We start from the raw sequence: 72,089 nt of genomic DNA on the forward strand, positions 1-72,089 counted from the left end.
CCATTTGTTTGAAGAGATCTCTAGGAATGAAGGAGCTTTGACTTAATGTGAAACTAGATAAGGGGAAAAATAAATTTATGCTAATGGATAGAGAATGAAAATTTGATGCCTACTCACTCGGGTCATGTCTAGAAAATTTTGTTGCAGCCAATTTGTAGAGAAGCATATCCATTAACAAACCAATAGTAGACTTACCTTTTTTTAGAGGGATAGTAGACTTACCTTTTAGTAAACTAATTTCAACTTTTTATTTGTATATTGATAGTAAACCGATAGTTAATAATTAGTAAACCGATTATAAACTAATAATTAGCTTTTTTGGTATATCGATAGTAAACCAGTAATTGACTATTAGTAAACCGATTGTAAACTAATAATGAATTTTTTTTATATATCGATAGTAAATTGATAGTTGACGGTTAGTATACAGATAGTTAACTATTAGTATGTATATATTTAATAAATCATTACTAAACCGCTACTTATCTTTTTAATAACCAATAGTAAACTGTTAATAAATTTATTTATTTATTAAATAAACCGATAGTAAATTAGTAGTAAAATTGTTTTTTTAGCAATTTAAAATTAAACAAACAAACTAATTTCGTACATATTTATAATACTCGTAGTAAACCGATAGTCAACTAAATAATAATTTATTTTAACATTTTAAAATGTAAAAAGTAAATAGTGAATTTTTTTATATGTCGATAGTAAATCGATAATTAATTATTAGTAAACCGATTATAAACTAATAATGAATTTATTTTTATATATCGATAGTAAACCGATAGTTGACTAATTAGTAAACCGATTGTAAATTAATAGTGAACTTTTATAAATGTAGGAAACAGAACCATCAATGGCCATAGACTTTTAAACTAGTTTACTTTGATCAAGTGATTAAATTGCATCCTTAAGTTAATTTTAATGACTTATTTTAACATAGCTTAAATTTGTGTAATTGAAAAGGCATTTTTGTTCAGTTTGAACATTCTTCAATGTGAACTTTGGACATGCTTTGTAGGTGACAGACTATCAACTGTAATTAGAGAACATGTTCAAAAAATTGTTGCTGCTTTGTTTAAAATCATACACTTGTAAAGGTCATAATTTTTTTATAGTCCATCAAAGATTGTCGCTCATAATGATTCAGATCATGGAGCAGTCATTCTTATGTGTGTTTAGGTGCTAACTAATAAGAGTTTTTAAAATATATGGTATTTGAATGTTAACCTGCCATGTAAGACAATTTTTACATGTAGTAGTTACACTTTTTTAAAAAAAATTGTCAATTAAGACTTTCTAGAGTCTTCTTTCATCTGATTTATGTAACCAACACTGCAATTCTATGGTGGGCATACATTCAAAATTAAAATTAAGGCCAAACCCATCATCAGGTCCCTCTACTCTTCACCTTTTCTTCAATAAGTCCCTCTACTTCAATTTAACGTTTACGGATCCCTTAAATTTTAATTTCATTGTTATTATACCCTTTTATGGATTGAATTAGGAGAGTGTACCTCACTCTCTGTTAATGAGAGTGTGAAAAAACAAATATGACATTTTAACTTTTAAATAAAATAAAAAATACCTTAAAGTCCTTATATTTAGTTTATACTACATTAAAATTCTTCTACTTACTGTACAAATCAAAATCAAGCCCAATTTTTTTCAAATTAATTAATTATATTATTATAAATTTATATATTAATAGTTTAATGTATTTTGAAACTTAATTTTTATTTTGAAATAAAATTCAATTCGTAATTATAATCCCGCCATCGTCTTTTTCCCCACTCCGATCGGCACCCGTATAAATTTTGTTTAATTAATTACAAAAACTTAATTTTAATTTATTTAAATATTAATTTAAATCGGATTTTTTTTAATGCCGGAAAAAAAATATTCGGTCGGCCACCACCGCAAAGTGGTGGCCTTTCTTTCCTCCATTAATGGAGGAGAGACCTCCATTAATGGAGGAAATTGTTGTTTCCTCCATTAAGGAGGAAACCTCGCTCGTTTCCTCCATAATGAAGGAAACGAGCTGGTTTCCTCCACAACGGAGGAAACCTCGCTGGTTTCCTCCATAACGGAGGAAACGAGCTGGTTTCCTTCATGGAGGAGACGAGCAGCTCGTCTCCTCCATGGAGGAAACCGGCAGATCTTGTTTCCTCCACTAATGGAGGAAAGAAGGCCACCACTTTTCAGTGGTGGCCGGCCATAAATGTTTTGTCCATTTTTTTTTTTTTGAAAAAAGTGTTATTTGGTCCTTCAATTTTAGCCACATTACATTTTTTTATTTTGACTTAACGGAATTTATTATTTAACGGAGAGTGTAGCACACTCTCCGCATTTCATGCGTCTAGGGGTATAAAAACAACAAATTGAAGTATAGGGACCTGATAAAGTGAAGAGTAAAGGGACCTGAGGATGGGTTTGGCCTAAATTTGTAAGTAAACCCACAACACATGGTAAACTCATAGTAAACCTACGGTAAACTAATAGTAAACTTATTTTTTACTTAAACTGCTAATAAACCGATAGTAAATTAATAGTAAACTTATTTTTATAGTAAAATAAAAGTAATAAATTGACACTAATTTGAAAACTATTTTTTAATAATTTAAAAGTAAAAAATAATAATTTAGTACATGTTTTATAATGTTGCTAGTAAACTGATAATAAACTAAGTAATAATTTATTTTAAGATTTTATAATATAAAAATAAATAATAGTATGGTTTTTTTAAGTAAACAAATAGTAGAGTGTTAGTAAATTTATATTTAAACTTATGTTTAGTAAACGGATAGTAAACTTATTTATTTTAGTGATAATGCAAATATGTTATGAGTAAGACAACAATACTATTGTGATTGGATTATAACAAAATATGAATTCACCCCTTCTTCTAAATTGGAGGGAAAATAAGACTAATTAAGGCAGTTATTCCAGCTCTCGATCAACTTCTTGCAAGATTCATGATTTTTATCAGCATTAAATATCACTTTATCTTGCAAAATTCCTCCTAATCTGATCTTCAATGGTGAAAAAGCTGATGAACAACCCAAAATAGAAAAAAAATTAGCTTCATTTGCTAATAAAAAATATAAAAACTACTGCAAAAGAAGATTCACATCTCATGCCCTTCACATCATTTAAGAAAAACCAATTATCAAGATCATGCATTTTAAGAAAAATAAAACACATTTCATATCAAGGATGCATTAAACATTTGAAAACTTAAATACTAAAATTACAATAAAAATATCAGATTAATGAGAGAAGGATGGTCTCAACTACATCTTTTCATCTTATCTCCTTCATTCTTCCTGCTCTGTTGTACACAAAGTACTTCAGTATACCCATCTATGAATTATGTGAAATTAGAATCAAACAAAACAAAAAGAATAGCTTTAGCCACCGTTCTGCTACTGCATTGTGTGAAATTAGAATCAAACAAAACAAAAATTAAAAAATACAATTGCATAATAATGAGTTCGTTAAATTTAAGTTAATTTTACCTCTGGTTTAGCACCGATCTTCGATGGAAATTATGATTGGAGAAGTGCAAATTGCTCACCAACAGTTTAAGAGCCCCAAGGAATGATAAAATAGAAAGATTGGAAAAAAGTTATGAGAATTGTTGGGCTGCGATTTCAGGTTGAAGAACGAAACTCTGTTCAGACTACGACATCGCCATATTTATCGCAACCCAAATTCAGAATTTTGTTTCCAGACCTTAGCAGATTGCCATATTCTTTCGTGATTACAAAACCTAAGCTCTAATAAATTGAATTTGAAAAAAATTGTTGTTAAAATTGGTTGAATGAATATGTAATTTTGACTTTGTGATTTGAGGAACGACGAAAAAGATGGTGAAAAAACAGTAATTTTCCAAATTGAAAGTTTATTTTTGCAAAGTGATATTAGTCAAACCATAAAATTCAATTAATTTTAGTCAATGGGTGCTCTTAAGAATATTTAGGTGTTTTGTAGGTATTTGTCTAAAAATCCCTAAAGGAAAGTTGAGTTTTATATTACAGAACGGTTGTTGTATTTAGGGCAAAAAAATATTTTAATTATAATTAACCAATAAATAATTAAAATCTCTAATTAACTAATAAATTAGAAAGAGCTATTCCGTACAACACAATACTATACTAATTAGGACTTTATTATAAAATATATCTAATTATCTAGCTAGATCGACTACCCCACCAAAACAAGTATGCATGCCGTTTTTAGACAGCAATGATGATGATGAGGCTCTAGCCGTGGCAGGTTGGATGGCTGAACGGTGGCTAAAGCAAAGACGAATCTAAGGTTAGTGTACTCGGATAGCAAACTGAAACTGAAACGGAATGCATTTTTAAAATGAAGTTAAATTTTCATTTTGCAGGAGATTGATGAATTAATAGTGCGAGCATTCAAACAGTCGAGCAAATAGAGGCAAAGAATATAAAAGAGGAAATGGGAGTTATACACTTATACTACAGAGCATGAACTTCAATCGGTTGATTGTAGTGAAAGTAGCCCACATGTAAAATTGCTCAACTAATAAAAGGTTTGGAATCGGAACAGAACCAAATATTTTTGTTTTTATTGACCGAGCCGAACTTAACCAATGTAAGTTAATTAAACTTAAACTGGTTAATCCGGTTTAGCTGACTGACTGATCACCCTAACTACTGAACATCCAGTGCACATTTATAAAAGCTTTGCATAATAAAACGCAAAACCACATCTAGCGATGCATGGTTAAGTAGTTTAAATGAATGCAAAACAAAAATCAGAATAAACAGGCAGACGAAAGTGTTGGACAAAAAATGATTCAGCAAGTCATTAAAAAAAGTAAAATTACAAATAATATTTGATCAAATTCAGTTCTCTATGATGGGGCAATTATCCCCCCTATTTGAAGTTGTACATACATGACCTACTTTCAGCAAACCATGATTTCCCATAAATCAAAAACGTACATAAATTTTTGAAATTAAAAAAAGAGAAACAAAAACAAATTGCAGAAAATATACCAACATCCACAACCGCTTCTCCCTTCAAGACACATTTCATATGCATGCAACCATATACTTCTCTTATCAGCTGCAGTCGGCACAAATCCAAATCGGCCAATCGAGCATCATTATAACCAGTAGCTATTCGGTTTGGAACTACACACTGTATAAGCATCAATCAGTAAACAGATATTGTTATATGTGTAGAATCTCAAGACATAACTTTAAGCCCAAAAAAGAAACTATAACTGGAAAGGACTTAAGACCGTCCAACGAAGCACTTCCAAATAAGTAGATATGGGAACAGGAATAAATTAGTAAGCCAATACTACCTTAAAGAAAGCCTCCGCCGGTCCATGTGCCATCTGATTTCCCATTGTGACCAACAGATTTGTTATCAGGTGCACTCTGGTAGAAATGATCGTCATATCCATCATCCTTGGCATCATCCCATCCTGCCCAGCTATCATTATTATGTGATCCGGAGCTTTTAATGTTATCTTGTTTCCTAGTGTCTTTCTGATCCCAATCATCCCAAGAGTTTGAGCTGTTAGAATTAATATGCCCAGTTGATGAGGATTGTCCTCCAGAATTTGATGAATTCCATCCTTTATTTTCTGGTTTGTTAAAGTCCTGATAATATCCATTACTTTCATTCTCATTTCGTTGCCAGTTTTCAGCTTTCCAGCCACCTTCTTTAGCGTACTCCTCCACTTTCTGTGAAGCAATAGCCATGACTCCCTTCATAATCCCCCATGTTCTCTGTCCAATCTCTGTTGTTTTTGCAGCTACAACATTGACAGTTTCATTGACCTTGTAATCATAGCCACCTTCCTTTACCTGCAAAATAGGTTTATTCATTATTCACGAAACTGACTTGTCTAATTCCAACATCCACAACAAGTTGTAGTCAGTTGCACAAAATCACATTTACAGAATAAACACATCAAATGACCATTTATAAACTGCATCAAACTAACCACACAAGCATAAAGTGACTCACGCGAATATTCCTTCAAAATATTGCATTATAGATGAAATAGAAAAGACTAACTGTGCATCGCTACAACCTTTTTTAGGCTAATGATTGTGGGGCATATTTGTTTTGGTTATTGGTTTACATAAGGTCGAAAGTGCGAAGATCTCTTTTATAATTGTTGTGGCTTTCTATCCTCTAGGCCATTAATATATTAAGGTCTCCAGAGAGATCACAGGCTTGAAAATAATTTTATTGAAGTATCTAATGAAGTAAACCACTATTACTATCTCCAAATATATTGACATGAAAACTTCATAACTAATCAAATCAAAATTATCAAAATACATCCTACATCACAATCAAAAATATCCAAAGGTTGTGCACGGAGTACTGCTATTGAGAAATGACTGGTATTATGTCAATTTGAACTTGCACCTTGTAATGCAATCGCATTTTCTGGTCAAATTGTTGTTTGTTTTTATGTTCCTAATTTATCCGCTAGGTCAATCTGGCTGGTTTTTTACACCTAGTTATGGTATCACAGCTATTTTCCGATACATCTTTTATTTAAGGGTTCCATAATTGGCTGTTTAACCCATTTGATATGATGGGATTGGGATTAAGTTTTATCGTACTAAGAATTGTTCTGCTATGTGCTATATACTACTGCATGAGCCTTGGCCTTCTTCCCTTGTACTACACTGCAGCTTTTCCATAGTCCTAAAGCCAAGGAACCCAGCCATTCATGGGTTGCTACTTTCCCTTGGAGGAAAGCTTGATAATATCTATGCAGATATATTTGGCAGACATCTTCAAATAGAACGAATAGAGACAGGATCAGACTCAATCCCTACATGCACTTTAGAACAGGAAACAGTCAACTCATAGTAGATTAACTAGGCAAACAATTTAAGCTTCCAAACTAAAACAAAGTTGCACTTCTACAACACCAGAAGATATATTAACTTGGTCATTTTTATTATCCTGGACAAATCCAATTTTATTCATTCCATATTGATTGCCACCAGTCATAAACCTCAATTTATTCCCAAATTAATTTCAGTGAGATACCACCAGCAATCTGACAGCGTGCAATTTATGGCTATTTTTTCCATAATAAAACAAGATTAATCTTTTTCTCCAATTAGTTTTGGTCTACAACTTACTTTTGTTGTTACTTGTGAGAAAACAAATAAAGGAAAATTCATTGTAATGGTCGTCACATAACATTTGAGAATACCCTATTTGCAAATATTAAACCTACTTTAACAAATAGAATTCGGTAACTATAATGAAATTCGGAAGAAACAGTGATGTTCGGTAAGTTAGCCAATGAAATAAATTACAATGCTTTCACTTTGTACACAGGCAGATTGAATAAGCAAACACATCCTGTCAAACATTTAAAAGACTATAAAGACCGTACTGTTGATAAACAAACTCAAAACCTAATAGCAAACCGATTGACGAACCAAAGAGTATCAACAATAAGTGAAGTCTCTTCAAATTGAAGAAATCACAAAGTTCATAATTCCCTCAAACAGATAAAATTGCTATTGAAAAATTCAAATATAAAAGAAGCAAAAGCAAGTGCCAAAAGGACGAGAATTCAAAATGCCAAATACCTTGGAAGTAATATCTTTAGTGCTAGCCTGGACAACACTAGCCGCCGACTGAGCAGCAAGAGATAACCTACCAAATCCCTAAACACAAACAAAAACACATCACAGCAACAGTAAGTCAAACAACACTAACAACTAAATTACCAATCTACATAACTTGCAAATAATAATAACCATAAAGCAACACATAATAAATCCAATCAGTACAACCTGAGAGACAACAGCAAGCACATCCCCTTGCGAATTACCATAATTATTATTATTCCCCTGCGAAGACGGAGCAGGGCTCGATCCAAACCCAACATACTTCCCACCCTGAGAAGGCGGAACCCCGTCAGGCCGCGACTCATTCTCCGCCATTTTTGACGCGAAAAACGTCTCCTTATTCGCAGCAGAAGCCTCCAATTGTGATCTCGTATACATATCGGCCGACGACCTCGACCGCACCGGCACACCCCCATTCCCACCATCACCATTGCCTCTAAAATCACTAACAGATTGATTCCTTCTAATATCATTATTACTATTCGATCTAACAGAATCGTCATTATCCCAACTATCCCACCCGCCATTTCTCCGATAATTCCCCCCGCCGCCGCCGCCGCTAGCCAGCGGCGGCTTCTTATTACTGCCGCCAATTGTTTCCTTAACAACGGGTGGGTCCCTCCAGGGTTTACCCTCGGCAAGGGCTTGAATACGGTCACGGTAAACGCTAGCGGCGTTAGTATTATATTTAGGGACGATATCGGTTTCTTTCGGAACACCGTACTGTGATAAAAACGAGTTGAGCTTCTCGTTACCGCCGGCTTCCATTTTCTTGATCTGGATCTCGGACCAGGAATCCATGGTCACGGATCGGACGAACGAGATGTGGACACCGAGGCCGCGGTGCTTGCCGGAGCATTCGAGACACATGAATACGCCGTATGAGACGGAGGCCCATTGGGGATTCTTTTGAGAGCAGTCGACGCAGATCTTGTTTCCTGGCTGCGATTGGAGCTCCCGGAGACGCCTCGCTGCGGCCATTTTTTTTGGATCCGATCCGGTTGGTTTGAATCGGAATTTTGTTTTATTTGGGGAGAACAAAAGGGAAATTGAGAGAGAAAAAAATGTGAGGTTAATGGGGAAGAGAGAGAGAGAAACGGGGAGATGTCACCGACACCGCGCAAACGATGGTGTTGGTGGTGCGAAAACGCTTACCTTTGTTTTGTTTTATCAAATTAAAAGTAAAGTAAACACTCTCTATATCTTTATTTTTATTTTTTATTTTTGATTTGTTTTTGAAAACTTTGATCGATTATTAAATCTGCAAAAAAGAGTAGATGGCTAATCGGACAGTGGTTGTCTGCTTTAACGCCCTGATGCTTAAATCAGTCTAAACTCGAGCAGCGTGTATTTACTTATTGAATTAGTTGTATTTGTAGGCATACTTCATATCTTTATATAGTGCATGATGAATACTTCGTATGAGTTTGATTAGGAATGTGATTCCTGTTTAGTAAGACTTTAAATAGGAAAGTGATTCCTTATTCAACTAGAATTCGGGTGTTTTTCTAAATTGGTTGATCTTCGCAAACATGAGTTTACTTCCGTTTAAGAAGGTAATCCCAAATATCTAGTCGTCTCGATATTATTCCATTCTGCGTGATCATATCTCTGGCGACACGCTTTGAGCTTGCTTTCAGATCTTACCGAATCCTAAGGGTTTCAGCTTTAGCTGGGGATTCGAGTGAATCGTCTCTTTAGTGTTCGACCATGGCGAAGTCTGTCCGACTCAAATGCCTTTATCGTTGGGCTTTCGCCTTTGGCGAATCCTTGGAGTTATTCAAGTGAGTGGATCCTATGCGACTCGGTTTTATTATTGTTATGGTGGATTCACTCAAGTGAGCTGAAACCTTAATATCTATGCCTTGTTCGTTTTAACTCTTTAGGCGAGTCGTTTTCCTGCCTTTTGAATAATTTTAAATTTCTTTATTTTCTACTTTTGTGACACATGTTTGCCATTTTCTTCAGATTTTGCCAAATGTAATCATTATGTGGTTTATATTGATTTTAGGTTTTCTTTTTCTTCTTTAAATTTGAACCTTTTTCATTTCTGATCTTTTGTTCCTCTTTTCCAACAACTCTTAAATCTTTCATTATTGATTTATGTTCTTCAATTTTTTATTGATTTAATCTATACATTTATAGTTTCCCTTAGATGTTGTTGTCTGTTGTCTGTTTGTTTCCCATAATTTTTTTTCGGGTTCTTCGTGTTCTTTATTTTCTCACTTTTTCCTCGTTTTTTATCTTCTTTTCTTTTTAAATTTCCTTTTTTATTATTTGTTGATTTTTCCTCCTTTAGATGGCAGCTAGGAGGGCGAAAGCAGAGTTCCAATGGCCGAGCAGCCTATAGTCTGCTCTTCGAGTAGACTTGTCTTGCTCGCCGAGCAAGCTTGCCCTGCTCGTCTGCTCTTAGAGCAGTGACGATCAGACCACTCCATGGTCTAATCATTCTGTCCTTATTCCTCCAAAATTCGAACAATTTTATCTCCACTTTCCGTTCAAATCATAAGCACAACCAAATCTATCACAAAACACTAAAAACAACATGGTTTCGGCTAGTTCGATTCGAACGTAACATATTAAACTCAAAACAGACCCAAGAGCTTCAAAACCTAACTCAAATTTCTGATTCTTACCTTGATTTGATGCTTAAGAAAGGTAGAGAATTGAATACTTGATCCAACGCAACAAAAATCATTCGATTCAGACATCGAACAAAGAAACTGTGTCGATCACAATTTTTAATCGTTCAAACCCTTCGTTGCTACGTTTTCTTCTTATCTGAGAATATGAACTTCATTCATATGCTTATAATATATATACTTTGGCTAGTTTGCTTGCTTAATCCTTCATTTCTTTATTCTTTACAATCTTACTTTTTAACTTATTTTTTAACTAAACGATCGATTATTATTTTTTTTAACTTAAATACTTACGTATTATTTATATCCAAATAAATAATACTATTTCGATATCTAATTAATTTATATTCCGATAAATTATTTTAATATATTCTCGGCTAACATACTTAAATTTCAATCCGTGACATAAATTTCACTTTTTTCATTTTCTCGTTCATGTCTTTTAATATTATTAATTCTTACTGTATCCAATGCCAATATCGAAATTTTCTTATTAACATCCTTAAACATCGACGTCCTATTCGATATTATCCTTTTATTTAATATCCAAAATCTTATATTTTTGCAACTCTGGTCCCTCTCTACATGACACGTAGCATTAATCGGCATGTGAACTTACGAGGTATTACAAATTTCCATGTTGCCGAGGAGAGGAAAAAGCTAAAATCCAAAGTGGAGAAACTCCACATTCGCCTTCTTGACACGAAATCATTCTTTTCAGCTCTTATGAGCGAGAATCGTTTGGCTCTTAAGATTCGGCTGCGGGAGTAGAACACTTACATTGATCTTTCTGAATTAATAGCTTGTATCCCAGGAATTGTTCCAAGGCGTTGATGGAGAAGATGGCCAAAGAGAAAGCTGACTTGGAGAAAGATCAATTGTAATTTAATTTTTTTTTTCACTTTTTAGGCGGAAAGCCTCATGTACTTCCTCAATTTATGTATATTTTCTATTTAATGATTATTATTTTTCCTCACGGTACTTTGTGACTTGTGTCATTTTTTATGGCAATCTGCCTTCCCCTTTTTTCGTTTATTTTTGAAGAGTTTATTTCAACTTGATTTGAGAGTTTCGCCTTTTATCTTGAATAGTTGGTCTAAACTCTTTTTGGGCGGTTCATCTTTTTTTTTGGAGAGTTAATCTAAACTCTTTTATGGGCGTTTCACCTTTTATTTATTTTTGGAAGAGTTAATCTAAACTCTTTTTTGGGTGTTTCGCCTTTTATTTATTTTAAAGTGTTAATATAAACTTTTTTTAGGCGGTCCGCTTTAATTTTGGAAAGTTAATCTAAACTATTTTTTGGGCGGTTCGCCTTTTAATTATTTTTTGAAAGAGAATCTAAACTCTTTTTTGGGCATTTCGCCTTTCGCTTGTTTGTCAAGTTTAATACCCTTATTTATTCCATGCAAAGTTTGCGAGGAAAAATATTTTATTGATGTGAAAAACTATCATACAAAAATAAAGAAAATTATAATTTTCATCGAGTAGATGCTAAATTTCTCGTAGCGATGTGTTATCGCCTTGTTCCTCTTTCATTCTTCTTCTTTTTTATCTTTCTTCGGCTAGGTCTACTATAAATTCACCATATCACTTCTTGGTGATCTTCTGATCTCCCCTTAGAGTCACAATTCGTTTTTTTGTTGGCACTTTCACTACAGTGCCTTATCTCATGGCTTCTGTGGCCACATCAACATTCATGTTGTCGATTTTATTGCTTGCTTGTGGAATCGCTCGATGTAGCTTCTCAGCGTTTCTTCTTCCTCCTGGATGCAGGATACTGGTGGCGGTTTTGGCCGGTATATTTGTGAGGTACCTGATGGAAAAAGCCCCTAAAACGGATGGTCCACACACCCACATCGAATAGGAAAAGCAAAGAATACACGCTTGCCTATAAATAGATTGATCCTAAATTCTCACAAGGATCGGATTATCCTGACCTGTATACTCATATATGATAAAATCAAATGTATCCCTTTAAATCCAAATATATTGAACTCTAGTCTTATATCCTTAGTCTATCATTTGGCGGCGCCTGTGGGAACTGTTTTAAAAAACTCTAGTTATAGAAGCGGGGAGCGGTAAGAGCTACACCGACCCACAATATCGCTCATAGTCAAGCTAAGATGGACGCGACTGAAAGAAACCCAGCTTCCAAGAGAAAGAGATCTACGAACAACACGGACCTGCTAAGAGGCTACAAATGGAACATGACTAGTTCGCCGGTAGTTGAATATGATGCGGCTCTGAATCATCAACAGAGCAACCCAGAGGAACCATTGGTGGTGGTTGCAAAGGTGGGCGACCGCACTCTCCGGAGGATATCGATAGATCCCGGAGCGCATGTAAATGGCATCACGAAGAGGGCCTATCGAGCGACGGGAGGAAGTCAGATCCGGATAAAGAGAAAATCTGGAAATATAAGAGGAACGGGAGGAAGACGACTTCAGACTATCAATAGCGGAGATACGGGTGAGTCTCGAAGATTCGGAAGGATGAAGGAGGATGACCGGTTCTCCTTTCCAAGTCACGACAAGGAACCTCCCGTACCACCTTATATTAGGAAGGTCGTTCCTCTATGAATCAGGAGCAGCTATTGACACGAAGAGATGGAGGATGATGATTCCCACCGAAGAAGGAACAATGACGATCGAAGGGAGTCGAGAAGAAGGGGAAGCCTGCCACCTCCTAACCATGGCCGAGAAACTCCATATAGACGAGATAATAGAACTGCCTTGTGAAGAATCGAGAGTCGAACCAGTAGGGGAGACAAAGCCTTGGGAAATCCACGCCGGGAAAAGCGTGAAAATGGGCACCGGTATAAAAGAATCGACATAAATGGAGACTCGGAAAGTACTCAACGAGTTCGAAGGAACATTCTCCATGAAAGCTTCGGAAATCAAAAGAGTATAACCGGAGGTAGCATGCCACGAGTTAAACGTCGACACAACCATAAAGCTAGTCTGACAGAAAATGCGATGACACTCGGAAGAGCGAAAAAATAATAGCAGAAGAGGTAGAGAAGTTGCTGGGGGAAAGGTTTATTAAGGAGGTCAAATATCTTATAGGAGTAAAATACTCCTATGTTTCTAGGTGTTTTCCGTATTGCTTCTACTTGTTTTGCCACGCTTTTCGGCTATTTCGTATGCCTTATTGCGTGTGTTTGTGTTGTAGGTAAAATGGAGCAAAACGGAGTCTTTTAGTCCTGAATGAAGTTAGAATCAACAAATCCAAGGAAGGACTAAGTAGTGAACCAAAAAGATGGCAAGAACGCATGTGAAAATCCGACCCCACTGCACTAATTGGTGCATTTGACTCAGATAGAAGCTTCAAATGAATTCGTGTTCTTCATGAAAGTTAAAGTAGACATCCTAATATTTCCAACGGTTTAATAATCAGCTCATTTGGAGGTGTCTACAAGGAGTTATGAAGATTTAAAGTCAGCGGTTCTGCAGAAATTTCCTCCTTCGAGTTCTGAGGGCGCGATCGAGCTTGCCTTGCTCGATTGAGCCCTAACCCTTCGCACAAGGGGCTCGATCAAGCTCTGAGCTGATTAATGAAGGAGCTCGATCGAGCCCTCCCTGAAGACACATGGGATTTAGATCTTTTTCATGCTAAAAAACAAGGTGGACCCATTCCGGATTTGGCCCAACACACATAGGTACTAGGAACTTTATTTACTCTTTTGTGAGACATATATAAGGCCTTTTATATCTATTTTAGGTTATCAATCATTCTCTACAACAATTTAGTTTTAGCTTAGTTTTATTCTCTTAGGAGTAGAATAGTTTTAGGGTTTTGTGCCTCCATCTTTTCTACCATTATTGTGTGGCTTGGAGCTTTACTTATTGTAAGAACAAGATTTATCTTTGAATGCAAGTGCTTAATTTGAATCTTCTTCTCCTAAGTAAGTATTGCTTATATTTTATTTCTCTTTAATTAGTAGTTATTAGTGATGTTTAGCATGTTTGGCTAAACCCCCATGTTTGGGGGTTGATATGAACTCTTAAAATGTTGCTTTGAATGGATTTGTATGTATGGCTTGAATAACATGTTTTAATCATTATTCTTAATGCTTGTTTTAGATTGATCTCCTAAAGCATGATTAGTGTTTGTTTAATGCATTGAGAGATGGTTAAATAGATAGACATATGTGATTAGAAGCCTAAGTCATAACACCGTGAGAGCGGGTTAGGGATTAGGTAGCCATTGAGTTGGATTAATCATTGCTTGTTGTTTGATTGATTAGATTTAGTATCACGAGAGTGAGTTAAGCTTTAATTGGTTGATAGATAGGCAGTTTTGTTGTTCTTTGAGGCTCGAGAGAGCGGGAACGATGCTTTAAAAACAACTCGGTTCTTGTTGAATGCCATGATGTTCATTTTCATTTATTACAATGTTAATTAGCTAGTATCAACCCCTAGGCGCTTTTAATTATTGTTTTTAATCCTTTAATCAATTAGTTGTTCAATTATTGTTTATTTTATAGTTTAATCATTATTTGCTTGAGTTTTATTCCGTAGTGTTAATTGAACAACCCAATTACTCGTTGCTTTCCGAATTGGAGTTCAAAATCATATTTCATTCTCATTAAACCTCGCATCCCTGTGGGTTCGACAACCCCGACTTATAGTCCACTCTAGTACAAGTTGGTGAGTAAAATCGCCAACAATATCCAACTGGTTAAGCAACGTGATCCTAGTAAAGAAGGCAAACGGAAAGAACCGCATATGTGCGTCGACTTCACGGACCTGAATAAAGCATGTCCGAAGGATTATTTCCCCTACCCAATACTGATCAACTAGTCGACTTTACCGCAGGATATGTGATGTACAGCCTGGCGGATATGGTGCAAGGATACAACCAAATCCCGATGAAAGAAAAAGACCAAACAAAGACAAGCTTTATAACGGATGAAGGAACCTATTGCTACACAATGATGTCATTCGGACTGAAAAATGCAGGGTCAACATACCAGCGACTGATGAAACACATGTTCAAGGAAAAAATCAGCAAGACAATGGAAGTGTACGTTGACGATGTGATCGTGAAAAGCAAAAGCGAAGAAGATCATCCCAAGGACGTACGAACAATGATGGAAATACTCGACAAATTCAACATGAAGATGAATCCGGAAAAATGCACATTTGGAGTGGAAGGAGGGAAGTTCCTCGGTTACATGGTGTCACAAAGAGGAGTGGAAGTAAATCCAGATAAAATCAAGGCCATCTTGGAAATGACCCCACCGAAAAACCAACGGGAAGTACAGATCCTCAACGGAAGAGTAACGGCTCTGGGACGATTTATCTCGTCATCAGCAAAAAGATGCCTCTCGTTCTATAACACGCTGAAAACAAAGACATTCAAATGGGGAGAAGGGTGCGACCAAGCCTTCGACGACCTAAAAAGTTCATAATGGAACTGTCGTTGCTAAGCCAGCCCAAAGACGCAGAAACCCTTTATCTGTACATTTCGATATATAAAGACGCAACCGCAACGGTTCTGGTGAGAGAGGAGGCAGGGCAACAACTACTGGTGTACTACGTAAGTCAGACCCTAAAGGATGCGGAGCACAGGTACCCGGAAATCAAAAATATGGCGCTAGCATTGACAACAATGGCAAAGAAGTTGCGATTTAATTTCCAGGCACATATGATAGTGGTACGAAATGATCGTAAAGTTATTAATTGACCTTGGGTTTAGTTTGTTGTACCACTTGTGGGCAGTCCCAATCAGAGTAGTGAGGAATACTCTCCATAGTATGGCGTTTGTGTTGGGTTTTCTAGGTTCATAACGCAGCGGAATTTCAAAAATTTATCTAAAAACCCAAACCAAGATCCATGTAATTCGAATTAACAGAATAAGTACTTACTTGTATGTCGAATTCAACAGCAATGTAGGAAGGAAGGAGGTGGTTCACTTTGATGATACCTGGCCTCGGATCAGAAACGCCTCCAAAAGAACGCGTCCTCTACGAGTATCCACACGAACAGACTTTAGCCAAAATTAGTGCTTGTGTGCTAGCACTATTCCTTCACAAGCAATTTCGAATTTTAGTGATTTAGTGAATAATGAATTTCGTGATTCTCAAACCAGTTGCTTTATGTGTATTTATTGTGATACAATAACACTAGGGTTTGAGACAAATTCGAATTTCAATCTCATTGCAATTCTTACAAGTTTATGTTTATCAAAAACTCCTTTTTGATAATCATCCATATATATTATTATTTATTATCTTTAAAACATAATGAATTAAGAAAAACACTTATTTTTAATTTCAAATTAATATATATTTATTAATATATATATATATATTACGAATTATATATATATATATAATAATTAATCACTTAATCACATTGGGCTTGTATAACCCATAACTGTTTTGGGCCTGTCCTTAGTGTGCGACCCTGTAGGTTCATATAACGTTGGCAGTAGGCTCGAAATCCCTATTTCAGCCCACAAGTCATAAGTGGCCTCTAGCAAGACATTATGACTACCCAAGTTATACGAATATCGATAATCCGATTTAACCATTTACAATAATATTTTAATCCCTTTGTCACTCGATATCCAGATTGAATATAAGGCATAGTCCTGTCATCCTTATAATATTCAATCATTAGTTTCTTGACTCTAAGTAGACTGAAAATGATAACTCCTTAATCAATTAGCATGGCCATGCATTTCCTTCAGTCTATCTTCTTCAAGGGGCCCATAGATATCTTACTCAAATAAATGAGGGACAAATTTCTTCTCACTCACTCACATTTCTCACATAGTTACTTTCATATCCAATGACAATCTATTCCATTATCCTGTTAAAGATAATGTAAGACTGTATCAAAACATGAAATAGCTATGTAGAAATCCATGATGATTTCAAGGTCAAAGGATTATACTAATAGAACTGTAATGAGAATTACTTATGACAGTGATCTATGTAGTATTCTCACAGTGGGTCATCCAGTGCCTTATTTCTCAAATAGCACCTATGATTTGACTTAATATCTCATATACATGATTAGTAAAACATAATCATCAGTCAACATCATACTAGTCTCAATGTTCTATTAAGACTAGGGATAGATGGTATATAATTCTTTTATTAAACCTAAGGGTTCTACTATCAAGTCACATACTTGATGACCTTATAAAGAATTAACCATTCAAGTATTTTAATCATTAATATAAAATGATAAAAACTGCCAATCAATAAATAACAAAATGATAAAGTCAAAACATGGTCAAACATGATTGACCTAGTGCATATCACTAACAGTTTGAAACGCTTAGGAGTCCCATCGTCGTGGTGAACCTCGACGTGTGATCTCTTGGATCTACTTCGTCGTTAAAAGTCGGCGGGATTCTCTATTATTTCAGTTGACAAGGGTAATGCCTTAAGTCTTAGGTCTTCTATGTTTAGTTATTTTTCTTTCATCTTTTTAATATCCTTGGCTATTTTTTCTTCTAGATCTTCCTCAGCTACGTACGTCGTTTTGATTTTTTATAGGGATTTAGAGGACTCGTCTTCGTCCTCCTGATTTTTATTCTTTGATTGAGCCTTTTGGGGGCCTTTGTCTGTTTCATTTTCTTGTCTTTTTCTTCGTGCAAGAACATCATCTCTTTTCCATCTCGAGTTTATCCCACTTCAGGCCTCGACATGGTTTTCGCCATCTCGTGCAGTGTTTCATCTGTTCTGATTATGCCCGCTTCGGGTTGTGTTTATTCAATTCTCTTCGTCTCTGGGATTCTCCTCCTCTCTATCGTTTCCTTCGGGGACATTTTGCCCACTTGTGTTGTTTCTCCTTGTCCCGTTCATTCCTTCAGCGTTCTCTTGATATTGGGGATTTCTCCTTTGAGCATCTCCTCATCTTATGGTATGGCTTCGTGGTAAGTTTACGAATTGTTCCCTTTGTAAATTCATGGTTTCCACATGACCGTTTGTAGATATTTTTGCTTCTTCAGACATTTTGACCAGATTTTCCTGGAAAGCTTCCAGCATCTTCTTCAGCATGTCATGATAAATCTCCGAGAATAACAGGTTTGGCATTCCAGTTTCGTCTAAGTTAGGGAAAACAGTTGGGTTTGTCACCATAATGTGCTGAGTTTGATATTGTGGGGTGTTGTTTTGACGAGAACCCCTTGCCATCGTAGAATCTACGCCAGTGATGTTGATAGTATCACATTCTGTGATACCAAAGGTGTTGGGGGTGTTAAAACCCTGTCCCAACTTCTGGTATGGATTTTTAGAAACCATGGGTTGTTTGTTTTTTAGGTTCAATCTATCAGAATTCATCCTTTAATAGAATTTGTTTCGAGCTCAGAAAAGCTCCTCCTTATTCAAAGTTTTCAAGATTTTCCCACAGACGACGCCAATTAATGGAGTTTGGCCTTGATCGATTATTGAACCTGCAAAAGAAAGTAGATGGCTAATCGGATGGTGGTTGTCTGATTAATGTTCTGATGCTTAAGTCAGTCTAGCCTCAAGCAACGTGTATTTGCCTATTGAATTAGTTGTGTTTATAGGCATACTTCATATCTATATAGTGCATGATGAATACATGGTATGAGTTTGATTAGGAATGTGATTTTAGTAAGACTTTGAATAAGAAAGTGATTCCTTATTCAATTGGAATCCTATTTAAGAGTGTTTTCCTAAATAGGCTGTTACTTTCGTTTAGGAAGGTAATCCCTAATATCTAGTTTTCTCGATATTATTCCAATTTTGCGTGATCAGGTCTCTGGGGATGTGCTTTGAACTTGCTTTCGGATCTTGCTGAATCCTAAGGGTTTCGGCTTTAGCTGGGGATTCGAGCGAATCCTCTCTTTAGTCTTTGGGCATGAGGAAGTCAGTACGACTCATATACCTTTATCGTTGGGATTTCGCCTTTGGCGAATTTCGATTCACTCGAGTGAGTGGGTCCTTTGCGACTCGGTTCTATTTACTTTAGAAAACTATTAAATAATGATTATAGTTAACTAAAATAAATAACTAATACTATGTTAAGATAATTGTTTATAGTACTAACGAAAATAGACTACTTATAATATTTAATAATTGTTATTAATCATCCATAATTATAATTAAGATAAACTATTTTTAATAAATTATTAGTTTAATTAAACATAGATATAATATTTGACGAGTTACACTACGATACACATGTGAAATATATAAAGCGACATTAGAATAAATTGTTCAAATCTCTAAATAAATTAACTCTAAATGGTAGGATCCAGTATATTTTTAAAATTGAGTTGGAGATGACTTTAACCTTACAAATTACTTCTTTATCCTTTCATATGCTTTCAATTGCCCATGTTTGTTCAAAACACTCAATGCACAGTTTAACAATATTATTTATTTCTACTGGATTTGCAAGTCTTTGGATTGAAGTGGGCTTTTGGTGGGTTTAGACCCATTTTCATTCTCAAAAACAAAAGACCCATTTTCAAGGCCTAATTATAAAATCTAGAAATTGGCTCAACAATACAAAATCTGTATATTCTCTTTCGAAACTACAATTTCATAAAAGAAAACTAGTAATTAAAAATTATATCTAATTATTTTTTAAACAAAAAAAAATTACATTATTGTGTCAAAAAGTCAACATTTAGATAATTTAATTTATTGATTAAATACTAAGGGTTTGATGAAATTTTTTAGGCCAAATGTTATAAAAAGTCCAAACCTTTCACAAAAGTCTTAATCTTTCAATGTTGTCGATTTTGATCAAAAACTGATTATTTGGTTTCACAAAAGTCCTAACCTTTCAATTTTGTCGATTTTGGCCAAAAATGGATTATCTGATTTCACAAAAATCTTGACCTTTCAATATATGTGCATACCACGTAGGCGCCACATAGGAAAACTGAAATCAAATTGAGAGTTGGTCACAATTGAAACCAAATAATATATTTTTGGCTAAAATTGACAAAATTGAAAGATCATGATTTTGTGAAACTTTTATGAAAGGTTTGGCCTTCTTACGACATTTGGCCTATGTTTTATGTGTGGTAAATATAAAGAAGTCAAGTGTGCATGGACAATTGTACACTTCTTTTTATGACTAGAATATAAACTATTTAAATGTTAAAAATTATCTTTATCTCTATTTTTTATTATTTGTACATTTAATTAAAATTATACTTAAGAAAACAACTCCTTTTACTCCTACAAGACTGTTAAAGTTATTTGTCAATTTAATTAAAATTATACATAAGAAAACAACTCCTTTTACTACTAAAAAACTGTCATTTAACGACATATTTTTTCGTCACTAAATAGCTTTAATCCATCGCTAAAACTGTTTTTCATTGCTCAATTTTTGGTTGCTAAACTGTAAGCAATGCAAAATCTCGTATGCCGCTAACTTAACAATGAAAAATTTGTATGTCGCAATTTAGCAACAGATTAGCGATGACGAGATATAAATTAGTGACGGCGAGATACTGATTTTCAACAAATACTGATTATTTAGCAATGAATTACCGACATATTAACGATGTAAATTAGCGCCCGATCAATTTTTTTTACGTTGAAATTAAAAAAAAATATTTTTATTAAATCGTAATAGCTATTCATTTTAACTATTATTTAATATCATTTTTAATATTTCTATATATCACTTTCGAAATTATTGTAAACTTTCTATTAGGTCACCCATTTTACCATTGCTCCCACCCAAAACTCGTTAATCTATGAAGTTTTACATACTTATCCACATCTTAACCAACTGAAATTATATATATATATATATATATATATATATATATATATATATATATATATATAATAAGTTTAACTTACAATAAAAAAACAAATAATTATTCTCATATTTTAATTTAAATAATTATTTTTTAGATAAGTATTTTTTTTAAATAATGTTTTTTGAATATTCTTTAAATAAATAATGTTTTTATTTTTTTAAATTAATAAATTTTTAAAATAATTGCAATTGTCGCCAATTTGTTGTTTTCTAGTAGTATTTATCTTAATTATAATTATAGATATCAATATAGCCCTATTAATTAATGGTTAGTAAATTGAATTATAAAATTATTTATTATGAATAGATTAATTTGGAAGATAATGACTAAAACCATCTTTAAATTCTAGATGAATAAATAATTTTAGATAAATATATTAATTAAATGAACAAATAAAAGAAAATAAAAAAATAATTGATTTTTTAAATAAATTCACACCGCATAAAGATACAAATGGCCTAAAAGTAATTGTTATTTTCTTAGTTATTCGATGACCATTTACATGATAGAACTTTCTTTTTATCATAATTTTAACGCAGTTCAATGCTTAAAATTCGAATAATTGAGTTTTTTTTATTCATTGTAGAAGTAATAACTCATTAAATGTAGAAGAGAAAATCAAAATTCAGACCTCTCTAAGTGTCAACATTGTTAAAATTGACCTAGCTTCAAACGTATAGTATACATCAACTCTCATTATCTTTTAACATTTCCTAACAAATTTGGAGGAAGATGTAGTAATATAAATCCGATATTACTTCAAAAACTTTTTCGATAGGAACTTATGGGTTGTGCATTGAATAAAAAATGGTGATAACTGGACCAGTTGATTCATTTAATGTGACATAAACAATGCCTTATCCAAGAACACAACCCACGGATAACGCTTCTCAAATGGCTCATATTGTAAGACTGCAATTATTGGTGTGTAAAAGTTGAACAAAACTGAATTACTAAACGTACCCGATAAATTTAATTCGATTTGATTGAAGTTGGTTTAAGATATAAAAAAGTTGAGTTAAGTTTTGGTACAAATCCAACTACAATAATTGAATCAATTAAAAGAATTGATCAAACTTACTATTAATTTTATTTTTGTAAACCAAAACTGTATTTTTTAAATAGTTTAATAGTAAAAAAATTGAAAAATATTCGGGCTGTTGTAATTTTATTTAAATGTTTTAACTTTTATAACAATGTTTTAATTTTAACATTTGTTTGCAATTGATTTTATTTTTTCAATATTTCACCTCAGCATAATACATATTCCCTTCGTCCCATTTAAAAAGTCCATTGTCCATTTTTTGTCCCATTTAAGAAATCTAATTATACCTTTTTAGTTTAAATTTCTTTTTTTATCCATTGTTGTATCTTAATAATTAAACACACTTACAAGATAATTAATGATATGTATAATTTCAAATCATAATTAATAAGGGCAAAATAAGGAAAAAATATAGGTTTAAATGTAACAAAAATCACCAACTTTCACGTGTTTTTGGTATTTAACATTATCTTTTAATTTTGGCAAAAAAGTTTCAAAATTTTGCAATTAAAGACATCGGCACCGTTTTAGATATAAATCGACACCGTTTTAGATTAAAACGACACCGTTTTGGATTAAAATGACACTATTTTATAAAGAAAACACACATAGTTTTAATTGTAAAAAGTAAAAAGTTTATGTTAAATATGTTAAAATTAAAAAATTATGTTAAATATCAAAACATGCGAAAGTTGGTGGTTTCTAGTGTATTTTAGCTATATTTTTTTAAAAAAATTGTGTTAATTTAATTTATTTGGGTTATCTAAATCTAATGCACAACCGCCAGCTGCAATTACCAAAGGCTTTGCAGTTGCAGTGTTGCAGATAGTGCATGGAAGCAGCCTAGAATGAATGTGTTTCCATGTGCATTTGTAAATACGCGGGCCCATTTGCAATTTCTGTCTTTTTTGCTTTCATTATCCGGTTTTATAACAATAAACTTATTTATTTTAATTTTTAATGTTTTATTTTCTACTTTATCCAATAGAATTTTTACACGAACTATCTAAGTACAATTACAAAAGTACTCATGCATAAATGTTATCACTAAACTACAAAAAAACATTAATAAAATACTATAAAATTTAAAAGAATTTTTTAAAAAATAAATTAAGTATTCAAATCAGCTCATAACTTAAATTTAATATAGATCTGAATATTTGATAGATTCATTGGTAAATTTATTCTTGATTTTTGGTTGATTTTGTATTATTGTCTCATGAGTAATATACACTTAGAATTCATTTAAATTCACCTAAAGTCAACTCATATATAACAGACGTGAATGTTTAATCTAGGTTAACATTTGGTCTAGATCTATAAAAATTAAAAGTTAACTAGTTAACAGTATTTTTTTTAGAAACAACTAGTTAACCGTTAAGTTGATTATTTTTGACTGCTGTAGATATAGTTTTTGAGTAGATTCTAGAGTTATATTCACAACATTAATCTCCGATCTGGTTAAACAAAATAAGAATGAAGATATCATCAAAGTTATAAATTTTGTTGAGGTGTTTGATCTCTGCATTTATCAGATTTATACATCTTGCAAGCTTTTCATTTGAAGTATTTTGAATGTTTTTTTATTTCAATTTTATCTACAGATACTTAATCTCAATGGCTTGTTGACTAGATTAATGTTTTAGTTTTACAAAGGTTTAAAGATATTAGCTTGAAAGGTTTTGAGAGTTCATTTAATTACCCACCCCCACCGCCCCTCTTTCGAGCTACTGTCAGCCAAATAAAATATCAATGAAATAAAAAATTAATATTAAAAAATTAATATAATTAATATATAAAATTATTAAAGATAAATTTACTTACTTTAAAATTATTAAGAAAAATATGTAAAAAAATTAAGATTGTGCAAACAAGTATAAATTGAATTACTTTTTATTAATAATAAATTTGAACTATAATATTTGAACAATTGATGAATAAAAGGAGAAATTATTAATAATTATTAACGAGTAAGAAATTTTATTTTTTCATGAAAAGAAGTAGATGTTGACAGATAAAAAGACATACCAAAATCATCAGTAGATGATAAATAATTTTTAATTTAATTGTAAATTTATTTATGACAAAAAAATTAATGATCGTTTGTAATTGTAATTTTGATGCACACAATCTATCACACTTGCAAATGTTTTACCAATTAGAATTGAAATATCAAAAACTAAAAATGTTAATTAAAAGGGGGACTCGAGAAATATCATTATCGCAACGTTACACTTAATTATTCATTTCGTCCTATTAGAGTTGTTTGATTTTATAAATTTTTTGTGTCAAAACTCTTTACTCAGTTCTCACTACAACAAATATGGTCTATTGTGACATTATTATGGTGACATTTTTTTAAAATGTTGCTTAATCTCATAAACATACATTTAAATGACATTTATGTAAATGATGCTTTAAATAATTGTTAATTATAACAATTTTATAATTCTTTTATAACATTTATTGTAAATGTTACTTTTTAGAAAGTAACATTTACTGTATACGTTATTAGAATAGAAACGACTTGACAGAAACACTTGTGTTTTTCTCTTACGATTTTTTTCTCTTTTGTGGAATTCCTTCATCTCTTCAACAATTCGTATCTGCTTATTTATCAACGGCTATCTCAATAAATCAAGTCTTTTTCTAATTCTTTTTCATCTTCCGTAATTTGGTTATCATATTGAACAATCCCATTGAAGGTACGTAAACTTTATTATGAATAGCAAAATTGATGAGTTTATATTAATCTAACATGTGTTTCTTGTTTGGTTGCATTTGAATTGTATGTAAAATTGATGAGTTTACATTAATCTGACATATGTTTCTTGTTTGGTTGCATTTAATTGGGTGTAATTTAGTTAAATTTGTTTTTCATAATCTTATTAATGAATCATGAATTGCAATTTCGTTCAAAGGAATGTCCAATCTGGTTCAACGGCCGGTTCATATTAATGAACCGGATCATGAACCGGATCAATACAGTATAGTATTATTTCGGGCTGGTTTGATGACCGGTTCAATAACATGAACCGGTTATCAAACCGGATTAGGATATAACACAATTTTTAATTTTTTTCCAATAATAACTTTTCTCCAATAATAAATTTTATTAAACATTATATTTTTTTTAATAAAACTAATTAATTGTAATTTTTTGTTTTAGAATTTGTTTTATAATGGACAAGACTTGGATATACGAAAGTGATAGATTGAGCGCAAAATATTTACAAGGGATTGAATATTTTTTTGAATTTGCCTTGAAGTCTTCGGAGGATGGGCTACTTGCATGTCCATGTAATGAATGTGTTAATGTATTCCGATTTGATCGAAATATTGTCATGGATCATCTTCTTAGTAAAGGATTTTCTCGAGGTTATACTCGTTGGTATTTCCATGGGGAATTGTTACCGTCAACAACTTTCGAGTCACAATTCAAGGAATCAAGTTCAAATGCACAAGAAAATGTAAACAAATACATTCAAGATATGGCCTTAGGGTATGCGAATATGGGAGAAACTTCTCATAATAGAGAATTTGAGGAAAATTTCAATTTGAGTGGAGATCAAAATAATCAGCCCCAATGTGATGTATTGAGCGAAGAAGCTAAAAAGTTTTATGGATTTTTACAAGAAAATGATGAAAAGCTTTTTGAGGGATGTCGAAAACATAGCAAATTGTCATTTATTTTAGACCTTTATCATAAAAAATGCATGGGAGGGTGGAGTAATGCTTCTTTTCAAGGGCTACTTGATGAGTTAAGAAGTACATTTCCCGAGGGTGAAAATCTACCAAAGTCGGCTTATGAAGTGAAAAAACTCATTAGCAAATTAGGACTTGGGTATAAAAAGATAGACGTTTGTCCTAATAATTGTATGTTGTTTTGGAAGGAAGATGTGGATAAGCAACGATGTTCGTTCTGCAATGCTAGTAGATGGCATGACGATGAAGATGAAATTTCACATAAAAAAAGAAAGACAAAGAGAAAATCAAAGAAGGTGTTGAGGTGGTTTCCTTTAAAACCAAGACTTCAGAGATTGTTTATGTGTTCTAAAACAGCATCTTTATTTCGATGGCATTCTGATGAGCGTAAAGATGATGGATATTTGAGGCACCCTGCTGATTCTCCTGCATGGAAAGAATTTGACAATAGGTATAAAGATTTTGCAAATGATCCTCGTAATGTTAGACTTGGGTTAGCAAGTGACGGGTTCAATCCTTTTCACACAATGAGCATTGTACACAGCACTTGGCCAGTATTATTAACCATATATAATTTGCCACCTTGGTTATGTATGAAGCAACCTTCGCTTATATTGTCGTTGCTTATTCCTGGTCCTGAGTCGCCTGGAGACAAAATTGATATATTTTTACAGCCTTTAATTGATGAACTTAATGACCTGTGGATTAATGGTTTAGAAACATTTGACGCTCATGCCAAAGATATATTTACAATGCGAGCTGCTTTGATGTGGACAATTAACGATTTTCCAGCATACGGAATGTTGTCTGGGTGGAACACTAAAAGCAAATTTGCATGCCCATCTTGTGGTTTTGGAACTCATTCAATGTGGTTGGAAAAGGGCGGAAAATATTGTTTTATGGATCACCGGGTATTTTTACCTTCAAACCATAAATTCAGAAGTGATAAACAAAATTTTAATGGGCAAGAAGAATGGAGATCGAGACCAACTCCGGTTACTGGTTCTATTGCATTAGCGCAACTAAGCGGCAATGTGATTATACACAATGCAAATGGTGAAATTGTTCAAAAGGAAACAGCATGGAAAAAGCGAAGCATTTTTTTTAATTTGCCTTATTGGGAATTTAATTTGGTTCGTCATAATCTGGATGTGATGCACATTGAGAAAAATGTGCATGATAATATCCTTGGCACATTATTGGATCTCGAAGGGAAATCAAAAGATAATCTTAAGGCTCGTCTAGATTTGAAAAAAATGGGTTTAAGAAAGGAGTTACACCCAATAGAAAAGGGTAACGGAAGGGTAGTTTTGCCTCCAGCTGTGTATACAATGTCTCAAATAGAGAAGGACAAAGTTCTTAAAACTTTGAAAGATGTTAAAGTACCAGATGGTTACTCTTCAAACATTTCAAGATGTGTAAACACGAAGAAACGTAAAGTGATAGGGCTCAAAAGTCACGATTGTCATATTTTAATGCAAGATTTGTTGCCCATAGCAATTAGAGGATCTCTACCAAAGAAAGTTTGTAAGGCAATAATTGATCTCTGCTCTTATTTTCGTGAGATATGTTCTAAAGTTGTTTTAGTTACTCGTCTTGAAGAATTAGAGAAACAGATAGTACAGACACTATGTTGCCTGGAGACAATTTTTCCCCCATCATTTTTTACTGTAATGGTACATTTAGTGATTCATTTGGCAACAGAAGTTAAATTAGCAGGACCGGTACATTACAGATGGATGTATCCAATCGAGAGGTAAATGCATAAATTATGTGGTTTATAATGCTAATTACAAATTTTAAATTGTAGCTATTTATATTAAAATTTTATTTAACAATTGACATTTGTTGATTTCAATGAAGGTACTTGTTGACTCTAAAATCTATTATAAAAAATAGAGCTCATCCGGAAGGGTCAATTGCAGAGTGGTACGTATCAAATGAATCAATAACTTATTGTTCAAGATATTTTGAAGGTACCGAAACAAAGTTCAATAAGCCCTCAAGAAATGATGATGGAGAAATTGAATCTGCAACAGATGCTTTGCTTTTTGCTAACATCGCAGGTCGTCCGATTGGAAAAGTTTTTAATAACATTCTTGATGACAAGACGCGAATGCAAGCACATTTGTATGTTTTATATAATTGTGACTTGATTAATCCTTTCATAGAGTAAGTGGTAATTTTTTTTTTCTAATATTCACTTGATTTAATATTTTTTGAAAGTTGCAATATAAAATAAATTTGATATTATTAATAGGGAGCATAGAAAGATTATTAAGCGGGAAAATCGGAGTAAAAATCGTAATCGTGGCTTATCAGATGCTGAGGTTCAAATAATTCTTCATCAAACTTTTAGTGATTGGTTTCGTTCTCGTGTAAGTATAATTATTATTGAATTTTCTTTAATCATGATTTTTTTTGTTTAATATGTCATTTCATATGCATTTGTTAATTACCTATCAGGTGGAGAGTTTGAATGACTTAAAATCTTCAAAAGTAAATGATCATGTTAAGTTGCTAGCTCAAGGACCTCATAATGTATCAAGATGTTCAGATGGCCGGAAGTAGCAGAGTAACCGGAGAAGAAGCAGCGCAATCGGAGGAGCGGTAGAAAAACCGGAAGAACAGCGACCGCGAACTGGATTTGAAGCAGCCCAAAACCGGAGGAGGACAAGCGGCCAAACGGCAGAGCAGTAAAGTATACGAACCAGAGGAGCAGCTGCAGAGAACCAGAGGGGAGCGACGGAGTAACCAAAGAGGAGCTGCGGCGAAACGTTAAGTTGGGGAAGAAAATTAACCTAATTTTTTAATTTGGTCCCATTGTTATTTTCTATTTGATATTCAATTTTAACCGGTTAATTGTACGGTTCTCTTTCCAAACCGTTTCAACCACCAGATGGAAACAGAGAACGCCCAAAATTTATTATTTGACCTGGCTCGAATTCCGGTTCATAATGAAAAAACGGCCGTTAAACCGGACAAGTAGAGTTAACGATACTGTATTCACTGAAATAACAGTAATGAGTGTAGCCAAAAGTATTTAACTTCATTCATCATTTTTATTGATTTCTGAAGGTATATCAATACAAGCATAAATTATAAAAATCATAAACACAAGTAAATTATGTAAATTTTGAGTACAATATCATTACAAATTACAAACTTAATAATAGTAGTGTACAATTCAAACTAATAAAATTTAGGAAGAAGAATCTTCAACATCTCCTTAAATACATCTTGAAAATCTTGTTTTTCATAAACTTCTTCTCCTTCTTCCGGAAATTTATTTAGATCAAACTTAAGATTTTTCTTTTCATAAACTTCTTCTCCTTCTTCTGGAAATTTATTTAGATCAAACATAAGATTTTTCTTTTCATAAACTTCTTCTTCTTCTGGAAATTTGTTTAAATCGAACCCAAGATCACAAGGTGTGTTTAAATCAAAACTTTGTAAAACATTCGTCATTGCTAGAATGTGAACTGTTTTTCAAAGAAATTCAATTTGTTTGGTCTTTTTAACTCAGATTTTGTATATATTCATAATTCTTCAAAAATAATGAAATTTTTAAATTCCCTCCTATTTGCAGTTTTTTTTAAAACTAGCGCCATATGAAAAAATAGCACGTTCTTTATCTCAGACATGGTTTTTTAAAAACTAAACTAAAACAGTTACCTAAATACATACAAACTCTTTTTTGTTGAGTTTTACTAACTCTCACCCTCTCTTTTCATAATATTAGTCGACTCTTAACATCATATTCATCTATCATATACTCAAAAATTTCAAAATGCTGAAAAGAATTCGCAAACATAATGAGGAAAGGCGAAGATTACAATTGAAAAAAACAAATCCAAATTCGTCAAATCTTGAATCTTTGCCTCGTATGCTTATAGATGAGGAAGATCATGGAGAAAACGATTCAGAAGAATCTCCTCAATCTTCTAATTTGCAAAACGTTCGAGAAGAGTTCAACAATTGTGTTGAAAACGATAGTAAGTTTTATATTTTACTATTTTTTAAATTTTTATAGATATAAAATATGAAGAATGTGAAAAATCTGTGTTATTATATATATATTTAGGTCTTGTTGATCAATCTCGCAAAACTCGAGGTCCTACTTTGATTCCGGATATATGGAACTTACCTAAAGGACAAGAGCTACCGGAACATTTCAACGAAAAAAATCAATGCGTTGACAATGGTGAGCTTGAGCTATTTTGTGGTACTATAGCAAGAAACTGTAACTTAACACCGCTTAAGTATGAAGATTGGAGACAAGTTCCGGAAGATATTAAAGAAAATATATGGAAAATCACAAAGGTATGTAATTTTAATTTAATGATTTTTTTTGTTTGTTTTAATATTCTGTTCTAGGCTTATATTTTTCCAGTGTTAGCCTTATCTTGAATTGAGAAACTCACGATTCTAATTTGTGTTGTTGAAATATGGCCTTATGATGAAACCATATACTTAAGCAGAATTTAGTTCTTCTTTAAATAGATTTCAGGGCAATTAAATATTAGAGACTAAACTCATAGATTCTCTTTTGAACTATACAGCGTTGTTCAAACTATCCAGCTTTGTTTTTCAATTTTTTCAGTTGAACTTATAATATTCTCTTTTGATCAATTTACTTGTGATATAATGATAATGTCATAATTAATTTGATTTTAATTAATTTTATATATATTATTCCGTTATGAATATTAATTTAATTTATTATTTTATAATTTTCTAGACAAGGTTTAACTTAGCACAATGTAGAAAAAAATGGGTGATCCAAGAGGTTGGTAGATGTCTACGACAATTTAAAAATTCATTATATTCTAAATATTTTGGAAAATACAAATCGTTGGCTGAATTAAGAGCTAATCCACCACCGAGAACAAAAAAAGAGGATTGGGAAGAACTTGTTGCTAGATGGTATTCAGAAAAATGGCAGGTAACTATATCTTTTCAATTTGACATTATTAAAATAAAAATTAATAATCATTTATATTTATATTTATATTTTTAATATATAATAGAAAAAATCTGAAAATGGAAAAAGAAGTCGACAAGAAATGAAAATGCCTCACACATCAGGCACTATATCATTAGCTCGGCGGGCAGAGATGGAGGTAAGAAATATTTGTCTAAGTTATATCTCACTTGGTGTTTCATTCTATGCAATTTTTAAATATTTATAGTAAATGCATTTTTCATTGTTCTATTTTAACGTTCATTTTTTCAGCGTCAAGACACTGGAAAATTACCATCTAGAGCTCATTTATTTGTCAAGTATCATAAGTATAAAGATGGAACGTCGGTATCAAACGAAGCGTCTGTTGTTATTGTAATGTTTTTCTATTAACTTCTTTTATATTTGGTGAATGTTTTATTATCTTATTTTTAAAAAATATTTAAAATAGTTTTTGAAATTTAAGCTAATTTATCTTATACAACGAAGAATTGAAGAGATTCAAGTAGGAACTGAAGTAAGCAACGAATCCATTGAGAATTTCGTGATTGAGAAAGGAGATACATTATCTCAAGTGTTCGGACCGGAAAAACACGGACGTGTACGTGGAATGGGATTTGGAGTAACACCAACAATGTTTAGACAAGAAAATATTGATAAGTTACAACAAATTCAGAACAATGATGAAGAAAAAGCATCTATGAATGAGAAATACAATGAGTTGAAATCAAACTATGCTGAATTGTTGGAGCAACTTGGTGAATTGAAGCAAACCATGAACACCTATATCAATGGTGGGAGTGGTAGTGTTGGACAAAATTTGGAGGTAAATGTTTTAATTAAATCTGAATATTTATACTAATTATGTCTTTGTGTTTTGCTTAGTATCACACTACATAATGAACTGAGTTTATTAGTGGAATGATACATGTTGATTTAAAAAAAATTGGAATGAATAATAAATTAACATGTTTTTGTTTGGTTATATAAGTATTTGTTATAATAATTTTGAATGTGTAGAGTTTTCAAATGCAAAACTAGAACAGTGTAAAATTTGTCTATTTAGCATATACATGTTCATACTTTGTGTGGTTTGGATTGAGCTATTTCTTAATTTTGCTTGAAATTAATATGTATATCAAAAATGAAAATTAATTACATTATGACTTCTATGCACTTCACTACATTCAATATGATATGTCCCGAGGTGGAGATTTTGGAAGATACAGTGGTGAATACATATATGGCTTAACATTTTCAAATGAGAATTTCAAGCTTAAGCACACTGGAGTTGGTATTTTACCGATGGCAAATTTAGGAAAATATAGTATTTAAGAGAAGGAAAATAATGATAAGCCATTCAAGAAGTGCGTAGATTAGAATGAGTGAGTTTATTGGTGTTTCTGTGTATCATGGTGGCAAATTTGTTGGCAGCCATTCATGGGTTGCTCTATTTCTTTGGTATGTACAGTGCCAATTCGATTAATTATCGAGTAATAATAATAATTTTTTAGATTACTATATTAATCTAAATTATCATTGTATCATATTTTTTCAGGTATCAAATAGGTTTCCTCATTCTGGTATTTAAGGTAACCTATCTATCTTTAATTGTTTGCGTTAATTTATTAATTACATAAAATGTCTATCATGTCTTATATTATTTTTTCCCCTTTGTTGTAGGATACAAGTAGCTATGATGGAATTCGTGCATAATATTTGGACTTTATTTTCATTTTATGTGATATTTAGACTATGTTATTTGGATATTGTGGATACTGTATGTGTTTTACATTATATTGTTTATATAGATATTCTTTAATGTTATGATTACTTAATTTCATCATAAGTACATTTTTTATATATTAATTATTGTTAAAAACCGCTTTTATAATAAGAATTTTTTTATGTTTTGTAATATTCAAATAACGTCACAATAGCTCAATGACAAAAACCGACATAAAAATTAAATAACATTTTTAGATTGTTACTGTATCATTTTAATATGACATATTAAAAACATCACTACATAAATTTCTGATGACATTTTGTAATAGTTTAAATAATATATATTAAATGTTGCCATAAACTTCTAATAACATTTCTCAGAGTTTATGAAGTAACATTTACTAAATGTTGTATTATTATGTTATAGTGACATTTAATAAATATTGTTAAAAAATAGTCCATGTAGTAAATTAATATTTATTGCAACACTCTTGAAATATTATTATACTTGTGTTTTAATAATACATCCTAAGTGTCACTACAAATATTGTAAAATGTTACTATAGATGGCTACAAACAATTGCGATAAATGTCACTTAAACACGTAACGACACCGGCAAATGTAACATTTTAGTGACATTTGTAAAAAATGTCGGTATAAACTTTATATGACATTTTTTTAACTTTAAGTAACATTTAATCAATGTCACAAAAGACCATTTTTGTTGTAGTGTCTAGTAAATAACAATTTTTAAAATAAATATTTTTATTAAAACTCACTTATCAACTATTTATTATTACTAGTTCCGCATTACGTGCTACGCACGTGGCTCGTAATGTGACTCGTCAATTTATGTATTAATTAATTTTATTATAATAATATCAATTTATTTTATTTGTCATCAATATTAAATTATTTAGAGTTTTTAATAGAGATAAAGAAATATTTCAATTGATTTATTTTAATAATTAATCAAATAAATATATTTTTAATGATCATTTTATTTTTAATTAAATAATAATAATTTATTAGTAGGTTAATAAAAAAAATTACGGGATAAATTATTATATGTTTTTTTGTTAAAAGGCTCAGAAAAAGCTTTTTGTTGCAGACCGTAAAAAAGATTACAAATTATTATAGTGAAATAGTAATTAAAAAAACTTTTTAGAAACATATATATTATATTTAATATAGTATAATTTTTTTTTTACATATGACTATTAATCTAGTGAAGTTATTATGAAATTATAGAAGTTGAACTTAATATTATTAGTGATTGAAAGAGAATCAATTAAATTGGGAGAGTTAGTAATGATAATTTCTATAACATTTTTATTTAATATAATAAATGTATGCTAACATATCTAAATGGCAAAAGACTCATTTTAGTCCTTGAGGTCGGAATAAAAAAATAAATAAGCCCTTAAGGTCGAGGTTGGCTCACTTCACACCCTGTATTTGTCCAAAACGGCTCACATCACACCGCCGTTAGTTTATTCGGTCAAATGATGACGTGGCATGTAAGAAAAAATTTCAAAAACATCCTTAATATTTAAAATACTTACCAATTTTATATTTATAATTTTTTTAACCATTTTCACCCCCTTTATTTATTTAAATATCAATAATCAAAAAAATAGTTAAAGTTAAAATATTTATTAAAACAATTAAAACACAATAAATGAATCAAAATTTAAGTAAAACAATTAAAATTTAATTTAAACCTAATTAAATTAAAAATTTATACCTAATTAAACCAAAAAAAATTATTCCAACAAAAAATTAAAAAAAAATTAAATTTTTTTTCAAACAAATTCACCGGAGAAGATGAACGGGACGAACCCGTTCGTCTTCTATGTAATCTATATTCTAATTTTTATTATTATAACATATTAACATCATTATGTTTAATAATATAAAATAAATCAAAAAAATATTTAAATAAATTGATTTTTTTTGAATGCAAACAACTTGTAAACTTTAAACTAAGAAAATTTTAAAAAAACAAAAAGAAAAATGTTTAATTATGTTAATTTTTGAAACTAAAATAAAAAAAAAGTTTCTTATATAAAATATTTCATAATAAATGAAATATGCTAGAGAGTGTCTTCATATAAAAAAATTGAGCAAATGACACATAAACATATACATAATTAAAAAAAGTAATGACAGAAACAATTTTAAAAATTAAAATTAAAAAAATCAAAATTAAAATGACAAATTTACAAATATTAACAATAAGTGTTTAAATTATAAAAAGATATCAAAAAGTGAAAATGATAAAATTTAACCATAAAATACAAATATCTAAATGAAAAAAAATGAAAGACTAAATATTTAATTATATACTCATAAAAAAAGTATTTAATTCTATATAATAAGTTTTTAAAATCAAATAATAAGTGTCAAATTAAAAAAAAATAAAAATAAGGGTTAATGTCAAAAAAAATCACGAACTTTACACGTTTTCTCATTTTAATCATGAAGTTTAAATTTTTTCATTTTCATACACGAACTATCAATTTTTTCCAAATTCATACACGGTGCTGAGGTAGCACTCATTCATTGGTGTAAAATGATCTCCAACTCAGCGAATTACACCAATGGAGGCGTGACACCTCAGCACCGTGCATGAATTTGAGAAAAAGTGATAGTTTGTGCATGAAAATGAGAAAATTTAAAGTGCATGATTAAAATGAGAAAACGTGTAAAGTTCGTGAATTTTTATGACATTACCCCATTAAATAATAATAGGTTGAATGTTTAATTATAAAAAACACGTGGACAATAATAAAATTAATTATTAATATAACAAAGAAACAGACAACTAATATTGTTTTGGGAAGGGTAGAACTGCAGTTATAATTTTCCAGAAGGCGTGTTATTGCAAAACAAATAACAACAGTGTATAAAAGATAATAAACCGACTAAAAGAGGTAATTATGTAGAAAATCCGTAATAATATCGTGTGAAAAAGGCTACATGAAATCCACCAAGGATATATAAAATGGACTAAATCTAAGCTTTGGTTTAATGATTAGTAGTGGTTGATTAAGGTGGTTTAATCTTTTTGGGAGTAATTGGTATGGTAAACAATGTGGGCTTTGTAATTTTTCTTTATTTAAACGTAAAAGTAGGAATATAATTAGGAATAAGAAATTTTAAAAGTAGGAATATAATTAGGAATAAGAAATTTTATATTATTATACAATTTTGTTCTAATTGAAACTCTAATTATAATATATCTTTTGTGATTATTTAAATAACTAATTAGTTAATGACTATAAAACCTCTATTTAGTAAAAAATTTAAAAGGATTATTCGGTAAATTTGCATGTCCCCTCCCCCCCATCCGTGCTTTTATATATAGTATAGATAGATAGATAATACTGTTGTTATCTGATGAAGTCTGCCTTTTGATCCGGCATGTGTAACTTACAAAACAGGGTAGAAGCTATAATCGGACGGTGGTTGTCCGATTAATTTTCCGATGTTAAAGTCAGTTTAGACTTTGAGCAGCGTTTTCAGTATATGAATGTAATTGTGTTTTTAGACGTATACTCCAACTCTTTATATAATAGTTGAGAATACCTATTAGATTTTAAATAGGAAAGTGATTACTATTTAGTAAGGATTGAGTTTGAATAGAAAAGAGATTTTTTATTCAAAACGAAGTCTTATTCAGAAATATCTTTTCTAATAAACTTATCTTCTTAAGTTTGAGTTTATATCCAAATAAAAAAGTTATTTAGTACATTTGGTCTTCAATGATAAAATTCCTCGCATATTTGGGCTTTCGGCAAATTCCTTAAGCGACGCGCTTTCTCCAAGTTTTTGGAGATACCGGTTCTTCTGGGTATTTAGCTGATTCTTCTTTTTTATCTTCAGGCTCAGCGAATTTTATGAATTCAGACACTGATTTTATCGGATTCTTGTACTTTATGCGAGAACTGATATTCTCTTGAAAGATATATCTCATGCGACTCGGTTCCACTATATTTATGATAGGATTCGGCTTTCATCATTATCAATTATTAAATATGAATTTTTTTTTTAGAATTAATTTAAATTATATAAACATTAATAAAATAATTATATTTTTTAAATTATGTGAAAAATAAAAGTGGACAACTAGGACGAAAAGAGTATGTGGATGAAGCTTTATCGATCCAGTTGCCAATCATGCATGGCTATCAGCAACATGCACAATTTACATAAACCCATACTGCCCACTTACACCCTCACCCATCTTGAAAGTGAACCATGCAAATGGTCAAATTATAAATGCAAATCTATTATTGCCTTTCATACCTCTCTAAATCTTCTTAGTTTCTCATTAGACTCAACAATGATTGATGGACTCGAGCTTTTGGTTTAGCCCTCTAATATACAGAGAGGCTAAGATTGCTCGTCAGATATTGAAGATCCGATGAGCACTTCGAACAAATTAGTTTAATTATGTGTGAAACCGGTAGCTTATATTTAAACGGATAATATACGTATTAATTATGTCATGTTCGTTATATAAAAAGGGTTAATAATCACCCATGACCTCTAATTTTTGAATCTTTGATCAAAAAATCTTATGATGTTTAAAAACGTTGAAAAAAACACTTAAATATTTGTGCCGGCACTCAAAAAACCACTTTGACCAAAAATTGCCGATATTTTTAAAAATCGCTGACGTGGCAACGATTTTTTTGTTTGTCAGAAAAAGGGCGAACATATACATGTCTGACATGTGTCAGATTGTCGAATAACTATCCAACTTCATAAACAAATTCAAGAAAAATTATATCCAACTTCATAAAAAATTCCTTATAATTATAATATTTCATTTAGGAACTATATATTATTTTAAAAAAATTAAATTTCATGAACATTTTAAAATATGATTAACTAAAATTAATGATTTTAATAAAGCCTGAAAGATTATTACAATTAATAATCAATAATAACTCTACAAATAAAAAAAACTGGTATTTCCATTTTATTTAATAGAATTCTAATAAATATTTGATAGATATTTGACATTTTAAAAAAAGACAATTAACCAAACGGTTTTGGTTAATTAATCGAACTGAATCAAAATATTTTGGTTTACTTAATTCGATTTTGATATAATTTTAGTTAATACGGTGCGATAACTGAAACTTTTAAAAACCGAACGGTTTTGAATTTTTGGACGGTTCGATGGCCGAACCAACCATTATTACTCAGCCTTATGTTTGAGATCGATATACTGTGATAACCGCAAAAATATTGTCCCATTATAGACTTGAAATAAACGTAGCTAGTTGATCTACCTGCACAAAAGATCAAATTGCTACCGACCACTCTTTGACCAAACTCGTCAAATTAACCTAATTAAATGAGAATGGAGTATTATAAGATTATGTTTGCAATAATTTATATTTTAAACTTTTTATTTAAAAATCAAATAATATTCATTTCCCCCTTTTAATTTTGTAAACAATTTAATCATTCCGTCCATTTTTTATGTTAGTCAATCAAGTGAATGAAACTATATGATTTTCCACTTTTATTCTCTCAACGATTTCATTCGTCATTTTTCTTTCTGTCAACGATTTTTTATTTATTTTTAAAAATTAATTTACCCCTAACTCATTTAACTCAGTTGACTAGCATAAAAAAATTGACGGAGTAGCTAAACTATGGAAGAAAATAAAAGTGAAAAACCATATCATTTGATTTTCAAACAGAATGAAATAAAATATAAATTACAACAAGTATAAAGGGCTTCATAGTAATTAATATGCTCATTAAACAAAAACAAACTAATCAAAATCTCCAAAATACAAAAGTGAACCGATTTAATTAGTCGGTTTAAACCGATAACAATATAACGAATAATACTTATAAAATTAACAAAAAAAGTTATATTAATTCGATTAACGAACTTCTAAAACTGTTATCCGTAATCGAATTAATATTTTTATTAATTGAACCGATAAATTTAATCAAACTTGACTAAAATAAATCGATTAATCCGGTTTAGCGCATCCAAATCGTAACGGAATAAAAAACCGGGTTCGTCGAAGAAAAAGACGGTAGTGTGGAATAGTTGACGACATCTGAATAGTCTTGAAACCATCACTATTAGAATAATAATGGGTGCAAAATAAGGTATGGAATAGGTAAAGGGAGCGTTGAGAATATTAAACACTTCACCGACGATTATTTATTGTCTTCTCCTACCAAAATCACTCTTATATTAAACCAGCCTCCTCTCTCATTTCAGCTAAACTCCACCAATACCATTGTCTTCTGCACTGTGGTTAGAGAGAGAAACAAGTTTCTAGAGAGAGAAAGAGAATGATGAGTATCTTCTCCTTGATTACTGGAAGGCCTGGTCCTAGTGGGTTCGGCTCAGCTTCCACTGCTGAACAAGTTACCAATGGCATTGATGCTTCCAATCTTACTGCTATTGTCACTGGTAAATTTTATTTATGTTCTCTTGGATTTATCGTGTTTTTTTACTTTTTTTTTATCGTTCGGGAAGGGAAGCGCTTGTCGGAAAAGTTAGACCTGCGAGCTAACAGAATGGTGCCGAACGATTTGAGTTATAACTTGTTGGCTATATTATTGAAAGTGATGAGTGTGTTAACTATTTTCTTGATGACTAAATCATCAAATTATTTAGAAAATATTCGTGTTTTGATTCTTTTTGATACGAATTTTCTAATTTTATTTTATTCTCATGTCGTATCGTTTTTTTTTATGAATATTTTCATAAAAAAATTAAAAATTATTTGTTACGTTGACAAATATTATTAAAAATAGAACAGTAAGTGGACAAATATTCTTTAAATATTCTAGTTTGGACGGCTACAGATTAGATTCGAAACACTATTTTTAAATAGAAACTAAAATTATATTTTAAAAATTGACTTAAAAATTCAGTAATCTTAATTATTCGACCCACTGGTTTTTTGTACCCTTTTTAATCATTTCTCAAATTTTGTCCAATTGAAACAAAATCATATGCAATTTCTCCAAAAAGACTGGCTAGTGGCTACTGCCATTTGTAAAAGAAATGGAAATGAGAACAGAAAAATAGCTACAAACTTTACTTTACTTTTTTGTACTGAATCTTTAGGCTTGTCATGTAATAGACAAAAACAATCAATTACTGATAAAAGGACATTTTTGTCTTTCTATCTTTCTTTTGGACAAAAACACTCCCTCAACTTTTTACTTTTTGATTTAACATGATGCATATATAAGGTATGGATCTTCTATGGATTGTGTACCACCAGTCCCTAAATTTTGCAAGAATGCTGTACAAGTCCCCATACTTTTTATTTTGACACAACTTTGATGCAGGTGGTGCAAGTGGAATAGGATTTGAAACTGCAAGAGTATTGGCTCTACGTAAAGCTCATGTGATCATAGCTGCAAGAAACATGAATGCTGCAAACGAAGCAAAGCAACGAATCCTTGACGAAAATCAAGATGCTCGTGTCGATGTTCTCAAACTCGATTTGGCATCGATTAAATCCGTCAGAGAATTTGCTCATAACTTCATTGCTCTTGATCTAAATCTTAACATCTTAATGTAATATATGTTTATTTTAAATTTTAAATTTCTTTTTTGTCTATGTTAATTTTAAAATTCTAAAGTATTGTTTATGTGCTACTAAATTTGCAGAAACAACGCTGGTATTATGTTCTGCCCCTATCAGCTCACTGAAGATGGTTTTGAGATGCAGCTTTCTACAAATCATATTGGTAGGTGAAGTGTACATAACTACAATAAATATCAGTAGTAGTTTTTAATTTTTTATTGCAAAATAAATTATAAATTTAAATATTTTTTTATAATTTAATATGAGCTTTCAACTTTGGTAGTCTAAATTATAAACTATCATTTCTCTAGAATTCAGCGTCTATATCATTATTTTTATACCGAGAAATTATATGAGGGACCAAGTATTCAAAAAATAAACCAAAAGGCCTTCATTGTTTTTATTTTCAAAAATTTAAAGGTTTTTTTGTAACGTCTAGAACATTGAAAGCCTAAATGGCCAAGAAAAAAATCAAAAGAGTTTATGTATTTTTTCTGAATACTTGAAGGATTTATTTGTATCTTTGACCTATTTTTTAGTGCCAAAGTTTAAAATTCATAATCGCATAACACATTAATGTTTTTGATTTATTTTGCAATTACCTTTTATAATATGATTGTTAGTGCTACCAGTTATTGCATGGATTTTTTTTATATATATATAATTGGAGGGAGTGTTTGTGGGAGACATCGAATACATAATCTAGCATTTTACTGTTTAACGCTGGTACCATTTGAGATATAGCTCATCGGTAATTGGTTTAATGTAACCAATTACTTATTTCAGGTCATTTCCTCTTGACAAATCTTCTTCTTGATAAAATGAAAGAAACTGCAAGAAGTAGTGGTATTGAAGGAAAGATAGTGAATTTGTCATCAATAGCTCACATGCATACTTACAGTGGTGGAATTGCATTTGATAATATTAATAACAAGAAGAGGTATATATTATAATGTTAGCTATAAATTATTTTGTGATGAATAATTTGAATTGGGTATTAATTAATTTTTATGATTATATTATTTTGGTCTAGTTATTCTGATAAAAGGGCATATGGGCAATCCAAGTTGGCAAATATACTACATGCCAAAGAGCTCACTCGTCGTTTTCAGGTATATTTATTATGCTAATTTTACTCCCCATATTATATGCATGGCTTTAATTAAGAGTATCATCAAGGCTTGCAATTAAAAAAGGAAATTGATATTTTGAAAAGAATTCATGTAATAATCAAATTTGATAAGGTTATAAATGCTAGGCTTTATCGTCCAACAGTGTCCTACCTTATCGACTTCTTTCGATCATATTCCAAACTTTTAAAATCTTCAATTTTACCTTAATTTTTAATTTTCATTTTTCAATTTATCTATTTTTAAAAATTGGACTTTGTCCACTAGAAAAAAAAAATTAAATGTATTCTTTATATTGACACGTAAACTAGATAAGCCCTTGATGTTTTTAAAAAGTACGAAAAAAAACTATAATAATTTTAAATCTTACAATTCAAACTTCATATTTCAAATCTCTTTTATAATTTAAAATTTAAATTTAACTTTTCAAAATAGAGTTTAAAAGAAATTGAAAATAAAAGAAATTAAGCAAAGTATTATTTTTCATTTTTTAAAACTACAAAGGATAGATAAGCTCAGTTTTTCATTAGGGGTCTATTTAGACTACATACTAAATATAGATATATTTGGATCTTTTCGAGTGGCAAAAGTCCAATTTAAAAAAAAATAGATACAATTGAAAATAAAAGTTGAAAATTGGGATAAAATGGACGATTTTAAATGTTTTGGAAATAATCGAACAAAGTCTGAAAAGATAAAGTATTTTCTGGATGATTAGGCCTACATGCTATCAGCCAGCCGAGTTAGATACCAAAATTTATGTTCTAAAAAGCAAATTTCATAAGATTTTGAGTATAATAATGTGTATATTAAATTGTTGAACAATGTTATGCAGGAAGAGGGTGTAAACATTACTGCTAATGCAGTCCACCCAGGTATAATAATGACGCCTCTCATGAGACACTCGGCACTTCTAATGAGTAAGTTCCTACTTAATTAATTCCTATAATTATTAAGCTCTATGATTATATTCTCCTAAGATGAACTAATTCCAAGTTTATTTATCATACCTTCTCAGGATTATTTCAGATTGTTAGCTATCCCATATGGAAGAATGTCCCTCAGGTAAAAACTTCTCATCACAAAAAAATTATGACGGTGTATAAGCGTTAGACAGCAAACCAACGTTCTGGTTCAAATTTCTTCCACAAGCGCTCCCCTTTCCAATTATGAAAAAAATATTACGACGGTTATTTTAGTGACCCGCCACAATAGAATTAATTGTGTAATAACTTTCAAATTTAATGACTATTGCAGGGAGCAGCCACAACATGCTATGCAGCACTGCATCCAAGTCTGAAAGGAGTGAGTGGTAAATATTTTGTGGACTGCAATGAGGTAACACCAAGCTCTTATGCTAGAGATGAATTGCTCGCAACACAACTATGGGACTTCAGCAACAAGCTCGTTAATTCAGCTTCCAAATCTTGAAACAAATTCCAAACCAGTGTGCTTTTTTTAGAGTGATTAATTATATTCAAGCTCATTTAATTTTGTTCTTGCTTTATGATAGTAAACAGTGAAGTGTTGGTTCAAATATTAATGTAATGGAATTTTATCTATCAAAGTTAGAAATTATATAATGATGAATGTTGTTTGTTACTATGTTATGAATATTCCGAACTACGGGAGCCGCTACCGTCTTCTTCTTATATGTATAATCGAATAGAAACACTGCCAAACTCGAGCTCGACTTGGATACAAACCTCATGATTCGAGTTCAAGCGTATGAACTCGATTTAGGTAAGAAGTTTCCATTAACATATTCAAAAGAATTCCAACATAACTAGCTAGTGCAATTAATTCAATAAGTTAAAATACAAAAAAGCAAAAGTAATATGATGATGTGAAAACTCTGGACATTCTACTTGCGGAAGTCGTGTATTACAGGGTATTATTACACCATTCAAGAATTATATTTTTAGTAGAGGACCACTAAATATATATATATATATATATGTATAGATTAGTAAACACGTATACATTCTCCATCAACAAATGTCTGGTTTGTTATGGCAAGTCTGAGTTTAAAGTAAACCTAGAAAGCAACACTGCTTCGGTTAATAAGGATAGAAAGCCTAACTCATTAATTTGGATGTTTTCTTACTTGTTCTTCACTTTTTTTTATTGGTAACATGCACATGCATTTGAATGTCAACGGGGTAAAGTTCTATTTTGAATTATGACTGAGAAATTAATGGTGTACATGTGAATGATCATGCCACATCATCTCTAAACGAGGGATTGAAATTCTCTCAAGTTCATTTCAACTTAGGGGTGTCAAAATGAGTCATGACACGATAACACGATTCGTCTAATCCGTAAATTTGGCGAATCCGGGTTGAGTTTTAGCGGGTTCGTGTTAAAAACGTGTCAATCCGTTTATGACACGAAATAAATGGATCGTGTCACGGGTTGACTCGCAAACCCATCTAACCCACCTAACCCATTTATAAATTCTATTATTTATAATAATATAAAAATAAAATAGTTATAATTATAAAAAATATATAATAAAATTATTAAATTTATTATATTAATATAAAAATTATATTAAAATGTTACAATTTAAAAATTAATTGATAAATTTGAGGTTAAAATTATATTTATATGATTTAAAAAATTCTTAAATGTTAAGTGGGTCGCGTTAATCGTGTCGTGTTAGCCGTGTAATTATGTTAATCGTGATACCCATTTATTTTAACGTGTTAATCGTGTCGTGTCGTGTCACTCGTTTAATATTCGTGTCGTGTTAGAGTTGGAAATTTTGACACGATTAGTTAAATGGGTCGTGTTCGTGTTGACCCTAATCGTGTCAACAGAGTGGGTCAACACGACACGAACACGACCCGACAACCCATTTTGACACCCCTATTTCAACTTGAGGGGTCATGTTTAATAAATCCACATTATTCATTATCAAATGGACGGTCAAGTTGAAATGAACTTGAGCGAATTCTAGTCCCTAAACAAGTCGTGGTAATTTTTCAAATAATTAATATATGTAATAGATTAAAAAATTATTAATTATTTAAATTATTAATTTATTGAATTCGTATATTAAAAATTCGAAAAGTATAAAGTATATTTTACGCCATTTTTATTTGCAGTACTAATATAAATATTATATTACAAAAAAATCAGCTAAATAATTGTACAATCACTCTAAAAATATTATCTCTATTCTAATTTTAAAAAAATAACATTATATTTAGCTTAAAAAATTTCAATTTGACATTCAACCGAAAAATAATCATCAAGAAAAATATTCACAAAGCAAAATAGCTTCATTTATATATAGTACATAACAAAATAAGTTAATAAATAATAAAATTATTAATTATCCGACATGAAATGAAATAAACTTCCTAAAATTTTATTAATTATTAAATATTAAATATTATAGGAGTCTATTGTATATTCAATTCTATTTTCAGCTATTAGACATAATCTGAATTATGCTGATAAAATATTATCTTTAATAAAAAAAATCAACTAATGTGAACCATTAAAAATGTTACTATATTCTTTTACTCACTTTTTGTAAGTTTATGTCTGATCCACACAAAAATTGTGCAAAAATTTCTGACATTTCAAAAAGTTTATATTTATACATTATTATTTGATGTCAAGTCAAAATCAACATTATCTTAATTGTAAGGTATAATTGTAAATTGTTATTCTTTTTAGAAATTTTTGCACAATATAAAAGTGTGATATATAAATATAAACTTTTTAAAAATTTAAAACATTTGTACAAACAGTCCAAAAAAAACAAAAATGACACACATCAACGGGCCTCGCGGTCCACCGGCAAGCCCAAGGTGCGAACAACCCAAGCAGAACCGGCCACAACAACAGCAGCAAAGACAGGAGGAACAATAAAATCAATCTTAGATCTTTCAAACAGATTAGCAGGCAAGCACACAATCTCCCCAGGAAAATCCAGGGGAATTCTAACTGTTCCCTCTACTTTGCATTCATTCGAGAACGAAGAGGACGTAGATATGGCCGATACAAATGCCATTTCCGGCGAGAAGGATGCCACCGCGACTGTGGCAGTTAGAAGTGCGGTCCATGTTGCAGCATATAGTAACATTGGCCACCGCATTAAAATACGATGGCGCAGAGAGGTAAAGAAAATGAGAAACATTGTTGTGATGAGGAATTGGTTGAAACATGAGGAGGTGGAGATAGGTTTATATACTTATATGTACATGGACAGAATGAGACCTAATCTCAACTACTTTTGTAGGAATGTAGTTGGTTATGCATGGAGAAAAAGAGTTAGGTATAATAGGAGAACCACTCCCAATTCTAGCTTCTAATTGGTACACATGTCAATACTCAATAGCATAAATACCGAACTTATTATAGATACGACTAGATGAATTGTAAAAAAAAAAGATCTTGTCTAAACCGAATAAATTATCAACCTCTCTCATACGATTGAATCATGGAATCTGCTCATATGAGACTATGAGAGTGGTTCATCATAAACAGAGTCCAGATAAAAAAAAGTAATGGCGTAAATGGTTGGCGCATATACACCAAGTGTATGTAAGAAAATGCAACGTTTATAAATTTTCATTTCGATGACATCGGCACATACAACATTGATGAAGCAAATAAAACACCGTGTAAGAAACTAGAAATGCAGCTGGATGGATTTGTACAGGGAGAAGAAGTTTGTACTTGTCTTTTTTTGGGAAGCATGATGTGAAAGGAGTGCCTTGTTCTTTGAGAAAGAACGGTTCTTGCTTCAAAGTTCAAACATCACGGACTTGACGAGGAGAAAGCTTTCTCTACTTGGAGAGTCAAAATCAAAAACCCGATCAATGCCACACACAGTGCGACAATCATAACTACCACCATTGCCGGCAATGAGATGTAGGGATAGATAAAGAATACAACTGCGATAGAAGCACTTTGCCAGACCTTGAGTTGGGCAAATGCTCCTTCCTGTTCCAAAAACCAACATCAGAAATTTAGATTTAAGAAGAACAGCTTAAGATTAGGAGTGTGAGTCAAACCGAATAACCGTATCGAGTCTATAATTTTGTTTTTGTTCAATTTGACATTACAACAAATATTGATTTTTTGGCTCGGTTCAGTTTGACATATTTTAACTTGTAAATTTGGCTTGGTTTGATTTTGAAAAAATGCAACAGATTCGGTTCGATTCAATTTAGTTTGAACCGAATAGCAGATCCCTACTACAGTACAAAACGATTAGCAATAAACAATGCTAGATGGATACCATGTCATGCTTGAAAAGAATTCCGAGCAAAGCACTAAGCTGTGTCATCAGTACTCCATCACCAATACCCAAAAGGGCCGCCATGAGAAGTGGGTATATGACACCAAGTATTCCACTGGTTAAACTGTACCACCAAAGTTAGATTTATTCTGGAAAGACATTAGCTTCAAGTTGAATGTCTTGGAATGAAACAAAATAATACCTGTATTTTAGCAGAATCCAGAAAAATACAATAGCCTGAAGAAAAGCTCCAGCAGATACTATCCAAGTGATTGATCGAAGACCTGATGTAAGTCGACCAGCAGTAAGAGAGCACTGAGACAAATTCAAATAACAAGTTCGAATCAAACAAACAAATTCTTCAAATAAATAACTCTTTTTAAGGATGCAATGAAAATGAACGGGATTTTATATTTCTAGTAAGCACAGAAAGAATTTACTTCCCATGTCACATCTAACTACTGTCTCAGATTAGCACTAGTTTAAACTCAGTTCGGTTTGACAAAAAATTGATTTTTGGTTTAGTTTTGAAAGTAAAAAAATTCTGCTCACTTTTAGTACAAACCGAACCGAATCGGTTTGAAATATTTTAAATCTTTGTAAACTTCTTTCAGTTTGGTTCTGAAAAAGATACAAATTTTAGTTCAGTTAGATCCGAACCGAATGTACACCCCTACCGAAAACATCTATTTTTGATTCTCAAAGGGTTTCAAATGTGAAGGAGATGTTCCTTTTGCATTTAGGGATAGACATTGTAGTCATCGGCATAAAAAGGTTATATTTAAATAAAGTTAATACTTCATGTCTCAACTAAATTCTTATAAAAATTCAGCGCATGTTGAGGAACCACAGAACTATTGCAGCTCAGTCAACGATTATAGTAAAGAATCTACACCTTCATAGATTCATACTTACAATAGCATCAAAAGCGCCATACACTGCCATTGAACCGCCAACACCAGACACACCCAGAGCTGGAGTTACAATCTCCTTGGTGAACTCGGCCCTAAAAAACAGGAAAGTATATGGTGCTAAGCGAAAAAATAGACAATTGAAGGAAAAGGAAAGAACCAGAAATTTGATGTGCCATTATAAACGTGGCTTTTCTTTCTAATTGCCGATACCAGGTTAAACATAAACTTACCATACAAATGCTTGTTGTAATCCTGAATATGCAATTAAGGGGACAATCAATAGCATCCGAATGTCGAGCAAAGGAGTGATAACAGACTTTGACTTTGATATTAGAGAAGAATAAAAGCTGACAGAAGAATCTTGTCCTTCCTCTTCTTTTGTAACCCTTTTACTTAAGAAGCACATCAGTATGATACCTAATGTCACAACGCAAAGAAACACAATGAACAATAATGTTGTGCCGCTCGTACTTCCTCCCTGCAACAATGTGAAAAGAAAAACGTACAAGAAAGCTTAAAAAACTATACCTAGATTACATTTATGTAATGGAACTGATTTTCTCTCCCTAGCTAAAGAACATTAACTAAGTTTCAGCATTACAAAAGAAATGACAATCTTCATTATGTGCATGATATTATTGCGGCCAGTCATGGGAAGCAAGATGATATAATTCATTATCATACCTTGGCTAAATTCTAAATAATTCAGCTTTATCTACTTCAGATTGTAATTTTTCGTACAGAAAACGTATGAAGAGATTCAAAAATTAAATAGATAAATCGATCAGTGTTCTTAGATGAAAGCTAAACTTCACCAAGTGAATTAAACAAATAATGAGTTTATCAGGCCAGGACATTCAAACAGATCAAAAGAAGGATGAAAGAGCAGCACATACTGTTCCATCTCTTAGAATCGCAAGTGAGATGAGATTTCCAACCAGCTGAAAAACCGAGTGATAAGATTAGATAGTAATAAAAAAAATGGTGTAGCTATATAAATGTCTGACAAATTAAAATTTACTGTTTAACAATAAACATTATCAATGACCAGAAAGGAACACGGTTAGTCAAAACTTTTATATGTATAAAAAAAGCACCTGGTGGCAAGCAAACATCCCCCAAAATTCTCCATTAAAGCTACCAATAACAGCTCCTTCATGCAAGCCGTGGTCTGTTGCATGACTGCGCGCAGCGGAAGTGAGATATGTACCCTGACAGACCATAACAAGGTTAAGGATGATATTTTGTCTATACAAATTATTCCATGGAACAGTAAGAGAGAACAATTGAAAACATAAGCATACCTGTCCAACCCATATAATTGAAGCAGCAAACCCAAGGTACAAAGAGGCTGGTACCATTGTATACCTAAAGGAGATGATTACAGTTAAAACCATATACAAGAGAATTACTCAACAGATAAAGTTGATTACTTACTGTCAATATAATAAAATGATTATTAGACCATTGACCTAAAGTTTCAGCTTTTGGGCGAGTTGGTTATTTGACGTAGTGTTAGAGCCTCTATTGTCGAAAGGTCTAGAATTCGATTCTTGACAACTTCCATTTGGTTAAATAAAAATATTTGAGCATAAGGTGAGATGAGTTTGTGTGCTTGTTTGTTCATGCTTCAAGCTCAATAGGCATTTGCATGCGGAGATGTGTTAAGATAATAAAATAAGTGTCGGAGTCTCGACAGGTTGAATTTTCGGTGAATTGGTTATTTGACACTTCCATTACTCGATCATAATACATTTATATCAACACAAGTTATGCTACATTTTAAAAACATTCCAAGCTCAATTGTAAACACATACAATTACCGCCAAATCCCGGATTGTCATCCCAATTGTAAAGCTTTCTAATGTCAGTCAAATTCTAATATTTAATTGTAAATGCATATAAAATCAGCACCAAAACACATCATTTCCAAAAAAAATACCAAGAAAGCAATAAAATTTACCAGGTGGGCATCAAATTTGCAGCAATAAAGAACCAATAACCAGTAGTCCCAAGAACAATAGCATTCTTAGAGCCAAGAAACTTGACCATCAATGAAGCAATCAACGAAAAAAACGTAAAAGAAAGATACAATATCCCAAGTGAAATTGTACCCAGATCATGTTCCTGCAATTCAACAAACCAATCAAAAAACACTTCAATTCAATTCAAGAAACGCAGTTATCAACCAAACTCACAGTATTAACAGTAGTCTGGAGATTCTGAGCAGCTCCATAAGCAAGAAAAACTAGCAAAAATGCAGAGCTAAGAATATGAATATCTTTAGTATGATTGTTGGGTGGTGTTTGATTCTGCAAATTATCAAGAACCAGTGGTGTCTCTTCATCTCTTGAATCTTCCGTGGCCATTTTTATTGTTGGGTTTTCTTGAATTGTTGGGTTGTGGTCGATAAAGTTCAGTTTTATAAGAGCATTTTTGGTTTTTGAAATGTATTATAATACTAAACAAGATTAAGCGCCGGCTGGATTCCGGACAAACGGAAGTGTGTTGAAATCTTGAGTATTTTAAATTTAGTAAATGATTAAAATTTTAGTTTGTCCGTTTGATTCTTCTGCTTTTGTTGTCCTAGAATCAAAAAGAGGAAGAATCAGAAGGGTCTTTTGGGTAATTTGAAGAATCTGTGAGGCTTAATCAGACGGCGATAGCAGCGGAAGATGACAACAATATGAAGAGCAAATTAGTTTGAGATACATGATGTTTATCATAATTTGCAGTTTCATCCTTCTGTTTGAAAATCAAATCATAAAATTATTTATTTTTATTTTTCTACCCCGAATATTTTATCATGCCATGTGCCAAAAATTCTGACAAATTAAATCAAGATAGATTTAATTTAATATATCAGGAATTCAGAATAATTTATATTAAGCTATTTAACGGGATTTAAGGAAATAGCTGAGAAAAATTCATATAAAATAAAATTATAAATCCCGAGCTGATAATTATTTCGCCAAAGTCCGCGAAATATTTTAAAGTATCTATGGAAAAAGTTTCAAGTCAATCGGAGACTGTTTAAAATTTGGACGCGGATACGTTTTTGGCTAAATTACAACTTTTAAAAAGTTCAAGGACCAAAATGTAAATTATCCAATTAAGCCTCGATAATAGCAATTAAAATATTATTGTCGGAAAATAATAATAATTGAGTTAGTATTATTTATTGAATATAAATAATACGTAAGTAATTTGAGCTAAAGTGAATAATTAACCATTTTGTTAAAATAGAAAGTTTGAAAGAGAAATATTTAAGTTAAAGAAATGAAGGGTCAAAGTGACATATTTTCCAAACTATATACATATTTCCTTATTCATAAGGAATTGATAAGAACAGATAGAAAACTTCCAGAGAAAGGAGAGAGCGAGGGAAAAATCGGCGATCACTTTGATCTGTCGTCGTTTTGCCGTTTATCGTCCAAATCACGCGTTCTATATATCGATTTGTTCGGAATTCAATCCTCTATCTTATTCAAGCTCCAAATCAAGGTAATATTGTCGTTTTAATTGCTGAAATTGAGAAATATGGGCTGTTTAGGGTGTTAACGTTGAGATTGAATCGAATCACGTTTCTATAGTCGTTTTTAATAAAATTTGGAGTTTGAGTTTGTGTTAAATTGAAATAGGAGCATGACGGAATTAATTTGGAGCACGTCGGAGCGGCCAAAAATTGAATTCCGGTCTGCGCGAAGGCATTGTGTGCGAACGCACACATTTTCTTATGCGCTCGCACAACCCACGAACCTACCTGTTTGGGCGTTCTCGCCCCATTAAGACCTAGTTTCCGACTTTTATAGTATCGGACATTGAAAAAGAAATACAGACCCCGAAAATGAGAAGTTTTGATATCAAACATGACGTGTTCGATTAGGGTTTGGAGATATAAGGAACCTATGATTAAAAATCGATGGACAAGAGGTATAACAAGTATCTCGACTAAGTGTTAAAACACGATCAAAGTTAAGAGTCGTATTTGGAAAACGATCGTGCTAACCTAAGTTTATAACTTATGATTTTAGTACTATGTTTACGTTTATGAATTAAACGTACGTGTAACTTGAATAGGTGACTGACGTATCGACGAGCTACCAGGCCGACGAGCTGGAATAGCTACGAGACCGAATGACGCATGGAACCTACGTGATTAATTGATGATAATGTAGTTTTGGATAGTGGGTTCTGTGAGTTACACTTTACTTTCGTGTATTATTTATTAAAGTTATTTGATATTATATATATATATATATATATATATATATATATATATTATGAACACGCATCGCATTATATATGATTGGTTGAAATGTTACATGTTTCTATTGAATTTTATATACGAGAGACTAGTATGCGATCCGAATAAACTAGCTACCTATTGGGTGTCAATAGGCTGCGTGATCACCAGTATTGAGTTAGTCTAGAGCGTTTGACTATGAGAAATGATTTGATATGATATTGAATACGAATTTCGAAGTTGAATATATGAATGCGATACGAGCGAAAACTCGGTTAAAGTAACTTGAGCCCCGTATCTAGTGGGTTGGGCCCACCCTCTGGGATTAAGAGGTTGGTCGCGGATAACGTGGTTGAGTCAGAAATTTCTCCTGGGTCGGACCATTTGGATCAGTTTGATTTGAATATTCGTAAGTCGTGATAGGTTTCAAGGTTTTAGTTTCGAACGGATCAAATTCTTGATTATATATATTTTTATATACTAAGCTTTATTTGAAATGCGATGTTATATTTTTATAATACCGTTACTAATTTGAAAGCTCACTCGGTATTTTCCCAAATACTGACCCCTCACTTTTGATGTCTTTCAGGTAATTGGAGTCGGATCAGACAGACAGACCATCTCCTTTGTGCCAGAAGTCTTCTAGACTTGCACAAAGCATGAACCCTTTATAGTGCTGCAGTGGTATACAGTGATTAATAAACGACCTAGTATAGGAAGGTCCTTTCGCATAGGATATGTGCCTTAAGTTAGGCTACACTATTTACAATTATAACCCCTATGTACAAGTCGACAAGTGGGCTAGTACGTACGTGGTACGGAAGTGAAATGCCCTTGTATATTCAGTCGACTAATTGGTATATATATGACGATGCTTCCGTTTATACAATTACTAGTACGGAACCCTCGCCATGCTTCTGGTGGAACAGTTTAATTTAGTTTAGTTAATATTGTGAGAGTCCATTAAATTAGCAAAGATTATTCATTTAATATAGTTGGTAAACAGCTAGCAATAAGTAAAGTTCCAAGTCATAGACAATATAGGCAAAACATAACATAAAACACAAATATAAACGAAACTCTTAATATTTTTGACATAATGAGATTAGAGATGGTAAGAATATCTAATCGAGCTTTGCCTTCTTAATTTCCTGAGAAGAGGACGATGAGGCTTCTTCCACAAAATCAAGTGCACGCCTAGCTCTGGCTAGAGCGATAGGGGAAATGTTGGAGCTAGTTAATAATTGAGCGGGCTGCGTAGTAGGCGGACTCAGTGCTTGTTTATTATTAAGGCCCACATCCTTGAAAACATGAATAACCTTAAATGACATCTCGGAGGCATCCTGAATACGATCGCTCGTCTGCAGCTGAAACATGTGCCTCTGTCCACAAATTTTGTTCATGAGCGGGGGAACCTCGTATCTATCCCGTGCCATGGACGAAAGTGTAGCAGCAGGCAATCCGATTAAATTAGATGCCAAACTACCAAAAAGAATAAAAGGAACAATGCCTGTCGCATCTTCTGCTAGAATTGTCAATCTATACCTAAAATCAAAGATAATAACATAACAATTAGAGGGCGCAAAAGAAGGTAAACAACAATTGTTTTAAAATATTATAGCATTTCTGAATACCATGGGATAGGCACATCCGACAGTGGACCACACTTTTTGCAGTGAGCATTCTAGTCATATGTTTGTACATCACTCTTGCAACGGGGGCATGCTCTATACCACCAACCGTTAGTTGAATAAATTTATTTTACGACAGCATCACACGTGTATTTAGTTTCCTATAAGTGGATAAAGAGAATTGTGTAATTGAGACATCAGAAGGTAAAAAAGCAAATTCGTAGCATTTTAATAATTGATCGGCATGAGAATCGTTCTTTGTTTAAAGTAAATCAATCGCAAACATCACCTTGTCGGTGTGAAAGTCTAGCATAAGCAATGCAGCAACTGTTAGACGATTTTCAGCCCGCTCAGATTCAGGATCCGGAAGCATCACCAGGTCCTTCTTGATAATCCGCAATTCCATTGGAGGGGTAGGCAACCTGAACGTCGAGCATAATAAATTACTTTTAAAAGTTGCAGTTAATACATGCGTGGACCTTTGTAAAATTAGGTGGGCATACCCTTCAACCAATGCTTCAATATCCGACAGCTCGGGATTGAAAAAAAATTATTGATGTTCCGCTCAACAGGAACTTGTCTAAAATAGTAGATCGTTAAATTTGAATAAAATAGCAAATAAAATTTGAAAGTAGGAATAAACTTGCGTAAATTACCGTAGTTAGATTTAACTAATACAGCAGCGACAACAATGATAATCGGTCCATTTTGGGCGTAGTCAAGTACGCTAGCCTCGTAATTTCGATCTGTTCAGCACTGTTATTCAAATCATATTTAATTATTTAGTCATCCATGTTTAAAGTGACTCATATTTAAATTATAAAATTTGATAATACACACAGCTCAAACATTTTCTATTTTTAGTATCATGAATATTAACAAAGAAACATGCAAGGAAAATATTGCAGACCAACTAATCAAAAGACTAAGATTAATGATGCTATATTTCCATTTTACTAAAACTAATTAACCATAATTGACATTGTTCAGCAAGTTGATTTTAAGGGCAATATTATTTTCAAACATGACACAAACTTGAAGAATGTAAACAGCAACAGCAAATAATTCATTGTGGCAAACAATGCAGAACTACCTTGCATCTTGAATGACCAATGTCCGCTTGTTCTTAATCCTATTCGCTATGCGGATTTGTTGAACATCTTCCATCACCACCAATTGTCCAACAGTGTCTAGGAATATGTATATAAGGATAGTAGTTTCATAAATGTAGTCTAAATATCGTTTAAAACACATATAATTTTAGAAAAAAAATTACCACATAAGAAATCTATAAGTCCAACACGCAGCTTCAAATCAGGAAAACTCAAAAGATTGAATTTATCGAACGGAATCGGAAGGGTAAGGTCATCAATAGGCCGAATAGTAGCATTCGGAAGCAGACGAATGCGAAAAGGATGGTCGCTTATTCGGTAGTTGTTCCGGGCTGGTATCACAACAAAACCTGAGACAGTGTAAGTATTTCCCTCAACCAATAGAGCTCGGAATGTATCCGCCAATTGCCTGCTGATTGTTCCTTGAATTGTGTTTCCTACAAAAGACAACTTTAATAAAACTAACGCAAAACAAATCTTCTAAATATTGACTAAACAAATTAGAAAAGGCAGGATGAAAAGCAACAAAAAGTAATAAAAACAAACATTGGCATCAATCAGCAGGAACTCGAAGCTATAAATGGATTCAATAGCTTGTGGATTGGTAAAATCTCAGGCCCTTGCAACCCTGGCGACCAACCTAGCATTTTTTGTGTCCTTGGCAACAGAACCAATTTCAATTGAGGCCATAGAAAACTGTCAAAACAGAGAAAACTTTTCATGATTTCAAAATAGTTACACTAAAACTCTTCTAATATCTCAGTGTATACAACATTTTTAGTAAAATATGAATATGCATTATCCTCATCCTTCTCATGCCTATGAATAAGTATTCTTATACCATTTTCATTCGTAACTCTAGACAATGCAACGTATAATTGACCATGTGTAAAGACTGGATTATCCAAATAAATTCCTATTTTTTGCAATGTTTGTCCCTGACTTTTGTTGATTGTCATAGAATAGCAAACTCGGATAGGAAATTGACGGCGTTTTAAAACGAAAGGCCATTTTTTATCAGTTGCAGACAAAACAATCCGTGAAATAAAAACACGATCCCCTGCAAATGAACCACTCATAATCTGAGCTTCAATCATGCGAACACCTAATTGAATAATAAGTAATCGTGTGCCATTGCATAAACCCGCCGAGGGATTTAAATTTCTTAGCAACATAATCGGCGTGTTTTTCTTTAATCTTAGTTCATACTGTGGGAAACCATTAAAATGCAGAGTGTTTAAAAATTCTACTGGATAAAGCATGAGCAATTCTTCAAGGTTTGGACAGCTGTTGCAAAGGCTATCGTAGCTGTAATATGTTTGCTCAGGTTCAGGCAAAAAATCAAGCATAGCAGAGTTAATCTTATCGACAACTTCATTTTTAGGACACACAATGGCTCTTTCTTGTAGGTAAGATGGAATTGAATAATTAGTTGCAAATTCTAAATAAACATAATTAATTATACTATTAATTGGATCGTCAGTATAATCAATAATAAATTGTGAAGGTATCTCTATCCAATTATTTTCTTCATCAAATATGTTAATCTGCTGACATTTGAATTTTCCATCTCCTACTGATAACAACCAATCTGGGAATGACACCCCCAAACCATTCATAGGCAAACAATGTGAACCACTAATTCTCATATTTACATTTAGCTTATGAACTTTAAAATAGTCCCATATATACGATTTTGTTATTGAAGCGTCTAAAACGTCTTCTTTTAGACCTTGTGGGACTACTGGCAAAATCTGACGGAAATCCCCACCTAACACAACCGTTTTTCCTCCGAATAGTAGTTCTTTGTTATTCTCATCAAGTGAAGATAAAATATCGCGTAGAGATCTGTCCGCCGCTTCAAAACAGTGTCGATGGTTCATCGGTGCTTCGTCCCAGATAATCAATGCAGTTTGCTTTATTAATTCAGCTAATTGGGTCCCTTTTTTAATTTCACATGAAGAACGGGAATCCAAATTTATAGGTATCTTAAAACGTGAATGTGCTGTTCGCCCACCAGGTAATAATAAAGAAGAAATACCTGAAGATGCGACCACTAAAACAATTCTACCCTCTGATCTAAATCTATAAATTATGGTCTGGTATAAGTAAGTTTTACCAATACCACCATGACCATAAATAAAGAATTGCCTACCATCATTAAGCATAACTGAGCTAACAATGTCATTATAAATTAATCGTTGCTCGTTGTTTAACGTGCACAACATTGAGTCGTGACTTGTTCTTACATCAAACATGTTAAAAGTCAATTCTTCGGCCACTAACTTATTCGTTGTATCTGCAGATAAAGAACCAGTTGCCATAGGCATATTGTAATCTGATAGAGTTCCTCCATTGCGGTTTAGTAATTTTTTCATCTCAATAAGATCATAATTTTTCAGAAGGTCATCAGATAAATGCATATTTGGTATGCCAAAATCGTGTCGAAGATTGTATTCAATGTCATCAGAAAAATTACGCCAAAATGCATTGGATAACTTGGTCGGATCACCGACCTCACAAAAAATGAGCAGAAAATAAAAAGCCTGCGCACTTGTTTTGAAGAGGCCCACGCAACTGATTCTTCTAAATCATGCATCCATTCTTTATCGTCACCCAATAATCCATAAGCCATGCATGTATCTTGAAAAGTCGGGTATTGGAAAATAGTGAGAAAAGAGCTCACCTTGAAGCTGAGCTCTCCTTGTTCATTTTGGAATCCTAAAAAGGAGAACATGAATTAGTAAAGGACACACATTTTGACGTATTAAAGATGAATTGAAAATGGCAGCCTGACCTTCTAAAGGCTGCTATCGCAATATCCCTATCTTGATTTTCCTGAAATATTTCAAGAAGTTTATGACAGTAACAATTATGGAAGCTTTAAACTTTAACTGCAACTTTATACAGAAATAGAAAAGAAATAATTAAAACCTACCAAGTAAAAGAATGTAGACTAAAAGTTGAATATTGTCACTTGCAATGACTGCTTTTTATATTGCTTTTTCAGGGACAGATGAGTAACCTTGCAAATGAACGATGCGGATAGAAAATGACCACGTCATTCCACCGTAAGGTTAAAAAATTGTCAATTGGAGAAGGACATGTTCCCCAAGAGGTATGGCTTCCCTTGAACTACAATGTTCACTACAGTATACATATTCCTTCATGAGAAGTTGTTCATAGATCCTGTGAGGTGTCTTTAATCCAACTAATCAAGGAACTCTTATGTCAAAATAAGACCAGCTCCTTTCCCTTTTGGCCAAAGCATCCCAACAACTCTAACTAAATTGATAATATAGCCAAACCAGTTTGTTGGAAGAAAATTAAAGACCAATCCAAAAAGTGAAGATATGGAATTCAATTTACATGGAGCCATCTGTGATAAAAGCTGCCATGCCTAATCATGGGTGACAGACAACTCTTAATGTTTAGAATATCCTACCAGTCATTTATTATCATTTGTACAGCCATGTGAATTTAGAACTATTGTGGTCTTTTATATAGAAAGGCACTGTATTAGTGGATTATGTATAAGATTATGCAGGGGTATTTTTGAAAGGATTGTAAATATTATGTGACATTCTTTTTTATGCACATGAATACAAAAAATTTAAAATATAGACTTGTTGGGTAAAGACAGAAAAGTCCTAAACAGAATAAACTAATTAATAGAAATGCCATCCATTAAGAGCTATAAGAATAAAATGGAGGGGGGGGGCTAAAAGGGAAGTAGAAAATAGTGTTCAAGGTACAGTGTAATTCTACTTCCCTTTTAGAAGTTAGATATAGATATTTTATTTGTTTAATCGCGAAAAAATTTATAGTGGTTTTAGGCTTAATACGGGTTCCGGAGCTAATACTCCCGATTTCTAGCGCCGGTATCGCCTCAATAAATTGGTTCGTGACCACTAATATTTTAGTCATTATGTTTATTTTTTATATTATTGAAATAAATTAAAAAATTAAAATCATAAAATTAAATTTTAATTTAATCTTTAAACTTATTTTTTATATACGTATAAATAGAAATCTGGATCAAATATGTTGGAGAGTAAAAAAAAACAAATTGTGGAGACCTTATTTGCGCCCAATGGGAGGAAAGATAATGGTGCTAGATTTCAGTACCATCCTCCTCCTTTGCGTGATAAAAGTATAATAGTGATCTCATTCACTAGAAGTAAATGAAGAAGAAAACAAGCGGAAAAATGTTTTAATTTGTTCGTTAGATTTTGAACTCAGATTTTATCATCCCTAGAGTTTTTATAATGAATAGACACGATTGTAGAATGTAATTCTGATTAACCTAAGATGTTATTGTTGCAATTTAAAGACCAAGAAGGGAAATTTAAATTTAAAGCTCTATATGATGGCCCTATTTTCTTGATAGATGACTTATGGTTTTGAATATATGGATGAGTTGTTAAAAATTCCTATATGTATTCATTTTTTAAAGCTATTTTGGGAATTTTGGTCACTGATTATGCTTAGGAGAATGGCAAACTTATGTGGCGGGCATATATATACTGATTAGTGTACAAATGGCCTTTCTAGATTGTTTTATGCTAGAGTCTCGGTGTAGAAAGATGTATTTGGTGAATTTCCTCACGAAGTCGATGGAAAATGAGATGGGGAACAATTTGTTCAGAGCATTATATATGAATGGAGACCTCTGACTTATGGTAAATGCAAAATTAGGAATAATTACACCAGTGATATATGAACTTTCTAAAATTTTCTATTTTGATATATGTACTTATTTTATGATCATTTGAGTGTCTGAACTTGTTAAACAAATTCAAATAGGTGTTTATAACAGGTCATCATCAGGTAGCAGGTTACCAACCTGATGTTTAACTATCAAAAAAGGCAAATTTGGTTCCCATAATTTTTAAACAGCAGTACTGACAAGTATAAAAAGAAAAAATATTTTCAATTTAGTCCATATTTTCAAGTATGAAGAAAATAAACTGTCAAAATATAGTAAATAACACTGTTTAAATAATAATTAATTAAATTAGGCTTAATTAAGTTAGTTTAATGGGTAATCCAACCAAGAGTTCAAACTCTAGTAATCCATCAGGATTGACTTCGCTACACAACGTGCAAAGTGAAGTGCACCAACTCCTTGAACATTTTCATGCAAAGAGAATTTTAGGTGATTCACTAGAAGAAAGGTCTACTTTAGTAAATGAAGTAGGAAAACTGGTAAATGAAAGATTAGATGCAATAGAAAGATAAAAATGGTTAAAAAAAGGTAAAAGGACCAATAACTGGAAAAAAAAATTCTTCAACTTAGAAAAGAAAAAATTGTTCCTTTTATTTGCAGATCCTGCAACTAAAGAAGCTAACATGAATAATAATAATTTGACAAGACCTTAGAAAATCCATAGGTTTTGTAGAAGAAGCTTCTCTACATATAGATGACATAATTTTTAATGAGCTGGTATATACGAAAAGAACAATGTACAAACCTAATTATCCTCATAGGATAAAAGAAGAAATTGTACTTAGGGATAACCCTTTGAGACCGGTAATTAGCCCGGCTGCGTTTCTCAACTTAGATTGTGAAAAACACGCGTCTGAAAAAATAGATGAGTGAATTATTATAATTAGATTTACAGTCAAATCAGATGGTTACACTCCTGGAGGTGCCTACGAATTGTGCAAAGCCACCATGGTTGACAATGCTCAAAAATAAAATCATTAATAGCTAACACTCCAATAAAAGAAGAAATTGATAAAGAAGTGTTTGCAGATGGAGTGCTAGCTATAGTGGTAGACGCCTTGAAAAGAGAATTTTGTGGTTTTTCGTGGTCAACAAAGTCATTAGAAAAAGAACAGTCTTTAATGGCTTTAACGAAACTACACATCTGTGACATGTGCTATTTTGATAACTTTGCTTGTGAATTTCAAAAATATTATTATAATTTAAACTTGGCAGCCCAAAATTACATGTTAGAATTATTTTTTGCTAAACTCTCTGATCCTTAGCCAGAAGTAGCAAAGACTGCATTCCAACTTCTCCTAAATGAATACAAAGTGGTCGATGGTTTGGGAGGAAGGATACAAACAGTGAGATATGCTATGAGAAAAGCATGCACTGAACTCCAAGTAAGGTAAGACGCAAAATGTCTTCCTTATTTAAACAAGAGTTGTTGTTCTAAGATTGAGTATGTTCTAGGAAGGTATGGATGTTCTTCTGGAATAGAAGAAAAATCCAGGACATGATATTCTTCAAAAAAGAAAAGTTTCAAAGAATATAAAAAAGAAGAATATTGAGAAGGGATGGAGAGGGAAAGAGGAAGTCTGATAGACCAGGTAGGTTTATTAGAAAAGAAGTAACCTTATAGATAAAGATAGGATAGATGCGTTCAAGAAAAAATATGGTAGAGAACCAAAATGTTCTAAGAGAAAACTTTTAAGTAATTGTTCTTGTTGTTGGGTGTGTGGATCTAAGAGTCATAAAGCTGATACATGTCCTCAAAAGAATACGCGAAGAGAATGTCATACCCGTACTCTAACCTTAATTATGCATTCATTAGTCATTCATTAAACATTCATTATCATTCATTAAAATGATAGAATCTATTGAGTATATCAATTGAATAGTTTGAGAATTGATACGACTCAATTGAAATGAGGTTCGTTAGTAAACTAGGTTGATTTTGTTTGTTTGAAACGAATTGAAACTTCGAGGTTTAAATTCAAGTTATGGACTTATTAAAGGACTAAAGGGCAAATTATTTATTTTCTCAAATTATATACTAAAAATTATCTATTTTGTTTTAAATATAAGAAGCTTAGTCATATAAGTTAAAACCCACTCTTTGATGTTCATTTTGATCAAACCTAATAACCTAAGAGAGAATTTTATGTTTCTTCATTCCTAACTCAATTTCAGTAACCTAAATCCTAATACTTCATGTTCTAAGTCGTTAAAAGGTGTTGGAAAGCAGAATCGGTAAGTTCTTTCATCTATTTAAGCTTTAAGTTATATTTTACCTCTTTTTTGTTTTGTTCTATTTTGTGATAGAAATTATAGCTTCTGTATTTTGCATATAAGTCGAGTTATATAACTCTAAATCCAGTAATTCTTGATTCTGGAGAAACTTTAGAGTGTCTCCTACAACTTTTGTTTTGTATCTAAATTGATTCGATCGTTTTAATACCTAAATTGGCTCCGACATTTTATTGCTTTAATTGTGAAAGCAGTTTGACCTCACCTCACTAAATATATTATAAAACCACTACAAATACACCATAAATCAATTTTTGTTTTTTACAAAATCAGTAGCAATAAACAATTTTATGAATAAAAGAAAGACAAAATAATTATATGAATAATCAAGTTTATAAACAAAAAATTATAAATATACAATAATTTATTTACAAAATGTTTAAACTCATAAAAAAACATAAAAAAATTATGCAAATCTAAAAACGATGTCGAGAAATCCATAGCACGAACGGAAAAGACGAACGGACTAGCGCAAACAGAAGAGATGAACGGAAAAACGACCGAAAACGACGAGAAATCCATCGGAAGTAGACGAACGGAAAAGACGAGCGGAAAAGCAACCGGAAGAGACAAACTGAAACTAAAAAAAAGAGAAATTTGAGAGAGAAGAGAGAGAAAAAATTGACCATATAAAAATTTAACCTAAAATGAGATAAGACTATTATATATAGTGGGTACTTCTATAAATAAATTACAATAATAGGTAGCGTAGGAGATAAGAGAAAAATGCCAAAAATAGTGTAAATATTTTGAGAAAAACAGATATTTCGCAAATAATCAATATATATAGTATAAAATAGAACCCAAAAACACTGTACATTGAACAGTGTTTTTGGATTCCAACTTCTTATTTTTTTTATTTGCTTTATTACAATAATGTCATCCTATATATGGATTTGAAATCTTATCGATATATAAGTTTTATTAGTACATATGGCAAACATACTATTGTCAAAACACAACTTCTTGCCACGTTGGTTAAGTCTTCTAATGTTAGATTTAAGCCTAACAATTTTACTAAATATTTAGTGAAGAAGTATCTAACAAATAAATATCAATAATAAATAATAAATATTTAAGTATAATAAAATTATATAGAAATAAATAAACATTAGACTACTAGACCAGTAAGTTGTCTCTTTGGAAAGGAAAGCTTCTTTCTCCAGCTGGTCGTCTTGTGTTGATTAAATCGGTTTTGAGCAGTCTTCCGGTTTATAGTATGTGTACTTTCGTCATTCCGGTTTCTGTTCTTGATTCAACAGAGAGCTGCATGAGGCAATTCCTTTGGATTGGTTCTCATACGCATAGAGGTATATGTAAAGTTTCATGGGACAATGTTTGTCTTCCTCTCCGTTTGGGTGGTCTGAACGTTCCTTCTTTGCGTCTGAAAAATCAAAGCTTGTTATTAAAGTGGTTTTGGAATTTTTTTGTAGCAATAGAAACTCGCTTTGGTTTATGGTTATGCGTAATGGTTCAAACATTTCTTCTTGGCATGATATAATCAACACAAAGAATCAGAAATTATCTTTTTTATGGCGGGGTATTAGAAAGCTTTGTTGTTCGAATCCTGACGTTTGGAATTTATTTCAAGCTAACATTAGTTTCAAGCCTGGGAATGGTCTTCACATCAGGTTTTGGAGAGATATATGGCTGCCAAATCAGCAACAGCCCCTTGCTCTCTCGCATCATCGTCTTTTTGGGTTGTCAAGTTGTCCGGAAGCAAACTTGTCGAACTTCATTAATGATGTTACAGGTCGCATTACTGAGTTCAATTGGAAGCGCAGACTTCGTGTTGGGGAAGCAGCTGATATGTCCGAGCTGCTTAACTGTATGCAGAATATTAGTACTCATCCTCTTCGCCATGATGAAGTAAGATGGAAATTTACAGAATCATACACTGCGGCTTCCTTGATTCAGAGTTATTTTGACAGTAAACGGGAGACAGACTCTTTCTTCTAGGGGTGAGCACGGTTCGGGGGAGTCCGGGGATTGACAAATCTCCGGAACCAAACCAAAAGTCGGGGATATCAAAAATTGGATATCCGGATCCGTACCAATAATCGGTTCGGTTCGGTTCGGAGATTTTATTTTTCGGTACGGTTCGGTACGGGGATTCGGTCCTAATGGTTCGGTACGGTTCGGTACGGATATCACTAAAACCACGGATATTATTTTATTTAAAATGTGATCTCTACTATATTATAATATATTATTTTGACTTTTAAAATTAATTAGCTACTTATTCATTCATTTTTTTATATTTTCAACTATTACAAGTAAATAATCATCAATAAAATAAAAAGGCACAACATGTATATTATCGTTCGATTTAATATTAATTTTTTGATTATTTGATAAGGGTACTTTTAAATATTCTCAAGTCTAAAATTATATCGTTTTTGTTAAAACTATGTAATTTGGTAAATGATAGAAAATAATGAATATGTGTTGTTCATATTAATTTATAAAAAATACTTTTAATAATTATTAAATATTTGATAAATTCGTATAAATTTCATTGAAATATATAAGTATTTTGTTTTTATGTAAATTAATAATTTTTTTTATATATATAGACTAATATTTTTAATATATATTATTTAATTTTATAAAACAATTTTAATTTTTAGTAATTCAAAGTTAATACAAATATAATAATCAAATGAAAATTGGAATAATATATATATATATATATATATATATATATATATATATATATATATATATATATAATTTCGGTTCTTCGGGTATAAATTCGGTACTTCGGTTCGGTACGGTTCGGTTCGGTTCTCGGTACGGTTATTTATAGAAGATCCAGAACCGTACCAATAAAATTTTCGGTACGGTTCGGTTCGGAGAAAGTCAATGGTCAACGGATATTTTTCGGTCCTGGATATTTTCGGTCCGGTTTTCGGTTCGGTTTTGGAGATATCCAGGATCCGTGCTCACCCCTACTTTCTTCACCAGTTTATGGAAGCACAAAGTACCTCCCCGCATTCTTTTCTTTATTTGGCTGTTAAGTAAATAAAAGATTTCTTCGAACTTTTTCTTATTTCAGAGGGGGCTGCTCACTGCTTCAAATTCTTGTTGTTCGGTTTGCTTCAATGTCGAAACAGGAATTCATATTACTCTTCATTGTGACGTAGCTAGGAGTTTTTGGAATGCTTTACTACATAAAATAGAGGTTACTGCTTACACTGTTCCAGCAGATTGTAAGGCTTTTTATGTTCAATGGCTGTCGTTAGCAAACTACAAATTCAAAAAATTATGGGCAACAATTTGGTTCTTTTGTGTGTGGAAAATTTGGAAAGCTCGGAACAGAAGAGTCTTCAACCAGGATAATGCAGTATCTGCAAATATGCTACATAAGCATAATCCAAGTAAAGGCAACATGCTTTCTTCATTGGTGCATTCCCAGCTGCCATGTCAGCAACTCACACGATCAGTGAGTCATCAGAATCCAAGAACACACATGCGTTCCTCATGTGTGCAGCACAAGTTACAGCAGGATAAGTTACAGCTGTCACCAGTTGTCAAGGAAGATTCTGTTAGTTAACAGCAGTTAGAATTGTTAGTTAGAGAGGACAGTTATTTTAACAGTCTTGATGTACTCAGTTAGAGTTTGTTGGCTATCTGTTAAATGCTTGGTCTATAAAAGCATGGCAGTTACCAACTTAGCTTGTAATCTTCATTTTTCATGATTAATAAAGATTCCTTTCTTTTTCTCAACATGGTATCAAAGCTCAGAGAAAAGCTCTGAGTCTTTTCTTCTTCTTCCTTTATTCTTCTCTGCTTCTAAAAAGCTTTTCTTTTGAGTAACAATGGCGAATTACAGTAACAGAGAGCTGAGACCGGAAGAAATGATTTCCAGTCCATATTTTCTCCATCCAGGAGAAAATCCATCATTGATGCTTGTTCCTAATCAGCTAGTTGAAGGAAACTATCATACGTGGTTCAGATCGATGAGAATGTCATTGCTGTCCAAGAACAAATATAAGTTTGTTAATGGTTCAATTCCGGTTCCATTGCCAACAGATCCAATCTATGAAGCCTGGGAACGTTGCAATACCATGGTAGTTTCATGGATTAACAGGTCTGTTTCTTCTACAATTGCTCAAAGTATTTCATGTATAGATAATGCACTGGATATTTGGAATGATCTTAAAGAGAGATTTTCACAAGGAGATACAGTGAGAATTGGAGACTTATATGAAGAGATTTATGCTTTGAAACAGAACAATTTGTCTGTGACAGAGTACTTTACCTCACTCAAATCTCTTTGGGATGAGTTGATTAATCTAAGGCCTTTACCTACCTGTAATTGTTTGCCTAAGTGTGCATGTGGTCTTATAGACACTATAAAGAAGCAAAGTGATGATGATCATGGAATTAAGTTCCTAAAAGGATTGAATGAGAATTTTTCTCAAATCAAGTCACAAGTGACTATGATGCAGCCATTACCACCAATAAACAGGATATTTTCATTGGTTATTCAGTTTGAGAGACAGCTTGGACATTCTGGACCAACAGAATCTAATGCTTTTCTGGCAAAAGGAAATTCCTCAGGAGAAAATGATAGTCAAGCTGGAATGAATGATGCAAATGCTTTTATGATCAAAGGTAAAGGAATATTAGGCCATGGACCTGGTTCTTATAAGAAATATGGATATGCAAATCAGAAAAAATGCTCTCATTGTGGTTTCACTAATCACACAGTAGATACATGTTACAAGAAACATGGATATCCACCTGGATATCAATTCAGGAACAAGCAAAGTAATTTTGTGAGTCATGAAGATCACTTCACTGGAGATACAAGCAGTTATGGAACTGGAGGTGCTGGAAGGAATAATTCCTTTCCTACTGAAAATTTTGCAGCTGAAACTAACAAAATGGCCAATAGCCAAGTCTCTTTTCCTTTTACAGCTGAGCAGTATGCCAAAATCATGGCTATGATCCAACCATCTGGAGAGTCATCAACCTCACAGGTCAATGCTCTCTCTGCCAGCTTCAAACCTAATTTCCATACAGGTAAGATTACTCACACTTGTCTTCATACTGCAAAATCATCAATTACTGATTGGATAGTTGACACGGGTGCAACTGATCATATTTCTTGCTCTCTCACTTTATTCAAAAGTTACAAATCTGTCTTTGGTGTGAATGTGAATTTACCAAATGGACAACAAGTGCCTGTTACTCATGTAGGGATCATTGAAGTGTCTGATTCTCTGGTTTTACATGATGTGTTACATGTTCCTCTTTTCAGTTTTAACCTCATTTCTGTGAGCAAACTTACTAACCAGCCCCAAATCCTTTTTCTTTTCCATTCTACCAATTGCTACATTCAGGAACTTCACAAGTGGAAGATGATTGGAATAGCTGAGAAAAGAAATGGATTGTATCATCTAAAGATCAACAAAAGCAAAAATATATCTTGTAATTCAATTTCCAATACCAATTCTGTTCTTCCAAAATTATGGCATTTCAGATTAGGCCATCTATCAAATTCCAGACTCAAACTTTTGCAGAATATAGATTCTGATATATCTTGTAGTCCTTATGATGTATGTGACACTTGTCACCTTTCAAAACAAAAAAGATTACCCTTTCCTATCAGTAATTCTACTTCTGCTGCAATATTTGATTTAATACACATGGATCTATGGGGACCATGTCAGACTATCTCCCTCAAAGGATTTAAATACTTTCTTACTATTGTTGATGATAAAAGTAGATTCACTTGGATCTTTATGTTAAAATCCAAGTCTGAAGCTCAATCACATATCAAAAACTTCTGTCTGTTTGTTCAAAATCATTTTCAAAAAACTGTCAAAACCATTAGATCGGATAATGGTCTAGAATTTCAATTGCCTGTTTTTTATCAGTCACAAGGTATCTTACATCAAAAATCTTGTGTTTATACCCCTCAACAAAATAGCATTGTTGAAAGGAAACACCAACATATATTGAATGTTGCTAGAGCCCTTTGTATTCAATCTGCTATACCTCTTCATTTCTGGCCTGAATGCATTCTGCATTCTGTTCATCTTATAAACAGAATCCCAACTCCAGTCTTGTCAAATCAATCTCCTTATTTCATTCTTTATCAAAAGCAGGCTCTTTATTCTAATCTCAAAGTGTTTGGTTGCCTTGCATATGCAACAAATGTGTTAACACATAAATATAGGTTTGATCATAGAGCAATTAAGTCAGTTTTCTTAGGTTTTCAACCAGGCACAAAAGGTTACAAACTACTCAATCTTTCAACTAACCAAGTTTTTATATCTAGAGATGTTCAATTCCATGAAAATGTTTTTCCTTTTGCTAAATCTTCTGATGATACAAATCAATCTTTCTCTCAGCTATCTCATGATTCACCACTTGCATTTTTTGACAATCTTCAGCACAATACACACCCCCATGTTCCTGATCAACCACAACCTTCTCTGAATAATCCTTGGTCCATTACTCCTCCCTCTCCCATCTCTCATTCTCCTGAGTCAGTATTTCAGGAAGAGGATTTTCCAATTCTTAGAAGATCCTCCAGAATTTCAACTTTACCCTCTCATTTCAAGGATTATACTGTAAAAATTCCTCACTTAAATAGACCTACACATGTTTCTATTGCTCACACCACCACTCCACACTCATGAGACACTGTCATTTCATATGACAAACTTTCTCCTGCTCATCATGCTTTCTCTGCTGCAATCACTACTTTAAAGGAACCAAACACATATAATGAGGCAATTCAACATGAGTGTTGGAAGCAGGCCATGCAATCAGAGATTGATGCTTTAAATCTCAATAACACATGGACAGTTACTGAGTTACCTCCAAATAAACACATTATTGGCTGTAAGTGGGTTTATAAGCTCAAACATAAAGCAGATGGCTCTGTAGAGAGATGTAAAGCCAGATTAGTAGCCAAAGGCTTTACTCAACAAGAAGGGATTGACTACTTAGAAACATTCTCTCCTGTTGCCAAGATGACCACTATCAGAACCCTTCTTGCATTGGCTTCTGTGCATAACTGGCATCTTTTTCAGCTGGACATTAACAATGCATTTCTTCATGGAGATTTGCAAGAAGAGGTTTACATGAAGCTTCCTCCTGGCTTTACAACTTCCAAACCAAATCAGGTGTGCAAACTCCAAAAGTCTCTCTATGGTTTAAAACAAGCTAGCAGAAAATGGAATGAAAAACTAACACAGGCATTACTGAGTCAAGGTTTCAGTCCTGCTGCAGCTGATCCTTCACTTTTTATCAAGCATATTGGCTCCATTTTTCTGGCTTTATTGATTTATGTAGATGATGTTATCATCACCAGCAATGACATTCATGCTGTTCAAGTCATCAAAACATTCCTACATGATCAGTTCTCTATCAAGGACTTAGGCACACTCAAGTATTTCTTGGGTTTTGAGGTAGCAAGATCTAAGTCAGGCATAACTCTTTGCCAAAGAAAGTATGCATTGGATTTGTTACAGGATTTTGGCTTGCTTGAAGCTAAACCAGCACCTACTCCTATGCTCAAAACTATCAGATTATCAGCTGCAGACAGTCCTCCTTTATCAGATAATAGTCTTTACAGAAAGCTTGTAGGCAAGATACTGTATCTCTGCGATACCAGGCCTGATCTCTCTTTTGCTGTTCAACAGCTGTCTCAGTTTCTGGATAATCCTACAGAATCTCATCTTTCTGCAGCATATAGAGTTCTGAAATTCATCAAAGCAGCACCTGGTAAAGGTCTTTTTTTTCCTTCTCATGGATCTTTACACTTAAAAGGCTTTGCTGACTCTGACTGGGCCACTTGCAAAGACAGTAGAAAATCCATCACTGGACTATGTGTTTTTCTTGGTGATTCTTTGATTTCCTGGAAGTCCAAGAAGCAAAACACTGTCTCCAGATCCAGCTCTGAAGCTGAGTACAGGGCTCTTGCCTCATTGACTTGTGAAATCCAATGGTTGATTTATCTGCTTCAAGATTTTCACATTCCTCATACTCAAGCTGCTTCTATTTACAGTGACAGTCAGTCAGCCATTCAGCTGGCTCACAATCCAGTCTTCCATGAGAGGACAAAGCATATTGAAATAGATTGTCACTTGATAAGAGAAAAGATAGCTGCTGGAGTTCTGCATTTGCTGCCTGTGCCATCATCTTTGCAACTTGCTGATTGCTTTACTAAACCATTAGCTCCTATCCAGTTCCATGATTCTATTTCTAAGCTTGGCATGCTAGACATTTTTGCTGCCAGCTTAAGGGGGGATAATGCAGTATCTGCAAATATGCTACATAAGCATAATCCAAGTAAAGGCAACATGCTTTCTTCATTGGTGCATTCCCAGCTGCCATGTCAGCAACTCACACGATCAGTGAGTCATCAGAATCCAAGAACACACATGCGTTCCTCATGTGTGCAGCACAAGTTACAGCAGGATAAGTTACAGCTGTCACCAGTTGTCAAGGAAGATTCTGTTAGTTAACAGCAGTTAGAATTGTTAGTTAGAGAGGACAGTTATTTTAACAGTCTTGATGTACTCAGTTAGAGTTTGTTGGCTATCTGTTAAATGCTTGGTCTATAAAAGCATGGCAGTTACCAACTTAGCTTGTAATCTTCATTTTTCATGATTAATAAAGATTCCTTTCTTTTTCTCAACACAGGAAGCAACCGATTACACATATTTAATTTTTCTAATCATTAACAAGGGAGTGATTCATTACAAACATCACAATCCCGATTTTTTGTATAATGGTAATGATGTATTTAGAAACTTAGCTTTTTTTGCTAGAGGCTAAGGTCGGGCTTTTATCGCCTTCCACTCCTTGTGGATGTGCTAATAATAATCATTTATCAAAAAAAGTTGTCTAGCTTACAGTATATATAATCATGAATACACATACAAATTTATTATCTCCATAAAAAGAAATTTCATTCTGCTTAATACTTTTTTATTGTAATCTTTCTAAATTAATATGAAAATCCAACCTTTCTATCTTGCTTGATTCTTAATATTTAGGTTATTTTTCTATTGAAATATTTTCGAATTTTCTAACTTGCTGTTATTCTATTTAGCATATATATTTGTATTAAGTTCTGTTTTTTTATGTAATTAATTAATCATTCATGTGTTTATATTATTATACATTAATGGTTTAAATATATAGTTACTATAAAAATACACCTACTCAGAGATTTAAGTGAGTTTATTTCTTCAGTGAGGCCAAAAATATCAATAGATTAATATAAAATGGAGAAGAAAAAATAAAGAAAAAAATGAAGATGATCATCGATGAACAATTGAAACAAATAATTTATTTATATTTTTTTTGTAGTCTGATACCTACCAACGTAAATCTATTTCATACACCCTTTCAATTATATTCTATTTTTTAGGGTTTATCTGCTAAATTATTTTTAGTTTTATTTATATTCTATTTTTTGGATTGTTGGCTTTAGTTTATTACATAATCCGGTACAAAATAACAACCATAGTAGTTCAAGTGTGAGAGTCAATACCAACGAGTTATGCTCAAATAATATAAACATTAGCCAACATTCTTCAAAGAATGACAAAAAACGTGCTAATAATAATATTTGATCAGCTAGCGTAAAAATTAATTGGTTTACCGGCAATCAATCTTTCTACAATGCTAGACGATATATTTGACGTTTCAATGTTGTAATTTTTATTTTTATAAAATTGTTAAAAGTTAAAAAAAATAAAGTGGAATTGACAAACGATACTTTTTGTTAATATTTGTATATCTATTTATGCAACTTAACCAATTGTTAATTACATTAGAATTTTTGTTTTATTTTTATATCTATCCTTTTTATTGCTTTAGACGAAAAAATAGATTAGCCGGAAGCGAAGCGAGGGTTTCGTTCTAGTATAATACTAAAATTAAACTATTATTATAAATTTTTTAAATAAAATTACAACAAAACTGTAACTCCGTCATACCGTTAAAAAAGAATAGAGTCAAAACAGGAAACAAAGTAATCATCCTTTTCCACTGCTCATTCTGCCGCCGACAACACTGCCGTTGATCCTTTTTCCCATCTCCGCTTCCCTTGTTCCTTCTGCCCTCACTGCGGCCAGTGCTGCGTGTCCGCCGCCGCTTCCAGTGCTGCGTGCATCCCCTGCCGCCGCTGCTAGTGGTGTGAGTCATTTCCGCCTCTTTCTTCCTTCCACTTGCATAGTTGTTTTTGTCTTCCCTGGGTGATGTCTCATATATTTTGTCTCTTGTTTATTTACTCTGTTTTCTAAATGTACTGCTGATTAGGGTTATGTCTTTAGGCATTTGATTGTTATTGATATTTATGTGCTTGAAAATTGATTGTTTGGTATAAATTTTTTTCTTAAATTGTTCACAGGATTTCATGAATTTAAATGTAGCTTATATTTTATTTATTTAGGTGCAAATGAGCCAAATGAGCCAAACGAGCTCGAGCTCGTTTTGTTTTTGAGAAGTAAACATTAGGATTGGAGTGATTATTGAGAATTTTTCCTTCTTTAATTTTTCAGTTGCAACTAGAAAATTGTTATTTTGATTAAAGAGAGTGCTCATAATGTTTAACCATTTGCTGGAAATGGAATTTTAATTTTACATGAAAATATGCACATATTCTTCTAGTAGTATTTGGGTTCAGTTCTA

General features: G+C 32.4%; 6 protein-coding genes across 6 annotated transcripts in view; 3 read left to right on the top strand and 3 right to left on the bottom strand.

Moving 5' to 3' along the window:
• Nucleotides 1–4,818: 4,818 nt before the first annotated feature.
• LOC126660900 (ADP-ribosylation factor GTPase-activating protein AGD7-like) lies at nt 4,819–8,837 on the bottom strand. The gene is made up of 4 exons (XM_050354615.2): nt 7,830–8,837; nt 7,623–7,700; nt 5,351–5,858; nt 4,819–5,181 (listed from the first exon to the last, which is right to left on the bottom strand). The coding sequence occupies exons 1-3, from the start codon at nt 8,643–8,645 to the stop codon at nt 5,352–5,354; spliced, it is 1,401 nt and encodes a 466-aa protein (XP_050210572.1). The 5' UTR covers nt 8,646–8,837; the 3' UTR covers nt 4,819–5,181; nt 5,351.
• Nucleotides 8,838–24,637: 15,800 nt separating this feature from the next.
• On the top strand, nt 24,638–32,563 carry LOC126664232 (uncharacterized). The gene is made up of 3 exons (XM_056104412.1): nt 24,638–26,133; nt 32,351–32,384; nt 32,476–32,563. The coding sequence occupies exons 1-3, from the start codon at nt 25,307–25,309 to the stop codon at nt 32,506–32,508; spliced, it is 894 nt and encodes a 297-aa protein (XP_055960387.1). The 5' UTR covers nt 24,638–25,306; the 3' UTR covers nt 32,509–32,563.
• A 6,206-nt stretch (nt 32,564–38,769) lies between these two features.
• Nucleotides 38,770–42,823, top strand: LOC126670172 (short-chain dehydrogenase TIC 32 B, chloroplastic). Its single transcript, XM_050363861.2, has 8 exons — nt 38,770–38,978; nt 39,869–40,100; nt 40,194–40,273; nt 40,897–41,050; nt 41,144–41,222; nt 42,076–42,160; nt 42,259–42,305; nt 42,498–42,823. The coding sequence occupies exons 1-8, from the start codon at nt 38,858–38,860 to the stop codon at nt 42,669–42,671; spliced, it is 972 nt and encodes a 323-aa protein (XP_050219818.1). The 5' UTR covers nt 38,770–38,857; the 3' UTR covers nt 42,672–42,823.
• A 2,121-nt stretch (nt 42,824–44,944) lies between these two features.
• On the bottom strand, nt 44,945–45,603 carry LOC126665605 (uncharacterized). The gene has a single exon (XM_050358442.2). It carries the CDS (start codon nt 45,391–45,393, stop codon nt 45,031–45,033), a length of 363 nt encoding a protein of 120 aa, XP_050214399.1. The 5' UTR covers nt 45,394–45,603; the 3' UTR covers nt 44,945–45,030.
• Nucleotides 45,604–45,751: 148 nt separating this feature from the next.
• On the bottom strand, nt 45,752–50,076 carry LOC126665604 (UNC93-like protein 3). The gene is made up of 10 exons (XM_050358441.2): nt 49,613–50,076; nt 49,378–49,541; nt 48,719–48,782; nt 48,512–48,625; nt 48,311–48,355; nt 47,645–47,892; nt 47,416–47,506; nt 46,703–46,815; nt 46,501–46,624; nt 45,752–46,202 (listed from the first exon to the last, which is right to left on the bottom strand). The coding sequence occupies exons 1-10, from the start codon at nt 49,781–49,783 to the stop codon at nt 46,017–46,019; spliced, it is 1,320 nt and encodes a 439-aa protein (XP_050214398.1). The 5' UTR covers nt 49,784–50,076; the 3' UTR covers nt 45,752–46,016.
• Nucleotides 50,077–71,382: 21,306 nt separating this feature from the next.
• The window catches only part of LOC126673555 (frataxin, mitochondrial), a 4,650-nt gene continuing 3,943 nt past the window's right edge, over nt 71,383–72,089 (top strand). Inside the window, exon 1 of the mRNA XM_050367777.2 lies at nt 71,383–71,594. The gene's annotated coding sequence lies outside the window, so the exon portion shown is untranslated. The remainder of the gene's footprint in view (nt 71,595–72,089) is intronic.

This window comes from Mercurialis annua, linkage group LG1-X (genome assembly GCF_937616625.2).
Source record: "Mercurialis annua linkage group LG1-X, ddMerAnnu1.2, whole genome shotgun sequence".
In the NCBI taxonomy this organism is placed as follows: domain Eukaryota; kingdom Viridiplantae; phylum Streptophyta; class Magnoliopsida; order Malpighiales; family Euphorbiaceae; genus Mercurialis; species Mercurialis annua.

What these genes read in the sequence shown, in the direction of transcription:
- LOC126660900 (XM_050354615.2), bottom strand. Translation starts at nt 8,645, where the DNA reads ATGGCCGCAGCGAGGCGTCTCCGGGAGCTCCAATCGCAGCCAGGAAAC. An exon ending in TGCTTGCTGTTGTCTCTCAG is followed by an intron (nt 7,701 to 7,829) that starts GTTGTACTGATT and finishes GTTTGTGTTTAG; the next exon opens with GGATTTGGTAGGTTATCTCT. An exon ending in CTAAAGATATTACTTCCAAG is followed by an intron (nt 5,859 to 7,622) that starts GTATTTGGCATT and finishes CCTATTTTGCAG; the next exon opens with GTAAAGGAAGGTGGCTATGA.
- LOC126664232 (XM_056104412.1), top strand. Translation starts at nt 25,307, where the DNA reads ATGGACAAGACTTGGATATACGAAAGTGATAGATTGAGCGCAAAATAT. An exon ending in AAATCAAAGAAGGTGTTGAG is followed by an intron (nt 26,134 to 32,350) that starts GTGGTTTCCTTT and finishes ATATTTTTTCAG; the next exon opens with GTATCAAATAGGTTTCCTCA. An exon ending in TCCTCATTCTGGTATTTAAG is followed by an intron (nt 32,385 to 32,475) that starts GTAACCTATCTA and finishes CCTTTGTTGTAG; the next exon opens with GATACAAGTAGCTATGATGG.
- LOC126670172 (XM_050363861.2), top strand. Translation starts at nt 38,858, where the DNA reads ATGATGAGTATCTTCTCCTTGATTACTGGAAGGCCTGGTCCTAGTGGG. An exon ending in GCTTTCTACAAATCATATTG is followed by an intron (nt 40,274 to 40,896) that starts GTAGGTGAAGTG and finishes TACTTATTTCAG; the next exon opens with GTCATTTCCTCTTGACAAAT. An exon ending in AATATTAATAACAAGAAGAG is followed by an intron (nt 41,051 to 41,143) that starts GTATATATTATA and finishes ATTTTGGTCTAG; the next exon opens with TTATTCTGATAAAAGGGCAT.
- LOC126665605 (XM_050358442.2), bottom strand. Translation starts at nt 45,393, where the DNA reads ATGTTTCTCATTTTCTTTACCTCTCTGCGCCATCGTATTTTAATGCGG.
- LOC126665604 (XM_050358441.2), bottom strand. Translation starts at nt 49,783, where the DNA reads ATGGCCACGGAAGATTCAAGAGATGAAGAGACACCACTGGTTCTTGAT. An exon ending in TCCAGACTACTGTTAATACT is followed by an intron (nt 49,542 to 49,612) that starts GTGAGTTTGGTT and finishes GTTGAATTGCAG; the next exon opens with GAACATGATCTGGGTACAAT. An exon ending in CAATTATATGGGTTGGACAG is followed by an intron (nt 48,626 to 48,718) that starts GTATGCTTATGT and finishes ATGGTCTGTCAG; the next exon opens with GGTACATATCTCACTTCCGC.